Source organism: Salvia splendens, chromosome 14 (genome assembly GCF_004379255.2).
Source record: "Salvia splendens isolate huo1 chromosome 14, SspV2, whole genome shotgun sequence".
NCBI classification, from domain to species: domain Eukaryota; kingdom Viridiplantae; phylum Streptophyta; class Magnoliopsida; order Lamiales; family Lamiaceae; genus Salvia; species Salvia splendens.
The window spans coordinates 2,661,579-2,722,526 of record NC_056045.1 but is presented as its reverse complement, the minus strand read 5'-3'; the positions used below and the strand labels follow the sequence as shown (position 1 = coordinate 2,722,526).

The window sequence follows — 60,948 nt, the reverse complement described above, 5'->3', positions numbered from 1 at the left end:
ATTTTAATATATAGAAATGGAACTTTGCTTTCAGGTTTACGGGAGATTAGAAAATATACATATTTACTACAAAACTAAATTAAAATTAGTATACTATTTGTCTTGATATTGTCCTACTTTGTTCTCTTCCCATTTTAACTACTTATCATCATTTTTTTAAAACGAGTGCAGAAAATGAAATAATTCAACTATCGCAGAATGGGGGAGTACTCTCCATATGTATAGTTTGGTTGCTGTATTAATCTTAGAAGAGTTATTTTAAACATTTTTTGGTTTGGTGGTATACTTTAATTTGAAGCCCATGTTCGAGAGTTGGCCCAATGAAGCACAAGAAAATAAATTGTATTTTCCGAGTCAGCGTCTAATTATTTTTGAGTAAAGGTCAAATATAATCCTAAACATATGGTCGTTTTAGAATTTAGTCCTGAACATTATCTTTTTAATTCTTGAGTCCCTCACAAATAAATTTGGACCAGAATCAGTCTAAAATTGACGGCACCGTTAATAAATAACAGTAATTGCCCTATAATCAAAATTTGACCAAATTAAATTACTAATTGTAATTAGTTACATCTAATTAAAGTCCTTCATTTCTATTAGCAAAAAGATGTGCCAACATACGGAAAATATATTAAAACAAAAAAAAACTTTTTCAAAATCAAACACACAACACTTGAGCAAAATCAAACAAACAACACTTAAAATCACATTCACAAACAAAAAAGGAATTTGAAGCATCGCTCATCGTTCTTCTTCTCAAGCAAACTTCGCCGAAACCCTACCCTATTCTTCGAAACGGCGAACTCGCAACAACACGCTGGAAAAAGAGCGAATAAACCCTAGGTCTCGGCTGTACAAACCCTCAATGCAGACAAGGAAGGCTGTTTCTTCAGGAGCTGGTCCTTCGACAGCAACTGTAAATACACCCCAACCCCCGCCGCCTCAAAACCCTCCGCAACCCATGCCACCTCAAAACCCTCCTGTACGAGCTCAGCCGCGTTCGATCCATGAAGGTAAATTTTTTATCTCTGTTTTCTGATTTTTATTGATTAGCTTTGGGGTTGTGAAAAATGTATGATTTTTTATTGATTAAGGTTAGGTCTGTTGGGGCGATTAACGTATGTGACTGATTTTATAGTAATTTTTTGGGGGAACATATCGAATATTATTTATTGCTTGGTTGTGGTCCCCAAATATGACTACAGATATTGTGATTGAGTGAGGGTAGATTAAAGTATGAGTTATTGGTGTTTTGTGGATCGTGTGTGTCCAGAAAAGTGCGGTGCTGTTTTGTTTTTGCCGTGTTTTGTTTTTGTGTTTGGCCAGATTGTGCTCTTTATGAGCATGTAGGGTATGTTCCATTTTTTATTTTGGGTTTGTGTGCTCTGCCTTGTATTTTATTGTGAATGTTTTTGTGCTGGGTTATGCAAATCAAATAATGTTAATTGTACTTCATGATTTCTCCTATTTTACACATTAAAATCATCTATCAATTCATCATTAAAGTTCGATTATTATATATTAGTTGATAGTGTACATGTGGAGTGAGGTCTGTTTGAAACTGTTCGTTGCCTATCAAGATGATGTCCAAAATTTTTATCTTACCACCATTATCTTCTTCTTTGAAATAGCTTCGCGGGTGTACCTTGTACGCCTCAATCGAAGCTCGAACGAAGAAGTTATGGCCATTTGACGAAGGTTGCGTGAAGCAGTCGAACTCGGCGAAAACACCCGGGCCCAGTAGAAATGCCCGGGTTATCACCATTTCGCCCGGGTCGGGCGTTTTTCTCGGAAACTGCAAATTTCAGTTTTCAAATAGGTTTCTGGAGCAGGTTTTGGGGAGATTCAGACTTCCTTGGACGAAAATAGAGAGAGGAAAAGAGAGAAAGAGAGGAGGAAGAAGAGAAGGAAGAAATTCCGGTCAACATTCCGACTATCCATCTCCAAATCTCAATTCCACTCAACGAGAGCATGCTTCCTATGGTTTTATTGTGATATTTACCATGTGTTTAGGCTAAACTCTCAATGTTGCTTCAAGTTGTGATTTAGACTTGTTTGAATGTATCTACACCTTTGAATTCACGTTTGACATCGTTGATGTGTTTAATGTTAGTTTCTATCACTTTAGAGGCCTCTATCGTTATAGATGTTTAATCCTTGTTTATTGTCTCTTTAACATAGACTTGGATGGACTAATCAATTGACGTGTTGTTGAATTTGAATTGTTCAGAGGATAATTTGACAACGGATTAGGTATGTTTATATAGTAGATGTTTATTTCTCCCGCGCTTCCGCAAGAGTTTATAGACATTGAAAATTAGTTCATGGAACAAGTGTTCGGCTGACTGTGAACTATACGTCGCAAACATATTCAGTGCAAGCGATTAGGTTGATGAATTAATCCCAAAATTTGTGCTTTTGATAGGTGTAGAAATATGCAAGTCTATTGAGAAACTTGGAGTGACGTGCTTTTCCATTTGAGAAATCCATCTTTTGTTAATCTTTTATTTTCGTTTGTCCAATTGTTTCAAAACCAAAAATCAAATCCATATGTTACATCTTTTTAACTTAATAAGTTTTAAACAATCTTCTACCTCCATATGGATCAACACTTGAAATACTACTAACGACGCTGTAATCTTGCAGTATCGTAGTATTATTAGAGTTAATTAATTAAACTTGATATCTTGTGTGAACTGAATCAGATACTCTAAAATATGCATCAAGTTTTGGCGTCGTTTCCAGGGAGGCAATAGGTTGTTTAATACTTAGTAGTTTTACTTTTGTTTTATTTTATTTGATCTTTTGTTTTGTTTTGTTTAGGTACTTACTTCTTGTTGTTTGGAGTGATAGCCATCTACCACGTCCGGACTTGAAGACGAAGGAGTGTATATTTTAGGTGATATTTTTCTAACTTTTAGATTAGTAATTTAATATTTTAGTTTACACTCAAGCACACACGTTTTATAGGACTCACCTCGGAGTTGTCGAGAGGTCTTGCTTTCGGTAGTATTGTTATATATTTTGTGTTTGTGTTTGGTTTCTTTTCTGTTGTGTAGGTGTCATAAAAAAATAGAGATTTGTGAATGCAAACTAGATCAAGGGGTATACCGTCGTTTAATCAGCTCACATATCATAGAAGAGTACCGAAGGTCTGGAAGTAGAGAACTATCCGGGTTACCAAAGTCCAATCAGAGAGAACCCCGTTTTTAGTTCAAGTTCAGAAAATTTGAGTGAGACAGAATCAGAAGCAGAATCGATGGGAATGAGTACAAGGATGCCCCACCACCTGTCGGAAGGTTTGGAGATATCCTTAGATCGGGAGTTGAACACCCCGGGGAGTTTGCCTATGCAAATGACAATGTCAACATTCCACCTCACTATATTAGTTTGGTGAATGGAGGAAATCTTTTTCATGGTCGTGATGATGAAGACCCAATGAGCCATTTGAATGCCTTTTATGAGTTGACAAATTCTCACAGACCGCCAAATGTGGAGCATCATCGAATCAAGATAGTTTTATTCCCTTTCTTATTCTTATTGAGAGAGAAAGCAAGGGAATGGTATGACTCACTACCGGGCTACAACATTGCAACATTTGAAGAGTTGAAGTCGAAGTTCCTCTTGGAGTACAATTCTCAAATGAAGATTGAAAAGTTGAGAGATTAGATCACTTCATTCTGACAAAAATTTGATGAGTCATTTGCCGAAGCTTGGAAGATATTTACAGACTTGTTAAGGAAATGCCCAAGTCATGGACTAGCTCCGGGGCAGGATCTCTTGAAATTCTACAAGGGACTCAATCATGAAGGCACAGGCTTGGTGACTGCAGGTTCAAGTGGGAATTTGGATGAGTTGACCCATGATGAAGTGAGAGCTCTATTTCAGAGATTGGCGAATAATCAGAGGAATTAGCATGATTTAGTTAAGAACTCCATTTATTAATATATGTATCCATATAAAGACCATTCATGGTGTACCAAGTTGATGCACATATTCATCTTTAATCAATAAATATATTATTCCCATTTTACTTTTATTTCTTTTCTTTTTCTGGATATGTGAAGCTTTTGCTTGTATTTTATGGTAATGTCATCATAATTGTAGTTTATTGAACACAGAAATATTTCAAAATTGCTCAAATGTTGTGACATAAATAGATAATCATCCATTTATATTTGCTAATCTTCAACTTCTTCAAAGCCTTCATAGTGTGTTACACTTTGCCGAGACAAAATCCTCATTGAACCTAACACAAGAACATGACCATTTGCCTACGTTTCTTCTTGTCACAATGCTCAACCTTAATCCCAACAAAAACCAGTCAGATTCAAGAATCTCTTTAGATATTCATTGCAGGAGCCATTGATGCAACATATGATTCGTGTCCGAGACTCACACGGGTGGGTGCGTCTTCGTGTTGTGATCGTTCTCGAAGAGTCCAGAACCGATGATGGTGGAATCAAATGACATAAATAGGATTAACTTCAGAATCAGTGTCAGAGTGTCTGAATGAGCTTCCTCCACTTCTCGAATACTTCTCTCTCTTCCTCACCCTTCGTATCCTCCTCGTCTTCAGCACATAATACGTCATGCCACCTAGAACTCCGGCCATGGTGACCGCCCCTGTGATAGAGACAAGGATCGCAGCCCATCTATGGTGCTTGCCGACAATGATGTAAGACGAGGAGAGGAACGCAACCGTGGTGCAAGCTGCGGCCAACCACATTAGCTTATTGATCACCTCCACAACCCGTCTCTCTGATTTCACCTCGCCTCGAACCACTGTGATTTGCACCACCACGACAGCCAAGGATGTGAAGAGTGCGATGGCATTGGAGATGAAGAAGACTTGGAAAGCCCGGCTGCTCACCATCACAGCCATCCCTTTGTCGTTGTCGCCTCCAGGGACGGTGAATATGGCTGCAAAAGCAACTGTTGCAAACAGAACAGCCACCACTGTTACCGAGTTAGTAGCATTGTTGATTCCTTCTCTATGAAGCTTCCTGAGCTCCTTTGCGATGCCATTCACATTCTTGTTCGTTTTACGCGCTTGTTCAAGCTGTGTATGCACTTCTTTCTTTATCTCCGAGACAGTTTCCCGGAGTTCATCACGGGGTTGGTTTAGCTCGTTGGCCTTCATTCCACCGTAGCGCATCAAGCAGTCTTTAATTTCACAGATCTCTTCCGATAGAGGGAGCCCTTCAGCTATGTCGAGTGCTGTTTTCTGATCTCGAGTCAGTGCATTTACGTTCATGTCACGAAGCCGTAAGAGCTCCATTACAATCTGCAATAAGTCAAAAGCTTTAGACCTACCAAACTGTAAGTAAGAACACAACAGCCTTGAAATGGTGGAAGCAAAAGGCGTAGTACAACATAAGCTTCTATATATGTATAAATCAGAAGGCACAATTGCAGATTTTTTGACTCATCAAAACATCAATGCCTCCCCTTACCTCAGCACGCTTCTTCCTCGTAGCTATGTGTAACGCAATATTACCGAATTTGTCAGGAAGCATCACTATGCCTGGATCTGCCTGCAGAAGTAACCTCACCACTGCAGAGCTTACGCCTTTCACAGCCATGTGCAGAGCAGTCTGCCCTTTCTTATCAGTTTTTCGGGCCAACTGTCGGTCCATCTCCAGCAAAGCTTTCACAATATCTGCATGGCCTTGGCGTGCTGCAAAATGTAACGCATTTTTGCCATTGGTTTTCCGTGCCTCTAGCGACTCAGGATCGTTTGCAAGCAACTCCTTTACAACAGCTAGGTGCCCTTTCGTTGCTGCAGATATGAGAGGAGTTGCATTTGACTGGCCGACTGTGTTACTCAGGTCTGGATCATGATCTAACAGCATCTGAACAATATCTGTCGAAGATGCAGTTCGTATAAGTCGGGTTTACAACGTGAAATAACATTTATCCTCGCAAAGATCCAGACAATGACACTCACTAAATATAACTAAAGCATTAAAAAACACAAGATAAAACTCTCTATTTTCTCATTTCCTCAGCTAGCAAAAGAGAATGCTATTACCTCAGCAATCATTTGAGCCATATAATGTAGAAAAATCAATCTCCATCTTGACAAGATGACACAATTCAGACGATCAAACTATTTAGTTAACTTGCTATTCGACAGATAAATCGTTCGCGCACTAAAAAACTCGCATTGTAAGACATTTTGTCACCCAAAATCAGAGGTCTTAGCACACAGCCATCATTTAAAGATGCCTATTCACATCAAAATATTGAATCAAGTAATGAAACAAGTCGGATTACCATGATGGCCTCGACTGGCAGCGATGTGCAAAGGATCGAATCCCGACCTATTCTTCGTCCTTATCCCCTCCCTCGTCGAATAAGGCAACAACTCCTTCATCACATCAATGAACCCCTTCTCAGCTGCAATGAATAGAGCGGTTTCCCCCAATTCATTCACCTCATTCACTACAGCCTCCCTGATCTCCGCCACCCCGGCGTCAAACTCAGCCCCCCGCAGCGTCTTAAGCATCTGCTCGTCGATTTCTCCCAAAATCTCAATCACCGCCGTCACATCACCCTTCTGCGCAGCCAAATGGAGCTCCGTATCGTTGTGGCGGCCAGTCACCTGCCTCACGTACTTCTTCCTCCCCGATTGATCGAACCGTTTGCCTGAATTCGACACGATTAGGGCTTTGCTGGAGTTGGAGACCACCAGCGCCGGCGCTCGCGGCGAAGGCGACGGCCAGAAGTGCTCTGCTCTGAATCCTTTCTCGAGATCTCTCTCGCCTGTTCACACATTCAAAATCCACGAACATTGAGGTGAAAAATGAAAATGACACTATCCTCGATTTCTCGATTTTTTTCAATTTCGCGTTGCATTCACACAATTAACGCTGTAATATACAAATTCAGAGTGCGAAATTGATTCACCTGATATTTGGGGAGGAGCGCCTCTTTCATTGGGGGAATCCATGGCGATCGAGGAAAATGTAGCTTATTCTGTGTGTTTCCGCTAATCAAACATGCTCTCGTTGCTGTGGATGAGTTTGATCCGAAAGTAGGTGTGGATTCAATGGAGTGTTGGCGTGCGGAGGCGGAAGAGAGATCGGCCGGCGGTGGTGCAGCGGTGGAGGAAATTGAGCAATGTTTACGCCGCTGGGCCCACCGTATTAACGTTTCCAATTGCGCCTTTTCTTAACGACATTTCAAGTTAGTTAGTTAGTTTACCTCTAATTTTTTTATGTTTATCAAATAGTGTCTATTTTTTTTAATGCAAAATACATCTCATTTTTCTAGATAAATTGAAAAAAAATACATTTGTTCATTTGCAATTTTGTTTAATTATATAGTATAAGGCCTACTAAGTTGCTAAAATGTTTTGTCGAGACATATTGATGCTTAGCAAATCTGGCAAAATGATGTTCCATATGACATACAATATTTTTTAATACTTATGTAATAAAAATATCAAAATCAGATAAAAAATTTATTTTATCGAGTTCATCATCTTCGATTCCAAATAACAACATTCTTGATTTCTTTTGCAACAAGTATTAAATTCGAACGATATCCTGTCCACATATTTTAAATTGTTTTTGAATCATGTTTTTTTCAGTATTAATCATTACTAGACAATGTTAGTTTAGTGATTTGAACATTCTTGATTTAATCCAAATGTTGCTCTTCCAATATTGATCTGTCAAAACCAGATGATATTGATTGGCAGTGTGGATTCAAAAATGAAATTGTTTCACGTGAAATTTGACATGGTTTGGATGTATTGTAGTACATGTCTTATACCAATTCTACTGCACGTACTTGAATTTTATTAAGCTTATTCGTTTCCTACGTGATCCTCGTTCTAGAATTTGACGTTTGACGAGGATTTTGACGAAAAAAAGGGGTGGGAACTGATATTGAGTGGATGAATATATGATGCCACAAACGGGATAGAGGAACCGCCTGATAAGTCGTGAGATGAAATGATCGACACCACAACTATGAAAGATCGTTTGAAAAGTCGGATAAAAGAACTCAACGAATTGAAAACTCAAGAGTAATAAAGCTCATCATAAACTTAATACTATTCAAATTGGTGTCTCAATGTAAGTTTTGTTGGTAGCTAAACTGTGTACATCAAATCCGGAATCGCTACCCCACAGCCCGTAGAATTTATGACCGTCGTCTTTATCAGTATGCAGGCGACGGTACCGATTCAAAGTTGCCCTTATTGTCCAGTCATAATAGTTTTTTTTAGGTGGTGGCCGAGATGAAGAAGAATCACCCTGCAAATTTAAAAAAAGATGATTAAAACAAAGAATTAATATATAGGGGTGTGATAAACTACAAACCCTCTAAAATACAAACTATACAAACTTTAATCCTACTCACTTAATACAATTAATCAACGGTTAATATAAGAGATTTTTCTAATGTCAACATTTTGACATCGAAAAATCAGAATTTGGACACCCCCATCGACAGAATTTGTACACTCCGTACATCCCCCGGTGACAGAATTTGTACATTCCGTTGACATCGACCCCCGGTGACATATTGACATCGACCCCTGTTGACATAATTTGTACACTCCGGTGACAGAATTTGTACACTCCGTTGACATAGTTTGTATAGTTTGTATTTTAGAGGGTTTGTATTTGATCACACCTATATATATATATATATATATATATATATATAGGGGAGCGTTATTCTCCTATTCATCCCTTAGATCATTTATTCTTCTTAATATGAGCCGTTAGATCCCATTCATCAACGGTCCAGATGATCTGCATTATTACACTACAATGGTGCATTATTAGTCGGTGTGCATTATTCAACTGAAAATCTGCATTATTACACTATAATGGTGCATTATTAGTCGGTGTGCATTATTCAATGGAAAATCTGCATTATTAAATGACACGTAGCACTAATCTAACCGTCGGATGACAAAATCGTGGGGCTGAGATCAAAAGGAAAAAGGAGAAAATATGCAAAAAGGAAATGAATACATCCCTATATATATATATATATATATATATAGAGTCGTGATCATATGATAACCCCTAAATATCGTAATAACCCTATAACTAAATCTGGACCACACATATTTCTAATCATGCGGTTGAGATTCAAACTTAGATTTACTTCATAAAAAAAAGGCGGAGGGGTAAATATGTCATTTCCCTCATTTAATTATTGAATTTCACCAAATATCACGTAAAATGATATATGTTAGGTTTATTGCATAGAATGATAGTTTTGCCGGATAGAATGATACTCTACTTCACAAAAAAGGCGGAGGGGTAAATATGTCATTTCCCTCATTTAATTTCTGAATTTCGCAAAATATCACGTAAAATGATAAAATGATATATGTTAGGTATATTGCATAGAATGATAGTTTTGACGGATAGAATGATACTCTGAGTTGATAAAATGATACTTTTGACTGACTAATAAAATGATAAAATGTTAGGTTTATTGCATAAAATGATAGTTTTGTCGGATAGAATGATACTTTGAGTTGACAAAATGATACCTTTGGCGGATAGAATGATAGTTTTGCCGGATAGAATGATACTCTGAGTTGATAAAATGATACTTTTGACTGACTGATAAAATGATAAAATGATAAAATGATAGGTTTATTGCATAGAATGATAGTTTTGCCGGATAGAATGATACTTTGAGTTGATAAAATGATACCGTTGGCGGATAAAATGATAGTTTTGCCGGATAGAATGATAGTTTTGCCGGATAGAATGATAGTTTTTGCCGGATAGAATGATACTCTGAGTTTATAAAATGATACTTTGGCTTATATATGTTCGGTTTACAGCATACAATGATAGTTTTGCCAGATAAAATGATACTCTGAGTTGATAAAATGATACTTTTGACTGATAAAATGATAAAATGATACTCACAGCAGATAGAATGATACTTTGAGTTGATAAAATGATACCTTTGGCGGATAGAATGATAGTTTTGCCGGATAGAATGATACTCTGAGTTGATAAAATGATATGTTGGCTTATATATGTTAGGTTTACAGCATACAATGATAGTTTTGCCGGATAGAATGATACTCTGAGTTGATAAAATGATACTTTTGACTGATAAAATGATAAAATGATACTCACAACAGATAGAATGATACTTTGAGTTGATAAAATGATACATTTAGCCGATAGAATGATAGTTTTGCCGGATAGAATGATACCCTGAGTTGATAAAATGATACTTTTGGCTTATAATGATAGTTTTGTCATTTTATAGATCGAAGTATCATTTTATCGGCTGCGAAATTAAATGAGCTAAATGACAGTTTTACCCCTCCGCCTTTTTTTTATGAAGTAAATCTAAGTTTGAATCTCAGCCGCATGATTTTAAAAATGTGTGGTCCAGATTTAGTTATAGGGTTATTACGATATTTAGGGGTTATCAATATAACGCACCCCTATATATATATATATATATATATATATATATATATATATATATATATATATATATATATATATATATAGGGATGTATTCATTTCCTTTTTGCATATTTTCTCCTTTTTCCTTCTTGATCTCAGCCCCACGATTTTGTCATCCGACGGTTAGATTAGTGCCACGTGTCATTTAATAATGCAGATTTTCCATTGAATAATGCACACCGACTAATAATGCACCATTATAGTGTAATAATGCAGATTTTCAGTTGAATAATGCACACCGACTAATAATGCACCATTGTAGTGTAATAATGTAGATCATCTGAACGTTGATGAATGAGATCTAACGGCTCATATTAAGAAGAATAAAGGATCTAAGGGATGAATAGGAGAATAACGCTCCTATATATATATATATATATATATATATATGAAGAGAAAGAGAAGAAGGGATCAGAAAGAGAGACCAAAGTATATAAACACTCTCTATCCTAATCCTTCTAGTATAATGAAAAATAATTATTTTATTTATTAAATACACTGATTAATCTTTATATAATTGAACAAAATTTGAAGATACAACTTTCCAAGAAGATGAAGTGGAACTTCATGAAATTTCTGATGATGTGCGATTTATAGACCCTGCACGTTGTGATTCTAGTGCCACAATGATTCCAATTTTAAGAGAGGTCATAGAAGAAGAAGAAGATGAATAAAAATTTTCATCCAGGTTGGCCTCATTTTAGTGATTTTCTCTATTAATTTCATTGAATTTAATAATATTGATTGACACAAAATAATTCCGTTGAAAGCATCAGTTACAAATTACAATTAAGCGTTGATTTTGGGATTACTACTTTTATACATATTCTTGTTTACAATTTATTTATGTGGTAGACGACATATTGTCCTTATTATTCTAATTCTGTGATCTCATTTTTACATAATACTAATATTATTAATTATTTTTTTCTGTCACATGAGTATATGCTTTAAAACTCATATTGAATATATTTTTAAAACGGAAGGAATATAGAATTAATGCATTTTTGTAGATCAAGCAGAAATGCATTTTAAACGGAAGTGTACTAATATTGAATTAATGCTTTTTGTGTTGGAATATTATTAAACTTGATTTTGTAATGGAAATATCTAGATATGGTAGAATTGTCTAGAAATAATCTTGAGAAAATATCTAGATATTTTAGTGAAATATCTAAATATTTTAGGAGAATAATCTAGATATTATGTAAGAAATATCTAGATTTTTATATTTAGAATATAAAATTATTAGGTAGATTCTAGAATAGGAAGATGATGCCTATAAATAGGAGTGAATTGTAACATTTTAGATGAGTTGAGAACTTCCATATCCTAAACTCCGTCGAACTCCGGAATGAATTCATGAATCACTTCCACCGGAATGAATTCATGAATCACTTCCACCTTGACCGCGGGCGCGGCAGTCCACTCCATATCCTGAACTCCGTCGAACTCCGGAATGAATTCTTGAATCGCCTCCACCTTGACTGTCGGCGCGGCACTCCAGTCCATATCCTGAACTCCGGAATGAATTCATGAATCGCCTACACCTTGACCACCAGCGCGGCTCACCAGAACTGTATGCCCTAGTTGGCAAAAAACTGATCAAGATCGCCCTAAAACTGCTGGAGGAACTTGGACCTGATTGCCGAGTTTTTCTGCCAGCATGTGGAGGAGATGACGCGGGAGGTGGCGGCTCGGGCTCGGGAGCTGGCGGATCGAGCTGGGAGTCGGTGGATGAGGGAGAGCAGTCCCGAAAACGCAGGCAGCTCTGACTTTTGTATTTGATTTGAATCTTGATTTTAATCTGCGACTATGATCTTCCTTTCATTTGTTATTTTTTTCACAACATAAAATCTAGTATTGTGGAGGGTGCAAGAATTGAACTTGACAACACATGAATGCTTGTAGGTCAGTAGACTGATAGTTTTCTAATAATGACCCGATAGTCTTTATCAGTAAAGAAATACAGCATTGAAGAAAGATGCATTGTTTTCACGAAGCAAGGTCAAATAGATAAAACAGAAGCAATGTTTTCACCCTAAATGGTTAATAATAAGAAATTGACTTTCTGAGTCGGGTATGACTGGAACACCAGAATCTGTAAAAAAATGAATAACATACAAAGTAAGTTAAAACTCAACAAAATACAAAGTTTTACCTGCCATCAACTAGTCCCCCTACCCCAAAAGGGGGAATGAAGAAGAAGAAGAATGAGAAATGGTATCTCGCTAATTATGTCACAATTGGTTAATCGTGACATAGGTAAACAACATGATACTCTAGAATCAAAGAAAGCCCTAGCCTAACCTAAGAGCGTCCACTATGGTTAGGCGCGGCGGTAGCCGCGCGGCGCGGCGGTGGGGCGGCGGATTATAGTGGAGAAGGTCGATAGCCGCGGGCTGGACGCGGCGAGGGGTGGGAGACGCGGCGGACGCGCGATCGCCGTGTGCGGGGCGATGTCGCGCCGAGGGGTGTATAGCCGCGCCTATAGGCGCGGCGGCTATAGTGGATTGAACCGCCGCGGCGATTTCGCCGGCAACGAGAAATTTGACGTTTTTCCACCATCCCCTCTATAAATACCACACCCCCTCTAATTATTTTTCACCATTTTCACAAAATCCATCCACTCACTATCCACACAACTACTCTCTAAAAAAATGAATCGAGGAAACGACGACTCACCCGACTCTGAGGAATCGGGATATGACACCAATCCATCACAGCCGTCGGGTTTTGCCGGATATGGCGGGACTCCGTCCCAGTATTGGAATTGGAATCAATCTCCCCCACCGTGGGCATCGAGTCCACCCCTTCCTCCATCTCAGCCGTGGAGGTCTTCTCCAACGCCGCCTCCTTTACAGCGGAATCTGAGTCGTTCCGCATTTGGGGATTACAGACCCAACCTAGACGCGCTTCACCAGCCGCGGCCGGGTTCCCCTTTCCAAGCCAGCCAATCTCCGATCACCGAAGCAGATCAAGACGCATTTGATACTATGATGGGTCTGCTCAGTTCTGGCGGCATCCCAGATACGCCGGCCGCGCGGGTGGAAACGCCCGTTCCGACCCGAGGAGGTAGCGGCAGTCGGGGCCATGGTGGCGGTAGGGGCGGAGGCCCTAGGGGCGGAGGCGGCAGTCGTGGCACCGGCGGCAGTCGTGGACGCTCGGGCAGCTGGGCCGGCATTGCGAGTAGCTCGGGCAGTGACGCCGGCGTTAGCCGTGGCGAGGGGTCCAGCCGCGGCAAGCCATACACCAAAGCCGAGAGCATTGCCGTGGCGAAGGCGTGGGATTCTATCACTTCGGACCCGTGGTGGGCACCGATCAGGATTCGGGGAGCTTTTGTAAGCGCGTCAGTGGGGCATACGAGGAATTCAAGCCCGACGGCGCTGAGAAGCGCGACCCAGAACAGATCCGAAAAAAGGTCGGTAGGATTCTGCGGGCTACCAAGCTGTTCGCGTCCATCTACGAGAACAACCTTCGCCACGCCGAGAGTGGCCGAAGCGCAGCTGATGTGAAGACCCTGTCGGAGGGCCAATACCGCAAGACGGGCCAGCCGAAGTTCACCTTGTGGGAGGAGTATCTTGTCCTCGCGGATTGTCCGAAATTCAGGTCGATCGTCGCGCAAGAGGTGGGCACAGCTCCTGGCCCGAAGCGCACAAGGCACAACCTTGCCGGGCAATACAGCAGTGGGAGCGGCTCGCACGAGTTCGAGCAGTCCGACGAGCAAGTAGAAGAGCCAGCCGCGACTCACATAAGGCGACGACGGCCCCCGGGACAACAAGCCTCTATCCGCAGCGCCAGAGGGGGTAGAAGTGCCTCCCACATATCGGCGGCCGCGTCCGGATCGCGCTTCCCCCAGTCTGCCCCAATCCCACTGCCCACGGTGCAACCCCACGAGGTATTGGCCAATACCATAGACGTGCAGTTGATGCAACAACTGCAAGACGTATGCAGCAAATACGCAGGGGAAACTGACCCGTACCTCAGGAACATCTACAAGCGGCTCATCACTCGGATTGAGAGTCGACTGGGGTCTGTTGATAATGCTCCTGGGGAAACCGCGGCCGGCAGCAGCGAGAGAAAAGGAGGAGAAGGAGAAGAAGACGACGACGAGGAAGCCGACTCCGACACCGAGTAGGCGGTGGCGGAATTTTTAGTTGTATTTTATTTTACATATTCGTTATAACATTTTACCGGTTTGAAATACAACGAATATTCGACCCTAATAATTACCCAGTTTTCTATTTATTTATAATGCGATTATTTTATTTATAAAATTTTGGGGCTATTGGAGGTGTCCACTATAGTGGCGGAAATAGAATTTTGGGGCTATGGACAACAAAACTGGGGCTATAGACAAAAACTGGGGCGGGGCTATTGGGCGTGTCCACCTTATAGTGGACACCCTAAGGAACAATAATGGCCACATAATTTGCATCATGCAACACACACAAGTAACATGGCATTTATAGCACTCCAAATAAAAAATTCTATTTATGATCCAACACATTCAATTTATATCATCCGAAAACTGGTTACTGTAAGTTATTGCACAGTTCAATATACCCTTGGGGCTCGTTTGTTTGGTTTGTTAGTGGGTGTATAGAGGACACAATCAACCCTTCGTCTGTGTTTGAATGGCATGTTTGCATTACAGCTGACCCGGATTTGAATCACACGACCCGCTTCGACTTGTGTTTATTAGGGCACAATGTTATGATAACTCTGTCTACATTGTTTCATGCGATAGAGTTTTGAGAAGGAAAAATTGATACGCCTCTCTCAACCTAAATACAAAATTACCCCCCATATCCACCATCCTCTTCGCGACTTCACCGATTCCAAACCCAATTCGCGAAAGTGTGAGCGAGTTTGCTTCAAGATCGTGGCCGGTTAAGGCGGGCTGAGTTTGTGCCAGACGAATTGGTGGAGTAATCGGGTTTAGGGATTCAATTACGACGCGAATTCGGAGATTAGTGTGGGCATAAAAGCTTGGGCGGCTTCATTTGTTAGGGCTAACCCCAATTGCATAGGAGCCATGGCCGAGCCAAATCAAAATATGAGTGTAAGGTTTTACAAAATGCTTGAGTACTACACATCTTCAATTCGTATGTAGGCTTCATTTTATTTATGGAGATAATACACAATTGTCAGATGTAATGAGTCGTTCGTTGTGTGTATATGTAATATGCAGTCAATGGTATATGTGGTTTGCTGTAATTTCTAATTATATCAGATGTGTAACTGAATGTTTTTTTCTTTCATATAATCTGTATAGGTTAACCGGAAAGGTGAGGAATCGACGACCGTTCTGATTTTGCTTGAGGAATTACTGAAAAACCTAAGCATCAGTCTCCTATTGGTAAGCATGCTACTCACTTGGATTAGACCTAAGCCGAAAAAAAGGAAACGTGGTGGTAGAGATGCACCAGAAAAACTGATTGAGTCCATTCCAAACCATGTAAAACAGTTAGACAGGCTTGTCCGTGTTAATGATAAATCATGCATAGACAATCTTCGAATGGATAGAAACACATTTGGTAGATTATGTCGTCTTTTGCGTGACCGAGTTGGGTTAATAGATCAAAAATTTGTTACGGTTGAAGAACAAGTAGCAATGTTTTTATGCATTCTAGCTCATCACAAAAAGACTCGGATTGTTGGTCATAACTTCATGCGTTCTTCACAAACCGTGTCGAAATATATGCATATTGTGCTCCGTGGTATCCTTACCTTGCACGAGGTGTTTTTAGTGAAACCCGAGCCCGTTGATGATGCTTGCACAGACCGACGGTGGAGTTGGTTTAAGGTCTGTTCTCTGTGAACCGAAATGTTGTTTTAGAGGTGTTATTTAGGAAGGCCCAATGTCTAACCCTAATTTCCTATTGCTTGACACTAGGGATGTCTTGGAGCTTTGGATGGTACGTATATCAACGTGAGGGTTCCTATTGCGGATACCCCAAGGTACCGAAATAGGAAAGGCCAGGTAACAACCAACACACTTGCGGTATGCGATCGACAACTCCGCTTTGTATACGTGCTGCCGGGATGGGAGGGCTCAGCAGGTGATTCCAGGATACTACGGGATGCTATTAGCCGGCCGCTTGGACTGAAAGTTCCCAAAGGTGGATCATTATGATTTTTCATTGATAGTTATGCAGATTTCGCTTGCATATTGTCATAATTTAGCCTTTATCATGAACCGTTGCTCTTATTTTATAGATTGCTATTACCTCTGCGACAATGCGTATTCTAACAGTGAAGGATTCATCACTCCATATAAAGGCGTCCGATATCATTTGAAGGAGTGGGGTCCTGGAACACAAGCGCCTCAGACTCCCGAAGAACTTTTCAATTTGAAGCACACCAAAGCAAGGAATATGATTGAGCGTGCCTTTGCCGTTTTGAAGATGCGATGGGGAATATTGCGCAGCCCGAGTTTCTACCCTATCGATGTGCAAACCGGTTTGATAATAGCTTGCTTCCTGCTGCACAACTTCATTCGCACCAATTTAGAGGTGGATCCCTATGAGGAATGCTTAACTAATACACCTGCTGACGGGGGTAATAGTGAAAATGAAGAGCCGGTAGTGCACACTATTAATGCTGTCTCGCCAACAGCTTTGTGGACGAAGAAGAGGGATGATTTGGCGGCTGCAATGTGGGGTCACAGGATGAACGAGTGATATGAGTATAATTAGTTTCTGCATTATTTCGGTCTTCTGAGCAACTTTGATCTCTATGGCTTATTGGCATAATTTGGATTATGTATTACTGATATAGCATGTGTTAGCTGAATGCGGACTATGAAACAGATTGATGCTGTTGTTGTTTCAAATTTATTACCTTCGATTTCATCTCTTCACAGTTATCCAATTATCAGTTTGTGGGAGGCTTCACATTAGTTGAGGTTTTAAATTTTCCAATAATAACTCCCAATGTAGTGAGACACATATTTTAACCTCAATTATAGTTCGCAAAACAGAGGTATGTGCATACGTATCTCATAAGAACTGTACCCCTTACGCAACATACTTGCATTACACTGAACCACAGTACCATACATTACACCCAATGATCAAGCATGAAAGCAATTCCATCAGAAAATTTTGCGAGGATCATGTGAGCGTACACACCGCAAGTATCCACTACAATATGATAAAGTTAACCTAACTAACACTGCATATAGCTACCATACCAGCTTCAAACGAGACCTAAGGACGATCAAACCACACGTAAAATTGGACAACCAAAGCATCAACGAGCTTGAAATGGCAACGCACCCCTTCCACCAGATTGTGCTTGTGTTTGAAACGAGTCCACCCATGTTTGAAACGAACCCATGGGAGCTAGCTTCAGGTAATGACTAATATTTTACACCATCAATCAAGAAAACGCATTCAACCAATACATCAATAATCCACCCAACTGTTATCCTAGCCCGAGTTTGTGAAATTCACAGTAGGAAACGGTATAACTGACAAAATACCCAACCAAAAAAAAACAACCACAAAACCCACACAGATGATAACTCAGAACTGATTATCGTATATGCTGTGAAATTGGTTCAGGTTATAGTAAAACATATAATCTCACATTTGCAATTGACGAATGCCTAGTAATTGGATACAAAACCAACAAATTTAGAACCTTAAGCCTATTTAGATTGTGCAATTGATCAATTATACATTGAACAATTTAATTTTCTATTGCTTGAATACATGATACGAAAACATACCACCGAAACAGATAATCGATGACCGGTCGGAGTAGACAAGATTTGGATGAGCTGCCTCCTGCTGGGAATCGATGTATGCTTCGTCAATTTTGGAGTGGGTGTTAAATCCCCAATTTGACTGAATACGAAATTTGGGAGGCGCCAAACTCAATTTGGGGACGCGCCTAAGGGTTTTCGGAGGACATTTATGGCATTATGAGTAATTGACGAGGCTATTTAGGGGAATTCACAATACTATCAAACATTTCGGTGTGGCATACCAAACAACCAAATTGCAAACACAAGTTTACTATAGTGACAAACAAACAGCAATGAGTGTTAACTATGCAATTCAGCCAACATCAATATAGTGTAAACTATATGCAAACACATGTTGGTCTATTCTGCCAAACAAACGAGCCCTTGATAAGATCACCCATCAAACTTTCTCAGCAAGTTTCTTAGAATAGTTCCATGTTTCTTTTGCACCATGGTTCATGCTCCTTTCCATTGCAATAAAAACCAACAATTTTGTCATATAACTTATCAAATAAAAAATCTAACTCTAAACTGCTCAAAATATCCTAATAACATAACATTGCCAGTTTACTATTCAGAGATCCCTTGAGTTTCTTGAAGGGGGGCTAGCAGTCCCAGCAACTGGCTTATCACCAACATCATCAGCAACTGGCTTATCACCAGCAACTGGGTTATGAAGAGCAAGTGGCTTAACTGGTTTATTGGATCGAAGCTTGATTAAAGCTAATTGAACAAGATCATTAGTATAATCATAAGACCAGAAGCCCTGCACCTGGAACACAAGCTTGACCGCGATTGCGAACATACAAGCCCAGTTATCCAATGAATCCAAATTGGGAACCTTGGGTAGGGGTTTGGGCCTGTTGGATAGGCTAGATTGATACTTGATTAACACAGATTCTTATCATATTCATGGGACCACTTTTCCTTCACCTTATACGTTTTCCTCACTAACTCCGTAAAGAAATTAATATGGCCAACGCCGATTAGAGCGCATCGTCTCCGCAACGCTGTCTGCCTTCATTGGCCTTGGAGATACGGGCGGTTTTCCCTTCCCATCCATTCTGCACAAACAACAAATCTATCAATAGAGTTTTTGGTAGGTGATTTTGGCGGGAAAATGGTGAGGAAGAAGAAATTCGGTTGTATTCATTTGAGATAATCATCATTCTCTGTAAAGCTGCACAAGTTAAAAGGGCTACAGCTACAATGAGAGTAGCTGCGTGTATAGGACTATATATGTATGCAAAATAGACATTTTTATCTTCTCTAAAAATTTCACATATTCCCTAGAAATTATTTTGCTTACACAGGAAGTTTGAACACTATTATAAATATTAGATGAACTGATACGCAGAACAGAAATTATTTTGCATACACGGGAAGTTAGAACTACTATTACGGAGTGCAACAAACTAGGAGTAGGAGTAGTCCTTATTAGTATCTCTTACTCAAACGGCCGCTGGTGTGGTTGAACCAGCGGATGAACACCTTCCATCTCGGCCCGTAAAGGATATACGACCATTCGCGCACGCTTTCCAATGCCTCTGCGCTCCGGGTAATCACCTCGCTCTGTCCGATTAGAGCGCATCGTCTCCGCAACGCTGTCTGCCCTCATTGGCCTTGGAGATACGGGCGGTTTTCCCTTCCCATCCATTCTGCACAAACAACAAATCTAATTTTAAACCAAACATGAACAACCAATTTATCTGAGAGATTAGAGACAGAATATGAAGCCACATTTTTTCCTAACCTAACCTAAATAGCATTAATTAATGATTAAGCTGGCTTTTAGGGATGAAGATATTAAAATGTAAGTGAATTTTTTAACGAAAAACAAAAACAATTGTTTAACTATTAGGTTAATAGAATTATTTGACTTTGTTAGAAAAAAAAATTAAAAGAAGAACGTGAGTGGAATGTGAGACACATTTAAAATAATAGTTTTATATTAGATTGTGAGTGTACAAAACTGGTGAAATATGGAATTTGCATACTAAAAGTGGAATAAAGTAAATGATTCTATAAATCGTGAACAAACCAAAATGGCAAAATTGTAACATCCCAAAAATAGACTTACACGAATTTAGTATTCCAATAAAAGAAATGATAGGTTTATGGTTAGAGCATCCGCAACGGTGAGTTTGGCTCGTCCGTCCGTGCCAGCAGCACGACACCCGCTATCTACCGCTACGCTCTCGCCGCTGGCACGGCGCTGCTCGATGCATCGAGCACGTCCGTGCCACCAAGCAGCCTACGTGTCAACGCCTGATTGGCCAATTGCAATGCCGTTGGCAATTCCTTTTTTTTTTTTTAAATCAGATTTTAATTAAAAAAACCGAATAAAAAAAATATTTTCCCACTTTTCAATAAATTATATCCGTTTTCTCTCAACTTTTAATTCATTTTTCATTTTTTTTCTCCAAAATTCACATTTTCATCTATAAATACCCCCACTTTCACACAAAAAATTTCACACCACACTACACAATTCTCATCTAAATTCTCTCATTTTCTCTTATCAATTCTCAATCTTTCTTTCACTCTTACAAAAAAATGTCCAGCTCCGGCGATCACCCTTCCGACTCCCGCGGTTGGAACCCCAAATGGTTGGGCTCACAACCATTCCCTAGTCCGGAAACGCAATTTTCGGCCCCTCCTCAAACCCAAGGTTCTCAAGCTCCGAGTGGCTACCGGCCTTACCCGGTAGACAACCAAGATGCCCCTGATGGGCAATACGGGTAGGCACCCAAACCCAGATCGGGAGGGAGCATCGGCTCTCTAACTCCTCCTCTTCCTACTCCTACTTATACTCCTTGTGGTGTCCGCACCCCGTACACTCCGACGGAGATGGATCAATTATTCAAAGCCTATTTGAGTATCTCTGAAGATCCGGAGGTTGACACGAACCAAACCGGAGATAGGTTTTGGTGGCACATCTGTCGCCAGTACAATGAAAACCGCCCGGCTGGAACCATCGAGCGCAATGATAGTATGGTGCCAATGTCATATACAGAGCCAACGATGAGATCCATAAATTCCAGGGGTATTACCTCCAGGAAGAGCGGTCGGCGGGGAGCGGTAGGAGCGAGCTTGACATCATCAGTGCCGCCTTGACGACCTAACACTCTATAAACTACAAACGTTCAAGTACCTCAACGTTTGGCAAGAGACGCGTATGCATCCGAAGTATAGGGGAGGCGTATCATCCTCCTCTAGCTCCTCCAACAAACGGTCGAGGTCGGTATCCCTATCCGACACCGGCTCCGATGATGTGGCTAGCCAACTTGCCGGAGCTAACTTGGGTAACCCCGACGCCGGCCCGAGCAGTTCCGAAAGCCGGCTGCAAGGAAGGAAGAAGGCGACGGCCAACAGCCGTCGCGCCGCGACTCCATCCGCCCACGCTCCCTATGTGCCACCTCAACCCCCCACAACTCGTTGTGGGGGATTTTGGCCCAACTCAATTTGGCCGATAGGTCTAATATGACATCGAGCAACTTCGATCGCATGTGGCAACGATACGGGATCTCCAAAGAACATTGGGGGTTGAGTTGAATGAATAGTCATGTATTTTTAGCCTTTAATTATGTAATTTTTAATTTTTAGGAGTTTAATTATGTAATTTTTATTTTTTAGGAGTTTAATTATGTAATTTTTATTTTTTATGATTTTAATTATGTAATTTTTATTATTTTATTATTTTTATAATTTGTAATATTATTCCGGGTAATTTTAATGCATTTTAATATTGTGAAAATGTTTTTATTTAAATTGAATAATTGAATGATGGGACCCTTGAGCTTGTCCTTGCGGAAGAGCACAGATGTGGATGTTATACTCTTACCTAAGAGCAAAGAGAAAAATAAATAAAAGTGGGTCCGGGCCAACATCCGTGATGGCAAGAGCACGGATGGAGATGCTCTTATACACAAAATTAAATCAAATTTAACTTAAAACCCTTATGTATTTTACATAAAAAGGCTCAGTGGGGTCGCACATTGAAATTGTAGATTATGGGTGGACACCCGAGCCTAGGTCGACCACCCCTCCCAAACTCCGACTCTTCCTACTTACGGTGTCCGCACACCGTACACTCCGGCGGAGATGGATAAATTGTTCACAGCGTACTTGGAAATCACCGAAGATCCGATGGTTGGCACGAACCAATCCGGCGATCGCTTTTGGTGGCGCATCGCTCGCCTGTACAATAATGATTTATCTTTTCATATACCTTTTTCTTTTTTCCTTTGGAATACGTTATTTTTTAGAAGTGTATATTTCACTTTATGAGAAGTTAAATGGATAATATACATAGTTCATTTACTTCTCCTTTTTGGAGATGCTCTAATAACTCTATTCAATATCATTCCACACTATTAGGATCCGTTTCCTTGAAAGGATTAGGCCAGATAGAATGGCTTGATCGTCGTTTGGCAGTGAATCTTAATCATCTCGATGGCACACTCATTAGAGCATCCGCGACGGTGAGTAATCCACGTCCGTCCGTCCGTGCCGCGGGCGCGGCGGGTGCTGTCCGTCGCTGCGCTCTCGTCGCTGGCACGGCGCTGCTCGATGCATCGAGCACGTCCATGCCAGCGAGCAGCTGACGTAGCGCGTTCTGATTGGCCAACGGATTTATCAGTTGGAAATTCAATTTTTTTAAAAAAAATCGAAAATAATACAAAAAATAAAAAATTTCAGATTCCAAAAAATATGGACGTTTTATTACAGTTTTTTAGAATTTTTTAAAATTTTTTTATTCCCAAAATCATCTATAAATACACACATTCATTTGTCACATCAAATCATCTCCCATTCATCTCTCATTCATATTTTTTCATACAACTTATCTACATCTTCCTCTCTCACTAAATCCCTCAAATGGATTTCACCAATCTCATTGCGGATGCGGAGCGCGAAGAACAAGAATACTATGAACAACATCGTGCCGCCTATGAAGCCTGTGTCACCGCGACTACCCCGGCTCCTCCTCCTCGACCAACTAGATCAACTCGCCGCTACATCCATCGTGACCGGGAGGGAGCCAACGAAAGGCTCGTTGCCGACTATTTTTCCGACCACCTGCGGTTTTCGAAAGATTACTTTCGGCGCCGTTTTCGCATGTCAAAACGGTTGTTTATGCGTATTGTCAACACATTGTCCACCTGTGTTGAATACTTTCAAACAAGTAGAGACGCAGACGGTCGACAAAGTATCTCGGCGTTGCAGAAGTGTACTTGTGCCATCCGAAAACTTGCTACTGGGTAAACGGCTGACCTCTTCGATGAGTATTTGCATGTCGGTGAGTCAACCGGAGTCCTTTGTCTTAAAAACTTTTGCGACGACGTTCGTTCTGCTTTCGGTGAGGAATTCCTTCGGGCACCCACCACTGATGATTGTCAACGGTTGCTTCGTCTTCACGAAACAGTCCACGATTTTCCCGGTATGCTTGGCAGCATTGACTGCATGCATTGGAAGTAGAAGAATTGCCCGACTGCTTGGAGGGGGCAACACTTAAGCGACCACAAAGGCGGCGGCCCAACACTTATCCTTGAAGCGGTCGCCGACTACCGTCTATGGATTTGACATGCATATTTCGGTGTTGCCGGATCCAACAACGACTTGAACGTGCTCTATTCTTCACCACTCTTCAATGATGTGTTGAATGGTGTAGCACCGGCGATCGACTTCACCGTCAACGGAAATGCATACCGCATGTGTTACTGTCTCGCCGATGGTATCTACCCAAGGTGGTTGACTTTCGTGAAGACGCTCAGCAATCCGCAAGACCCGAGACAGGTTGTTTTTGCGCAGCGTCAAGAGTCTGCTCGGAAAAACGTCGAAAGAGCTTTTGGGGTCCTTCAAGGCCGATTCAATATCGTGAAGGCCCCGTCTCGGCTGTGGTACGTTAACAATATCGCCGACATCATGTACACGTGTATTATTTTGCACAACATGATTATAGCTGACGAAGGACCGATGACGGCTAACTTTTACGACGAGGATGAAGCCGGAAGCTCAACCGCGAGGTCTCCCCCACGCCGAGGTGTGCATACAATGCGCGATACCCGAGCTCACATTGAGCTACAAGAACCTAATCAAACACATTTGGGCGAAATTCGGCCATGCGTGGTAGGTTTTTTTAATTTTATGAATTTAATTATGTAATTTTTACTTTTTAGAATTTTAATTATGTACTTTTTAATTTTTAGTATTTTAATTATGTAATTTTTAATTTTTTTGTAATTTGTAATAGTATTCCGAATATTTTTAATGCATTTTAATTTGTGAAAATGTTTTTATTTAAATTGAATAATAGAATGGTGGGACCCTTGAGCTCGTCCTTGCGGAAGAGCACAGATGTGAGTGTTGTAACTTTCCTAAGAACATGGAGTAAAAGTGGGTTCGGGCCCATATCCATGCTCGTTGACAAGAGCACGGATGAGAATGCTCTTATAAAGGGTCTAAAGTGGTGCAAATTCCAATTCGTAAGTAGCGTCGATCTACTATTCTGCTCGCTAACTTTTTGCAATGTTCAACCTTTTCTCAAGCATTACATATACTTGAAAGATTTATATTTGATTGATATATACCACAAATTTAGGAATATATGTCTCACTTATTCCTCATCTATTTGATCCTCTCCCCGATCAACAAGAGTACGTAACTTTGGTAGGACACGAGTTATAATGTATAATTGGTAAAATAAGAGAAAGATTAAAAGAAAAATGTAATTAAAGTATTATTAGTGAAGAATGTGTCTCGTTTCAATAAAGAGAAAATAGATTCTAAAATTAAAAGGTGCATATTTTTACAAAGTAAAAAGGAAAAAGTGCATACTTTTATGGGACGGGAGAAATACTTATTTATAAAATCTTTAAACGGATGATTCAAATGTGAATAGTATAAAATAAAAGGGTATCCAAGACGAGGTTAAAGTTAACTTGATTAAAAAGCTAAATTTTTTCGCTTAAAACCAGTTTAAAAGAAATAAAATAAAGATGAAAACAAACTAAAATAAATCAAAACGAAAAACAGCTATATAAGTATATTTTAACGCGCCACATAATTGGCCGATATGACTATATGTCTTTACGTGTGTCACGGCGTGCAACTATCTAAGCCCCTTAATAACTAACTAAACAAGCAACGAAACCAAAAACTGTGTTCATGTTTTGTATAGATTTTATTTTGAATATAATTACTAGGTGATTTGAGTATTTGAGAGGGATTTTTGTATACAAATTTTACACAAATCAAGTACAGAGACATGATCTTGGTTGATTACAGAGAATATATTCAGTGATACGATTTTTAGGGAAACTGCCGTCTAAACTTTTTTATATGCAAATTCTCTAGTTTTTTTAGGGAAATTCTTGAATAAAATTTATTCACCATCTCCAATAGGGTAGATTGAACAATGGACTGCTATTATCATGGATTTGTCGAAGGCAAGAAACTATTTCAAAACAAGTTTAAATGTGTCAGACACATGTTTCTCTGAAAGATCATTTAAAAAACAAAAAATATATATTGTTAAGAACTTCAATACTTCATCTCTCATACTCCATATTAACTGTAGATTATCAGACGAGCTAAGAATAATTAAACAATATTTATACAAGCTCCTTACTAATAAGATTACAAATATGTCAATAGATATTGAATGCACGAACATATTTTGGCCCACTCTCACCTCAAGGTGAAGAGGCATGCAATGCAAAGTTGCATATAGATGACATGGATATTTGTCACGCGAAAGAGAATGGAGCACGAGACTTAGTTGTAGCTGATTGTGTGCAATCCAAACCTAGTACTGAGTATACTACCAAGGCACCAGTTGTGCACTTGGACCACAAGAGATCATTGATGTGTATTTTTCGAGCTTTTATATTAATGGATTAAGAACACACAAGTTTAATAAATTAGCTCTAAAATTACAACCTATCTGCAAGAGTACAGATGCAGTTGTAGTAAAAGAGTGTCGAACCACAGGGAGGCGTTTGATTATTTAACAAGGTTTAACGAGATTAAAAAACTAAATTTAAAAACTAAAGTACGAAAGTAGAGAAACTCAAGAGATAAAGAACGATTGCTCCTAACAACATTCAGATGAATCACTATTGTATTGATTCTATATTCAAATTCATACGCTATTGAGAACGATGTATTAATTTTACACTCTAAAAGTACTGAACATACTTAAAGAATTATAGTACTAGTACTAGCTGAACACATAGCCAAAAGTACATACTCATTAGACTAATATTCCTGCGGAAGCGCGGTAAATACTAGACTAACTTTTCAAAGCCAACAAATATTATGGTTAGCTGAACACTTAACACATAACATCTTCTCATCAAACTAAACTCCCACGGAAGCGTAGTAAGTATTAATTCAACTTCGAAGACTTTTTTACATCAATATTCACTTGTACATTTATCTCTGAACAAGATAAAATTAACAAGTTCTTCATCTAAGTTTTCATCCACTTTCCAAATTAAAGAGACATTAGAAAGAGGCAAATAATATACTACATTTGATGCATCAAAACATAGCATAAATAAAATCCGAACCATAGATGAAAACCAAAGCAAATGATTAAATATATAATCTCCACAATAAATTCATCCTACTAGTGTTAGGAGCAATGAAGACAAATTAGCCACACATGCTAAAGAAGAAAAACCGTAAGACTAATGATGTTCTCCGATAGCCGGCGATAGTCCGTCTCCGAGATGATGAAGATTGGATGCCGGATCCTCCTCCCTTCTTCTTCTCTTCTTCTTTCTCTTTTTTTTCTCCCTTCTGTCCAATTTCGTATCTCCCCCACAGTGCCCCCTATTTTTCCTTAAAAAAACTCCAATTAAACTCCTTTTGTCAACCGCCACCTTCTCTCTCCCTCTTTTCTTTTAATTCTCTCTCTCCCCTGACACCTTTTTCAATCTTTGCTTTTCCTTTTAGAACCGCCTGCCACCCTTTTAAAATGAAACTGCAGCTTGAAACTGCCAATTTGCAGTTCAAAACAACTGCCCGGCCGGGTATATTTTTTCAGCCGCAAATTCACCCGGCCGGGTGGCCACTTTTGAGAACTTGCTGGAATTTTCGTATTCTAAATATCACACCCGGCCGGGTAGATTTATTAGGCATAAAATACACCCGGCCGGGTGCCTCATTTTGAGCACTTTCTAGCCAATCCGTCAACTTGGGAATTTTGCACAACTTTTTCACAATCCGAGCTTCATTCCTCTTCCTACACCATAAAACAAACTTTTGCAAGCATCAAATTGTATAAATTATGTAAAGTTAGGGGAATAAAAATGTACAATTTGATTCGCATCAATCATGGAGGGATGTGGCAGCCCAAGGAGCATTGAAGTCTGAAGAAGAGCTATCATTCAAAAATATAGAAATATAATCAAAATCATCCAACACAACCCTCTAAAACCATGCAAAATCCAAATACGTCAACCGACTATATAAGATCACGAAAAAAATCACTATGTGGTTCATGGATTCATAAATACTCATATATAAAAGCTTTCTTTTAGTACATTTCCAATATAATAGTGCAAAGTGTTTTGACGCCGCTTCGTCATTGAATTATGCGTACTTTGATGATTCTTAAAATAAATATAAATTATTATTTGACTTATTTACAGCTGGAATAAATTAAATTTGACCTATCATAATTCAAGAAAACTTAGAGTTACTCCAATTAGCTAGCATCTTGATAATTTACTCTTTAACAATTCAAAATATTTTTGTTACATCTATGATGCACCTCGCACGTTATGAAAAATTTATTCAATTTTCTACGAATTGATTTATGTTTGAATTTTGAAACAAAGTGTTGATTTATGTTTTAAATACATAAACATACTATTGATAGATATTTTGTAAATAATTATGTAATGAATAAGTTATTTAAATTTAAATAACTTAATCCTTTTTAAAAATATTAAAGAAAATTAAAAATACGTATTTCATTGTTGAATGATTAATTAAAAATTTGTATATAATTAAAGAAAATTTAAAATACGTATTATTTTTTTGAAAATATTAAAAGAATTAAAAATACGCATTGGCCCGAATAACCCGGTGGGTTAGCCCGAAACCCGAAGGGTTAGGGTTAGGTTCGAACTTTTATAACCCGAAAAAATCATAACCTGAATAGCATGTACACGAATGGCCCGACAACCCGAACGGTTTGGCCCGATTGACATCCCTAGTGATAATTACTAAATTTTGAGTCACTATATAGCTAGTACTAGACATGCCCACGGCTCTTAAACCGGCGGTTCCGGTTTCGAGAAATGTGGAATCGGAGTCGAACCGTGAAGCTATTTCACGGTTCCGGTTCCAGTTCCGAACCGCCGGTTTCCCGATGGTTTTTTATGGTTTTTCACGGTTCTGAACCGCAGGTTTCCGGTGGTTTTTTGCGGTTCCGGCTAGATTTCACGGTTTTCTGATGGTTTTTCACGGTTCCGGTTTGAAACTGTCCAGAACTGGCGGTTCCGACAAGGTTTCGGTTCGTAAAATTTGAAACCGGAATCGACCCGCGGTTCAAAATATGGAGGTTCCGGTTCAAGAAAAAAGTCGCGGTTCCGATTCAGAACCGGAACCAGCGGTTACGGTTCCGCGGTTAACCGTCGGAACCAACAAACCTTGGGCATGTCTAGCTAGTACTAGCATGACTAAATAACATGTGAGTAGAGTATGCGACATTTTTGATAGTGACACATGAGAGATAAATGACGTGGCATCAATTAGCTAGCAAGCGAAGTCGATGTTAATATTCGTCGGAATCTTAATCCGAGCTAAATCATACTATATTGCAAGTTAAATATTAACATGCATATTTTATAATTGTTATAAAACTAGAATTTGAAAAAAGTTCATAAATATTAACGAAATATATTAGTCACGAGGCGAATTAAACGACAAAATGTATCTATGGAAAAAGTATGCGTGTTTAGATATCAAAATACTGAGAACCATATGCATATTAGGTTTGTAAAAATAAAAATGTCTCAAAACAATCATATCATGTACTCCCTCCTCCGTCTCAAGATATTAGACTCGTATACCACTTTGGAGTGTCCCAACATACTTGAGTCATTTCTATTTATAATAAAAATTTACTTTATTACTAACCTCCTAAATTCTTGTGCCAAAAGAAATAAGTCTAATATTTTGGGATGGAGGGAGTACTAGCTACTAGTAATATTCTATGTTTAAATGTATCGTTTTATTCCCAAAGATTGATAAAAAAAATCCCGTAAAGTTGTATTTATATTTAATTAATATACTTATCACGAAATAAGCTTAAATTCCAGGGTATAAATAGCTTAAATCAAATAATTTCCTAGGTTAGGCAAAGCCATAAAAAGACGACAAACAATGCTATTAAGCTATTTTCCAACGATCATATTTTCTGCCACAAAAATTCGTAAGCATTTACATACGGAAGTATGAGAATCATATTCAATTATATTTATTTTTTCTCGATTAAAAGCTCAACCATACTCGTCTTCTCTCTTCACCCATGAATCGAAAAAGAAAAGAAACTCTAATATTTAGCATTTTGGCAAAACAATAACAAAGATATCATAATCTCCCAAAAATTACCTGGATTAACGAAGATAGAGAATGGAAAAATGACAAACCTTAATAGCCACAAGCTGAGGAATATATATTGCTGCAGGTTGCTTCACAAAACATCTAACAAAACCAAAAAACATAAGAAAAATAATTTGTAGCATATTCACACTCTTGACGTTGCTTCCAATCTTTCCAATATCTATAATGAAGTTTCTTCATCTACATATACATATAATAGGCTGCATCGCATTATTTATTTGATGAAAATTCAAACAAAAAAAAATCAATCATGCATTCATGCTATTGGTTACAATAAGTATTCAAATATTAATTGATTTTATTGTGATTTGCCATTTAGTTATGAGGAATCTAATTAGTCAATGATTGGGAATTTCTTGGATAAAAAAAGATTGACAAAAGTAATGAAAAATCCGATGATATTAATTATTGAATGTGTGGGTTCTAAAAACGGAAGTGATATTAATATATGAGCTAATTTGATTTATCCTTACATATTTTTCATAGACTATTTTTGTGATTGATTTGCAATCAAATTTTGAGTTAAATCGAGAGGAATTACAACATTTTTTGATTAGCAAATAGAATAGGCATAGACAATTCATTAATCAAAATGACTAAAATGTGGCATGTAGTTCAAAAAGTATTGAATTCGTAGTTGTCTGAAGTTAAATACTACTATTCCTCAGTCCCACATTAGGAGTCCCGTTGACTTTTCTGCACTCGTTTTATAAAAATGATAATAAATAGTTAAAGTAGAGAAATAGTAAAGTAAGAGAGGGAATAATGTAGAGACGGAGGGAGTAGTATATCTGATGAAATATTCGAGTGCATCATCAACATTTACACACCGGAAAAAAATTATGAAAACCTATACGGCTTATTGTGGAGGAGCTTCGAGTCGAATGTAATCATACATAAGGCATTGGAAAGGGCTTTGATTTCTTGGTTGAGTGAGGAATATAGTGTTGTCACCTTGCACAAGTGCACCACTTTATATGTCCACACTGTACAGCCAATACAGCCCGTGGATTCCGTGCCTAGCAATCGAGTTGTCCCTCCCGATCAGCCCACTTGAAAACAACGGTCTATTCGCCTTTGGGTTGTTCACTCGAACCTGCAAAAGCGAATAGACTCAGTTTGATTCGACACAACAGCCATGATCCCAATCTTTTACCTGTAGCTCAGCTAAGGATGCAGATGCAATCGCCACACGCAGTTTGTAGATTCCGTTTGGAATGACAGTGTCTAGCGCGAACCTGATCTGCCACGTTGTCCCCTGATACGAGTTGTCTGGCTTTTTCCTGCAGACATGACACGGTATGCAAGAACCGTAACATATCAGCAGCATGTACATTGTACTCACGCAGCGATGATAAGGAAACATACGAAAATGTCCCAACGTTAGAGCACGTTACAATTTAAACGTTGGGACATTGTCGTGCGTTATAGAAAAGTTAGAACCGGACCTGTTAACCTGTGCAAAGAACCAATCTTTCGTGTAGTCGCTCTTGCCAACCGTGTAAACCAAGTCTTCATTCGGGTACAGCTCCGAGTACCTGTCCCAAAGTCCGTACTGCCTGAACCTGTTCACATTCGACTCCAAAAACACGGATCCATCCATCAACTGATCACGTTGCATCATCATAACATAGGAGAAACAAAAGCAATCGAAGGAGTTTAGACTAACCTGTCTGGATGGTTGATGAAGAGCCGGTTGACATATTTGGGATCAGGATCCGGGGCGTAAAACTCTGCAGCAGTGCGGTCAGGGATCCCGATTTCCCAGAGGGTCGGACCATCTCTAGGAGGCTGATATACTATCTCTCCCACGTCGATCTGACCACCTGATGTAATGGTAATGGGAGCTTCATTCTTATAGTCTCCAATGAAGCCGGGGACCCATGCGTAAAGATTGTAGTTCCCGGTCCGGACATTGTTGATGGAAAAATAGCCCGTCTCGTCTGCCCTTACCCAAAATTGGTAGTCCTAACCATACAAATTCCAAGCAGCAAGCATGTTTATAGCAAATAATTTCAAGAAACTCGAAATCTGGCCAAATTCATAGATATCTGAGAGAAAGAAAAGAAAGAAACCTTGCATTCTCTCTGCCATGATCCACATCTCCTGGTGGTGCTAATCCCACATAAGCACCATTTGCTGGAATATATCACTAATGACATACCTGTGATTAAAGGTAAACATTTATCGAGCACACGCTCGTATATATGTACGCATAGGAGTCTATATAAACGAGGAGGGGAGTATTACCTGTCTGCAACGAATAGTTTACCGCTGACACTACCCCTCTGGTCTGCCTTTTCAAAATCTTCTGATGCTGGAAAGTTGTAAGGACAGCTTTGGACTTCGACCGACATCTAAAGATGAAAGTAAGAACTGTTAACTTGATATTTAGCTTCTCAAACACAATCTTAAACATGTGAACCTGTCTTTTGGCATCATCCCACAGTGTAAGTGGATCTTGTCCATCCATCACAGAGTTAACGTATATGAAAACAGGGCCGAACACTTTCTTCCACGGCTCACCCTGACCGAACTTTGGATTCAGATCGTCACCAGCATAGTGACCACTGACAAAAACCTGCACAGTGCAAACCATGGAGAAATCTTGAACTCTAACATGGATGGAACGGAAAAGGGGGTAACTTACAGCTAGTGTTGTCGGTCCCACGTGAGAGGTTAGATTTTGTTTGAGGGGCCCGCCTGAGCGGAACTCATAACTAGGTGTTATTTGCCAAAATCCGGAAGGAGGATCCATGGAGATCCAGCCATGGACCTTCAAATCCTTGTTGTCACACGAGTACTGATACTTGTCATTGACCTAGGATGAATGAAACAAGTTTATGTTTGTGTAACATGATGCAGAATCAAATGGAGAAAGTGAAGATGGGCTCACTTCTCCTTTGAGCTCGGGCTCAACGGGATTGATCAGTAGGACCGCCTCTGGATAGGCGAGAGGCTGGCCTCTGTTGGGCAGTCGGTCATCTGGCAGGGGCATGAATTTGCGCCTGTTATCTGCAATAGCCATGTAATGAAACCTGCAAATGTCGATGCATCATATCATCGTCTCTCTATGATCAATGATCAATCAAGGCACCTAATAGAAGCTAACAACCTCACTTTTCTTTTCGCAGTTTGAATGCAATCCTGGTTTCTCCAAGGCTAAAAGCAGGCCATTCAGGTGAACCAACATGCTCGTATATCGCATAGGTGTAGAATCCTGAGGAGCCACGTAACAGAACAAACCTACGAAATCATCTATTTCGTTATATACATTACATGTACTTGCGCTTCTGCGCGAGTGCACAGACGAAAGGAAGTACCTTTTATCTATGTTTAATGGAATAAGCTTCCCTTGCATAGAGGGATCCCATGGCCTTGAAAAAGACACTTCTACTTGCTCCTCAGTGTCCTTAATAACATTAAAAGTCGTGGCTTTGATCCTACATCGCCGTACAGAAGCTGTTTAAGACAGTTATGAATGCCGCAAAACCATATAAACACGAAACAAGAACGTACACTTCAAAGACTCCTGCCCGGCTTCCATCTAGTGCATTCCATACGACATCCCAGTACCTACATACATTCATAAAAAATGAACATATTCAATAGTCGATTCGTGCATCTGAAAAGTTCTTGCCACTTATTTCCATAATCATTGATCTCAGAATCATATGAAGCTTCATGACAGTAAATCAACCACAAAAGATTACAAATTTAGGAATCGCATATGGAGCTGCTTACCCTCGGTTACTCTCATCGTTGAGAACTTCTAGCATATTGTCGATGCCGTTATAACACACGCCCGTGACAATCCCATTCGGATTCGATAATGTGACTCGCAGTATGCTGTTATCCAGGACCACCTGAGATAGACCACGAAGAAAAACATCGATAAGAAATTTAAGTTGTTCGTGCTTGTGCATAAAGGCATAGAAAAACAGCAAGCAAGCAGTTTGTAAGTCTTGGTCAATTTGATAACAAGAAAGGAGACCAAACGGAACATACGTGATTATCTTGAATAAACCAACGACAACCTATAGGCGACATGACTCCGACTCCACAAGCTTCCGCAGTGCCTACACAGCAAAATGACAGCTTTATTCTACAAAAGAGGCCACCCTTTGCTTCCTGACTCTTATGTTGTATTATTAACCAGTTATCAAACTTATCAGAATATATAACTCACACGCATACACATATTTATAATTATGTGTATGTATTGTAATATCATCATCTACATTACAAAAGGCTTTGGCTTCACTTAACAAGAAAGAAAGCACTTCCATTCACTATGTTTAAACCTTAAGCTTTAGTTTGGTGGACTTGATATAGCTTTGAAGAATCCTGATCTCTTTAAAATCAAGCCATTATGCGAAATAATGTGAATTTAACTGGACTACATTACAATATGTCAAGTTTCTGAAATCTCAATATGGATTCTACTGATAATTTTTTACTATATCAAAATATGGATACTATCATAGTAATAATTTTTCTTTTTACTATATCAATATGTATTATTCACATTTACAAGTGCTTTTCTACAGTTTTAGAAGCTGCTATTCAACTTTGGAAAAGAAAAGATTCCATATTACAAAAAAGCCAGCACTGGAAAATATATAGATTTAATCATTTCATAGTCATTTCGTCGGTATACAATTTTAGCAAGAACGAGAATATGTAAAGAAATTCTTCCTTATCGATCAGCAAATGAAGAAGAAATTTCACATAATTACAAAGGAAATAATTAAGTATGGTGGTGGGCATAAAGAAAAAGAAATAAAAAAGACAAAAAAAATGAACGTAGAAGTGAAGGTATATTAATTAGTAGTGGAGATTTAATTACCTGACGCACACCTCCAAAGTTTCTTGATTGCTTTCTTAAGTTTACCCATAAAAAAGGGTGTGTGTATTCCAGAGAGAGAGAGAGAGAGATAGGAGAGAGAAAATGAGTTTCAATTTCTTTTACTCTTATTAATTTCTGTGTGTGGGTGTTTGATTTTTACAGATTTGGATATTGTTTATCTTCTCTCTTTGGAAACTCAGACTCCCACTTTAACAACCGTCACTCTCCCACCACTTTCTTCCTACTTTTAATGCTTTCAACCAACCATCACTCATATTTCAGCACCACAAAAACCACTGTATTGTTCCAGAGAGAGAGAGGCATGTAATATTTTAAATTAATTTTCATAATTTTCTTATTCTAATTGATAGAAACCCAAAAATCACATTTCAAGACAACACATTGAGTTTTGGATGAGAAATCATACAGTTAGCTGATATTAATCAAGATTTGTGGAAGTAATTCGATATTCAGAATCCCACAAAAATGGGAATATTTTTGAAGTGCCATTTTTTTAAGATTTAACCATTAGTTGAATAAGAAATGACAAGAGGTAAGCATTTTGGAAGAAGAACGAATGCTTTATTCTTTCCCAGTTCAAATGGGATTCGGTTTCCCTTTCTTTACAAAATAAACCTATTTACCGAATGGAACAATAACTGTCTCTCATTTGATACAAAGATCCATACAGGCGCAACCAACATTAGACCGTCTTGTAAAACCATACAGTAAGAAGGTGTAATCAGCAAATGCATTCTTAGTTCACCGGAGTCAGGTCTGGTTTCCTCTGGAAGAAAAGCGAACCTAACAGAACAGCGATCCCGGTTATTGCAATAGTGAACAGTAGGCGCCTTGGTGAGAACTCGCGCGGCTGCCTCCTAGGGGCACCTGCACCCCTTTCCCTGTCCGGTGCCCTTACGTTCCTTCAAAGATATCACAACCAATTTTCAACTTAATATAATGCAAGTAAGCAGAAGACAAGCACAACTGACAATCTTAAGGAATGCTATGTGTGATGTAAACACCAATGCTTGTGAGAGAACTCAAGTTAGATATAATTGAAACACACACTTATATACCCAATTTTGCATTAAACTGAGGTATTTAGTGCAACAAATATATGAAAAATTTCTTAAGTGGATACAATTTGAACCACCGACGCACACTTAAGTGGCTCAGATACACAAAATTATCTAGCCTGGTAATGTATCTACTTTTTGCTGATGATGATGGTCAATGAAAAACCTTCTGGCCGTTTCATATGATATTGGAGGGAAGATTTAGTGGCATGAATAATCCCTCTTCTCAAAAAAACAACAACCATCCAGTATAAAATATCCAAGATACATTTTAACCATATAAAATATGATTTTAGAGCTCACATTAAGTCATTACTATTAACACTTGATATTCTCAATCAGTCACATTAAGTCAGGCAGTCTTTTGAAAACAAAGTATATCCACCTGCATATCACATCACCTCAAGTAGTGATATCCTGTCTATCCAATCACATGCCCCAAAATTGGAAAATACGTACATATTTTTTAAGTCAAAGAAAAAGAACCAAACATTAAATAACAAATCCACCAAATCAAAAGCAATCAAAAGCTTGTGGTGGCAAAGAATAAGTATCTTTGCCCAATCATTTGTACAGAAGTAATTTCATATCATCGCACTCCTAGCATCCAAAGACATGTAAGGCAGTCTACATCGGATTCAGTTCATTTAACTGTTTTACTTTAGTTGCGGTTCATTTAACTGTTAGTACTAGCTTCTAATCAAAGTCACTACAGTTATCATTAAGGTCAAAATTTCCACATGCCTCTTATAGGTGGTATGAATTTATATCTCAATATACCATAAACAAACTTAACTAATGAAACATAAGTAAGAAGCTGAATAAACTAATAACAGATTATACGTACCTCGATGATTCAGCTACATTACTAACAACACCAGTGCATCTGCTTTCATGGTTATGCATCTCTCGAAGTCTTATATATTTATGGCACATGTAACATAACTCTGTTCGATTTCCACAAACTTCCTGAAATGGCCAATGAATAGCTCATTAAACCAAATGAAGAATATTACAAATCAAATTAACAATTTACTACCTGGTGCTCCAATAGATCAATTGCAGGCAGTGGAAATTCACAATATTCACAAGTCACAATTCTTTTAGGGCAATTCTCTCCTTTGTGAACATCTAAACTATCACGGTCCATAGTCTCACTGCACAGGGAACAAGAGACCTGCCAAGTAATTGAAGCACCATGAGAACGATAGCCTTGCAAAAATCATATACGATTCAGCCTCAAATATGTAATTGAATAATTAATCATTTCCTGAAATTTTTTAGAATAATTGGTATATTTACATACACTTGATATGAACCAGAATAAAAGTTACTAATATAAGAGAATGAAAATCAACAGTGCATGCAGAGGACATGTTGAGAATGAGATACCAATGCATAATATTTTGATTTCATGAATTGAGACTCAATTACCAAAGAGCTTTTGTATTACAGTTCTGCCCGTAGATCTGCTTGATCTCACATTATAGTAGATTTGTCAACAGCGATAAGCATGTTTTAAATTTTTTATTAATTGAGTCAGGCAGTTAGCCCAGCATCAATGTACTTTGTCACCAACCATGAACCACCTCTGATATCTCATGCTTCAGCTGTGATATTTTTTTAAATTCCATCAGTTTTGGTCTAGTTGCTAGATCACGTTATGATTAAGCATATGTTGAGCATATAACATGAATATGCGCTACTATTGTTTACTTGTTTTTTATGGTATGGTATGCTGATAAGCATGAATCCTAAAAGTTTACTTAGCATGCCAGATAACCCAAAATCCATGTTTGTGAAAGAAAAAATGCAGTGCTTCATGACAAGTATTTCTGTATCTTAAACTCTGCCCATATAAAAGTCACCATCAAGCATCAGTACAAAGTCTAACACCCTAATTATACAAGAGAATTACTACTTATTAGTTATTATTGGTGTCTGGTGGCAGCACTAAAAGTTCTAAGAGAAGAATCATCCACTGATTCAATCACATGAATATAATACATGAAGAAAATGTGGCAGAGACCTGCAATTTGATGAATGATGTGAACTTGACAAGGAAATCTACAAACAAACATGATCAAGTCCATAGGAGTAAAATCACCAATAAAAATTATTGCCAACTCCAGACGTAAATACATCCAGGAAACCACATTTGTAGATTAGTATGTGACTGATCCAAGATTAGAAGCAAGGATATGCCAAGAAGGCATTTACATAACACAAATGCATCAAGAAAACTGGGTTTTTTACCCCTCATATAGAAATTATTTACACCAAAAGAATTTTCAAGAACAAAACGGAAGTACATTGCTGAAAGGAAAATTAATGCATGCTCTTAATGTACAGTATTTCCTAAATGAATTTCAAGGAATTTAAACAGCAGAGATAAACTAGTATACCGGGGCATGGGTACTCAGAAAATGCTCCTCTGCGTGTTTACGGGGAATCATATCATCACATACTTTACATTTCTCCAGATTCCGAGAGCAATGAGCAAAATGCAAGTCAATATTGGAAGCTGGAATAGCTCTGTCACTGAAATGGATAATTTTAGCAAAAATGTACGTATTTCAAAAGTTGAAACAGTCAGAACTAAAAAGAAAGACACATAATCATGCATGACTGAGGCAAATGAACTAGAATACTTCTAGAATAAATATTTGATAGTTTGTGAAATTATTGATGCTTATTAATCAGTTTGTAGAAAAAGTAATGTAATAATGGAGTGCTCATTTCAGTTGGAAGAAGAAGGCAGAAGTCGGTAAGCTCGGCTAGAAAGGAGTTCGGTAAGCTCAGCTAGAAGGGAGCTCGGTAAGGAAGCTCGGTAAGGAAGCTCGGTAAGGAAGCTCGGCTTTGAGCTGGAATGAGCCGAGAAGAGAGTTCGGTCTTGAGCCGAGAAGGGAGTTCGGTATTGAGCCGAGAAGGAAGAAGCAACCAGTTCGGTCTGAGCCGAGAAGGAAGAAGCAGTTAGTTAGCCGAGGTGTAGCGGTTATTCTTCTTGTTTTCTTGATCCTTGTTGTAGTTAGTTAGTAGCAGTTGCTACTTGTTTGTAGAGCTTTAAATAGCTCAAATCCGTGTATGTAGTTTAGAGAGTAGTTTTATCAATAAAGAGTTTTCCAGTTTCTCTCCAAGATTATCATCTTCAATACTCAAAGTGTGAGTGTGTGTGTTTCTGCATTGTGTGATCTCATACAACAGTGAGTGTGTGTGTGATCTTCTTGAGTGTGTTAAAGCCTTGTGTGCGTTAATCCCAACAAGTGGCGCCGTCTGTGGGAAAGGGATATTGAAGCTGATTTGCAGAGGATCAAACGGTTTCAGAGATGGCAGCAAGGCTTGATGCAGAAAAGTTCACATGCAAGAATGATTATAGCCTGTGGAAGATGAAGATGAAGGCGGTTTTGATTCAACAAGGCTTGGCCGCAGTTCTTGCAAAACCAGAGGAGAAAGGAAAGGCTCCAGTGCTTGATGATAAAGCTCAGGCAAAGATGGAGGAGATGCAGCTCAAGGCACATTCTGCAGTGATTCTGTGCCTTGGAGATAAGGTCTTGAGGGAAGTTCAAGAAGCCAAGACTGCGGTGGAGATCTTGGACAAGTTAGATGAAGTTTACTTGGCCAAATCCTTGGCTAACCGGCTGTATCTCAAGAAGAGGCTGTATGCCTATAGTTTTTCTGGAGATAGGTCCATCATTGAGCAGCTAGAGGAGTTCAACAAGATCATTGATGACCTGGGATCTGTTGATGTCAAGATTTCAGATGAGGATAAGGCCATTCTCACATTGAATGCCTTGCCTAGCTCGTATGACCAGCTAAGTGATGCAATTATCTATGGAAGAGATAAACCTATCACCTATGCAGAAGTCTATTCAGCCTTGATGGCCAAAGAACTCCAGAAGACAGCCAACAGAGGCTCTGCAAGCTCCAATGTTCAAGCTGCAGAGGCCTTGAATGTGAAGAAGTTCAAGAAGCAGAACTTCAAGAAGAAGTTTGAGGGCCCTAAACCCTCAAGTTCTGATGCTCAGAAGGAAACCAGAGCTTGCTATTGGTGCAAGAAACCTGGACATTTGAAGAAAGATTGTCATGCATGGAAGAGAAAGATGGCCTCTGAGGGACACAACCAATCTGATTGTGTGGAGAGTGCTGATCCCCCGGCTCAACTTATGAATATTAGTGACAGTGGGGTCAGTCACAGGTGGATAATGGACTCGGGGTGCAGCTTCCATATGTGCCCCAATAGAAGCTGGTTTCATGATCTTCAAGAAGCATCGGGTACGGTTGTTCTTGGAAACAATCATATTTGTCAGATCAGAGGAATAGGGAAGGTAAAGCTAAGCCTACAAGATGGCTCTATAAAGATCCTAACTGGGGTGAGGTATATTCCAGAAGTGAAGAGGAATCTCATCTCATTGGGAATGCTGGAGCAGAAAGGGTTCACCATATTGATGAGTCAAGGAAAATTGTTTGTTAAATCTGGAGATGCAGTGATGATGGAGGCTGACAGAGAGCATATTCTCTATTATCTGAAGGCTAAGGCTGTTGATGGAGAAAGCAATGCAGTGTCAGATGATTCCATAATGCTATGGCACAAGAGATTGGGCCACCCAGCTGAAGGAAGCTTGAAAGAACTCATCAAGAAGGGTCTGATCTCTGGAGATTTCAACAAGATGAACCCCTGTGAGCAGTGTATACTTGGAAAGGCTAAGAAGGCACCCTATCCTACAGGTATTCACTCTTCTACAGCCCCTTTAGACTACATACATAGTGATCTTTGGGGGCCTTCACCGGTGTGTTCAATTGGTGGAGGAAAGTATTATCTAGCTATCATTGATGACTATACAAGGAAGTTGTGGGTATATATTCTTAAAGAAAAATCTGAAACACTCACAAAGTTCAAGATATGGTGTAAGGAGGTTGAGCTAGAGAAGGGTAGAAGTGTTAAATGCTTAAGAACAGACAATGACCTAGAGTTCTTGTCTGCGGAGTTTGATCTGTTTTGTAAAGAGAAGGGTATGAAGAGGCATAGGACTGTTCCTGGTAATCCTCAGCAAAATGGTGTTGTGGAGAGGATGAATAGGACAATCCTAGAGAGGGTGAGGTGCCTACTTCTTGGTTCTGGTTTGAGCAGCAGATTCTGGGGTGAGGCTGTGTATACAGCAGCCTATCTCATCAATAAATGCCCATCTACTGCCCTGAAATCTGAAACTCCTGATTACATGTGGTATGGAGCTCATAGTGACTACTCAAAGTACAAGGTGTTTGGGTGTGTGGCCTATGCTCATGCTAGGCAAAGCAAGCTTGAAGCTAGGGCTCTGAAATGTATTATGTTGGGGTATCAGAGGGGTGTTAAGGGGTATAGGCTCTGGTGTATTGAGCCCGGTAAGCAGAAGGTCTTGGTGAGTAGGGATGTGGTGTTCTTGGAGGATCAGATGCCATACCTGAAAGATAAGCTGGACTCCAGTGAAGATGAGGGTGATTTCTTCAAGGTGGAGCCTGTGGGGGCTGGCCTAGGAGCAGGTGGAGTTATTGACTCAGGGAGTGAGTCTGATTCAGATAAAGAAGAGGCTCCAACTCAGGGCAACCAGGCTGGTGAGTCTATATCAGACTCTATCAGAGACTATCAGTTTGCAAGGGACAGAGTTAGAAGAGAAACAAGGCCACCAACAAAGTTCTCTGATGTTGTGTATTATGCTCTGTGTGCAGCTGAAAGTATTGATGGCGCAGATCCACTCACATATAAAGAAGCTATGCAGAGTAAAGATAGAGAAAGATGGATTGAAGCCATGAATGAGGAAATAGAGTCTTTACTCAAGAACAAAACATGGATTTTGGTGGACAAATCCAAGCTGAGTACAGATGGTAAGGAAAGGAGGCTGGTAAGCTGTAAGTGGTTGTTTAAAAGAAAGATTGAGACCACTGATAAGGATAGAGTCAGGTTCAAGGCAAGGCTGGTGGCTAGAGGCTTTACACAGCAGGAGGGAATCGATTTCAATGAAGTGTTTGCACCTGTTGTGAAGCACACTTCAATTAGGATCCTATTGGCTGTGGTGAATCAGCTTGACTGGGAGCTACAACAGCTTGATGTGAAGACAGCCTTCCTAAATGGAGATCTAGAGGAAACTATCTTCATGGAACAGCCAGAGGGCTATGTGAAGATTGGAGAAGAAGGCAAGGTGTGCCTGTTACAGAAAAGTCTTTATGGACTTAAGCAAAGTCCTAGACAGTGGAATAAGAAGTTTGATGCACAGATGAAGAAGATTGGCTTCTCCAAGTCAGAATATGATGATTGCATTTACATCAAGAAGGCAGGCAAGACTCCCATTGCCTACCTATTACTCTATGTGGATGATATGCTACTTGCAGGGCCTTCTATGACAGAAATTCAGAAAGTTAAACAAGATCTGAAGTCAAGCTTTGAAATGAAGGATCTAGGAGAGTCAAGGAAGATCCTAGGCATACATATTCAGAGAGATAGAGGCTGCAAGAAGCTGTGGATGCTGCAAACTGACTATATTGAGAAAGTTTTGCAGAGATTCAAAATGGAAAATGCAAAAGCTGCATCAACTCCTCTGTCCCAGAGTTTTAAGCTTTCAAAGGAGCAGGCCCCTAAAACTAAGCAAGAGGCTGATGAGATGGAGGCTATCCCTTATGCTAGTGTGGTTGGAAGTGTTATGTATACTATGATTTGTACAAGACCAGATCTTGCTCATGCTATCTCAGTGACTAGCAGATACATGGCAGACCCGGGGAAGGAGCATTGGAATGCTCTTAAGTGGATATTGAGGTACATGAAGTCAACTAAGGACTGGGGGATTGTCTTCAATGGCTGGGAAGGTGAATCTGAGGAGGTTGTGCAGGGCTATTGTGATGCAGACTATGCTGCAAACCTGGACAACAGGAAGTCCCAAACAGGTTATCTTTTTACCATGTTTGGAACTGTAATCAGCTGGAAATCAGGGTTGCAAAGTGTTGTTGCTCTCTCAACAACAGAATCAGAGTATATAGCTCTCACTGCAGCTGTACAGGAGAGCTTTTGGATTCAGGGAGTGATTTCTGACTTTGGTTTTGACCAAAAGACAATGGTGATTCATTGTGACAGCAGCTCAGCTATGTGCTTGGCTAAACATCCGGGTTTTCATGAAAGGAGCAAGCACATAGACATAAAGTTGCATTTTATTCGAGATGAGATCGAAAAGGGGAGAGTGAAGGTGATTAAGATTAACACCTTGCACAATCCGGCTGACATGCTAACAAAGTCTCTAGGTAGAGACAAGTTTGATCATTGCAAGAAGTTGATCAATGTTTGTGCAAGAACTGAGATGAGCCCTCAGGTGGAGAATTGTAATAATGGAGTGCTCATTTCAGTTGGAAGAAGAAGGCAGAAGTCGGTAAGCTCGGCTAGAAAGGAGTTCGGTAAGCTCAGCTAGAAGGGAGCTCGGTAAGGAAGCTCGGTAAGGAAGCTCGGCTTTGAGCTGGAATGAGCCGAGAAGAGAGTTCGGTCTTGAGCCGAGAAGGGAGTTCGGTATTGAGCCGAGAAGGAAGAAGCAACCAGTTCGGTCTGAGCCGAGAAGGAAGAAGCAGTTAGTTAGCCGAGGTGTAGCGGTTATTCTTCTTGTTTTCTTGATCCTTGTTGTAGTTAGTTAGTAGCAGTTGCTACTTGTTTGTAGAGCTTTAAATAGCTCAAATCCGTGTATGTAGTTTAGAGAGTAGTTTTATCAATAAAGAGTTTTCCAGTTTCTCTCCAAGATTATCATCTTCAATACTCAAAGTGTGAGTGTGTGTGTTTCTGCATTGTGTGATCTCATACAACAGTGAGTGTGTGTGTGATCTTCTTGAGTGTGTTAAAGCCTTGTGTGCGTAAATCCCAACAAGTAACATAGAGGCAACTGAAAGGTTTAAATCGGCAGTCAAGGGTAGTGAACTGTTGGATTATCTTCCACAACCTGATTAGATTAAAACACCAAACTAGGAAATCCAAGCTCAGTACTATGCAATTGCAAGTACATAATACTCAAACAAATTATTTCACCGTGCCATAACCACACCTAATACAAAACATGCCCTTATTTATTGTTTTTAAATGGCTATATTGGTAGTTGGTTGACAGACACTGAATCTGACAGATTCTGACTTCAGTAAAACCAAAATATATGATGGCTTAGACGTATTTATGTACAGAATAATGAGGGAATGATGCAAAATAGTTGAAGAGACAAGAATTCCACTTGGTATAGTATATTGAGTACTGTTTTGAGAAACGCTTAAAGATTCAGCACGACACTCTAGCCACTAGCATGGTTTCTCTAGCTAGAAAGGGAGCCCAGATGTCAGACTATTGCCAAAGATCAGTGATGACTAAAACTAAGGTGGAATAACATAATATCAATGCAATCAGCTAATAAATATCTTCATGCACATATCGCATATATGTTCCAGCATAGATGACACTGAACAAAGACTCACTGCAAGTCCACACTAGCATTCAAAAAAGGAAGAGCTAAGCATTGCGATATAGTACCATAAATCACGATACAGCTCGAGGCAAATGACACAAACTTATTTGGTAATTACTCAATTGTGCCACAAATTTCCAGCTGCGCAATTAATTTCAAGATTTCATGTACCGCTACTAAAAAATCATACGAACGTTGACCGCATAATATGCAATTTTCCACATTCAGTACAAAGACATTGATCATGAAAAAAATAAAACTCGGAATCATCATTACACAAAAAAAACTGGCAAATCTCTCGAAAAAACAAGGAGGAAATCGGAAATGAAACTAACCAGTGACCGCATACGCTAGTGACGTGATCATCAGAAACTCCAGCCATTTTTCCCCCTCTCGAAAACAGGAAAGCACTGCCGCACACGAAAGAAGTAGCAATATAAACAAAATTCAGACACGAAATGAAAAAAAATAATAAAAAAAATCAACGAAACAATTATCACCGAAGAATTAGGTTAACGCAATTGAATCGTAATATGATTAACACTTATCGCAGGGGAAAATATGAGAAACAAAATCCGAGAATGATCAGAGGAAGAAGAATTGACAACCTTGCGCTCCGAGTAAAAGGACGATCAGATCGAGCGGTAGGAAAATTGGTTAAACAGATTGGGCAAAAATATACGGAAATTTATTAATGTAGAGGAAATTAGGTGAGAGGATTTTAGGTTTTACTACCAATATATACGTATAGACTTTGGGGGACCTCAAGAGAGATGAAGTGAGTGTAGAGAGAGAAAGTGTCATTTTACACCAAGTCGCATGATTGAATTTCGGGCCGTATTACACGTGCCGGTTCAGCGCGTGTAAATCTATTGATAAATTAATTTATTAAGATCAATTAATTAAATTAAACATATGTACTTTGTAGTGTTTGATGGAGAATTATACAACCACAATTACCTTCATTATCTTATCAACTTAACTCTATTAATCTCATATACTATCTTTTTCTTTATTTATACCTTACAGATTGTTGAAATTTATATTCAGGCTTTATTAAATTGATTGATTATTTGTGTAAAAAATAATGATAGAAACTTGACCTCAAATGAGAGTTTGTGAGAAGAACATTAAAAATAAAAAATGTATTTATGTTAATCTAAATTGAGTAAATTAATAATTTGCAAACTAAATACTACTATACACCATTATATATAGTAGTATTATGAAATTTAAATCACAACACTAGCTTGTGCAATAAGAAAGGTGTCCTTTCAGAGATTATTATTTTATATTATTTCCTTTAAAAGAATTAAATATAAACCTTTTATTTCAGTATTTCGGTATTCCCTAAAACAAGAAGCGGAAGACGAGACTCCTAATTCCTAGCCCTGCTAGCAATTCGCATCCGCCGCCACTACCTCCTCCTCCTCCCCAATCGCCGTCGATCTCCCATTCTCTGCCTCTCGACACATCCTCCGGTGAGTCAGTGACCTCTCAAATTTGTATGTTAGTCAAAATTTTCGATTTTCTGTAACACACAGAAATAGGGTATGCGACAGTTTCTGTCTTCTTTTTAATATTTCGGGGATTTTATTGTATGAATTTTTTTTTCTGACAAGATCTCAATACAATGTTGAATCACACAGCCTCTGATTTCGTTGTCATGTACGAATATGCAATCGTTTTTTGTCCCTAAATGATTGTAGAAGGAGTATGAGCTGAGATCATAAATATTTGTTTTATTTCATCATATGATTCATATGTGTGTGTTTCTGTTTCATGTCTATTTAGTCAATCATCTGATTGTTGACAAGAGAATTATAGAGATAGGGGTTGTCTGAGTTGTGATTGAGGGATAATGAAGAAAGACGAAAGCTCACTGTGTGATTTTGGGATACTATTTGGAAGGATGAGGCAGAATTTGTAATTATGAGTAGCACAGTCAGGGAAAGTGGTTTAGCAGAGCTCATAATCACACGGGAACCGTTTTGTTTGTCAATTCTTCACAAAAGCTTTGTTAGTAGTTTCTTTTTAGCTAGTGAGTAGTGACATTAATTGATTCATCCAGTTTTCTACCCTTCACAAGCAAATAAGTAAAATATTAACATAATTGCAGATGGTGTAAAATAGCAGTAGTTGTTATGAACTTATGATGGTACATCATAAAATAACTTTCTAAAATTTGAATTCGGAATGTTACTTCTACAAAACCGAATTGTAATTTATTAATTGATTTAAAATTCATGTAGTTTTAATAAACATTAGACAGTTGTAATTTTAACACTGCATTTTAGCATCCAAATTGATTTCAAATTCTTATGTTGTTTATAAGGGAGCTTATTGTGATCATTCCGAATACCTTGGAACAAGTGCAGAGAATAGTTAATTTGCCTACCTTTTATCTCCTACAAGATCTGTTGGCTCATTTCCTATCAACTTAGACTCATGGGCACCCCGGAAACATCTAGAGAACCTTGCCCAGACCGTATCTTTGATGACGTAGGTGGAGCTTTTGGGATGGGTGCTGTTGGTGGTGGAGCTTTCCATTTCTTGAAAGGGCTCTATAACTCACCTAAAGGAGAGCGTTTGATTGGGGGTACTCAAGCAGTCCGCATGAATGCTCCTCGTGTTGGTGGTAGTTTTGCCGTATGGGGTGGGCTCTTTTCCACCTTCGACTGCACAATGGTCTACATGAGGCAGAAAGAGGATCCTTGGAACTCAATCATAGCAGGTGCAGCAACTGGCGGCTTTCTGCAGATGCGTCAGGGAATGGGTGCTGCTTCTCGATCTGCATTGTTTGGTGGTGTTTTACTTGCTTTGATCGAAGGAGCTGGGATAATGTTAAACAAAGTTATGAGTGCACAGCAGAACTTCCCTCCGATGGAAGACCCTGTTCCGAATGTGGCTGGTATGCCTGGACACCCCATGGGGCAATTGCCTGGTCAACCTTCAGTAAATGTTGAGAGCATGGACGCAGGATCTTCTTCTTCGTCTCCATCATCTTCTTCATGGTTTGGAGGCCTTTTTGGCGGAAAGGAGGAGACAACTTCTAATGATGGAAGCAAGACAAAGGTCTTAGAGAGCTTTGATGCTCCAACTCCTCCATCATTTGAGTACAAATGAAGAGAGGACTATCTGGTTAGTGAGATATTATGTGTCATTTTACTTTGGCATCTATAATGTGAAAATGTTAATTGGTTGGTACTTGGTTTTGATCTTGCATTGTTGCATTACTTATGAATTTATGACTGGCAGCTCAAATACTGAACTCGTAGGTAGGTTTTGGAAATATAAGCTGCATAATCTGTTTTTTACTCTATTACATTATCATATGGGTCAAAACTTGGGTGCCTAAATGTCGCAGCATTGTCTTATAATCATGACATATTGATCAATCTTGAAAGTTGTAATTTTCAACTCCTCCATTAAATAACCCTTACCAAATTAGATTCAATATGTCAAAATCGATAAACTATGATGTCTAATATAATTTGGACTGTTATTGTATCAAATAAATATATGTTCGTCCCTTTAATTTTGAAATATAGTACACTTCTGTATTTGGAACATCTCTTATTACTGCAATCATGAATCAGGAGACCCAAACCTTCAAATACTTGTTACTAAATGTAAAAGGCCAATAGCTCATTCATCAACTATGCCTATGAATATTATTGTTTTTTGGATCAGAACTCGTTCGAGCTGTAGTATAAGGCTGTAGAACTATGATTCCATTCTTGTCGAGTATATTGTTTTAAACTTGGCTATCATGTAGTATTCATACTATGGTGCTATTGCGATATATCTTGATCGTCTTGTATGATTTTGTAGGATTGTCTGCTAATGGCAACTGTGTTCAACATTGAGATACACTTGAGTTTGGAGATTGATGATAATAAAAGCTCCTTCGCAGTTTTTTGTTGGTATTGACAGTCTACTGTTGCCCCTTTCAAAGGCATTTTATAGTATGGATTTAGAATGAGCCTTTCGTCTAAGGAACTCGACACTCTTTAATTTGTGAATTAGATTCTTGTAGGCGCCATAGTTGCCTGAAAGTTTAAGACATGATTGGGATCCTACTGCAGGGAAATTTATGGCATGTTGCCCCAGTTTTGTTCACAAAGTTTTGTTCTTAGTTTCCTAATTTATTCTGCCATCTCATCCACAAAAAAACTTTGCACTTACATTGAAATTAATGCATTATGCAAGTCACTCATTTAATTGTCTAAATTGAATACTTATGTCGACAGATGTTTCAATTCATTTTTTAATTTGTCATAACAAAGATGCCACACTTTAATTTTAGAAAAAAAAAAGAAAACTACTATCATCAATATATACTGCTCCGTACAACTATATTATTTCTCTATTATACTCTAATTTCCATGATTTTTCTTTTCCCATTAATATCTATAATTATATTTTCCTTTTCTGCTGAACACACTAACAACACTTGAAATTACATGTTACTCCCTTTGTTCTGCCGCAAGTGATAAACTTTTTTTTTTGCTAAAGTGTTGCATTTTTGCTAAAAAGAAAATCGATCACTTGAGTTGGGATAACTGGGATAACTGAGTATAAAAAGTTGATCACTTGGAATATAGAAAGTAATCTAATTAACAAGTGTGCATCTTATTACAATTCAAATTGACATTACTACCTTATATCATTAATTACTACTAACAATATCAATAAACTCAAGATAACTTAAAGAAACCACTAATTGACTACCAATTTCTCAAGTTGCCAACTAGGTAACCGATCAAATTAATAAACAAAACTAATTAACTAATAGAACACAAATCATTGCAAGTATAGTTGTGAAGTTAAAGCCTCATTCAACCAATGAATTTAACCAAAGCTCGTTCATTTTTCTGATAGGCCAGTCCTCTGCCCCAGGTCAGGTCAACAATTTTGAGCGACACATTATCGGCGGATAAATAATGTGGAGTAAAAATAAATAGATATTTAGTCGAAAATTCCCTAAAATAGACAACGGAATAGTTTTTTAAGTTTTAAAAACTATTTTGTATATTTATCCGTTTATTTTGTTTACAGAATTTTGGATATTGGAACTCATGTGATGTTGTTAAGAAGCATAGATCATACTAATGGTTTTGGAAGTATTTGCTGAACTAGGTCGCTTGCCTGGACTGACAAGGGAGCAAAAGTTTGATGCAGGGGAGATTATTCTGGAGAAGGTGGAAAGGTTGGATTTCTTTCTTGGGATGCCGGATGATGACCGTATCGCGTTCGTGCTTCGTGTGCTTGCGAAATATGGTTCGGGATAGATGGGGGAATCTACAACGGGTGAAGGGGTGGCGTAGGTCGATGGCTTGCCTGATATAATTTATAAAGCCTATTTTCTGTCTGAAACTTTTTTTTTGGAAGCCCCTCTTCAACATTGGCTTGTTGCAATTGTCTGTAGATTATATTATTATCTATCATCTTTTGTAGGAAGGATTATGTTGCCTTAATCAGTAAACGATTTCCTAGTATTCCTTAATCAGCTGCATTTGAAGGAAAACCTTAATCAGCAAATATTGATCTCATTGATTGAATTTCCACATAGATATTCCAGCAAAACGTACACGAGATAGATCACATACACAACCTAGCTTAATAGAGTAGAAGGAAGACAAATACAACATAAAACGTCAATACTTGTGGGTGTTCGAAGAGCCACATGAACTTCCATGTGGCGAACCTAAATTGCTTGGAGGAAATTTCTTCGGCTTTGGGGGGTATTTCTTCCCGATACGCGGGTCCATATCCTCGTTATTGGACTGACTACCCACATTCGTGAACCCGTCTCCAAACAAATTGCGTTTCATCTTTGGCACTTTGGGCATGGGAGGAGAAGAGACGGACACGCTTAGCTCCACGGTCGGCGCCATTCCAACTCCATCTAATGGCTTAAACATCAGATTGAGATCCTCTACGGGCACGGTAGTGTCAGAAATATTGAATATCAGTGGTGCACTCTCCTGCTTAATATCTTGCGGTCCGAACAGCAACCTCAATCTTGGAAATTCGGGGTCCCCACAATAGTAATAAGCTGCAGCCAATTTATTTTCCTACAAGAACAACGGAGCCATGGAGTTACAATGAACAAGCTGACATAAAACAAACATTGTATCCACCTACCTTCAAAATGGGTTTCCATACTTGCTCCGGTGCCATGACCACGTTGGTGTTAGCATTCCAATACACACCGTTGGTTTTGACTACCTTGTCGAAAAGTATGTGTCTCTCTTCAAGGTTCTGAAATCTCTCGTACAATTGTGGCCATGTGAATGGCACCCCCACTTCTTTGGTGAGCACCTCCGCCACTTCTTCGAGGATGGGTATGGGGATCACGGAACCGCTCCACTTGTTCATTTCTTTGGTTTTGATTATCAAGGATAGCAGCAGTGAATCTACCTCAGCTGTCCAGCTTGATTTGTAAAAGAAAAAGCCTTGTTGAGGGATTTTTGTTCCCATTTCAAGTGAAGGAATGAAAGAAGCCAAAGTTGCTGGGTCCAAGCTTCAATTGAAGGGTCAGCTAAATATGAGTTATTTCATCACCATCCCAAGCAATTGTATGCCCGTGAATGACTAGACAAATCAGACTCGTGAGGGGCATATCTGCCATCGCAGCCTTGTTTAGAGTAGATTCCTGCATGATAATAGGAGATTCCTGCATGATTTTACAGCTCATTGTTGCTACTGTGTTGTCTTTCATATAGTGATGGGTGGAGCAGATTTATTTTGTTTGGAAAATGCTTTGTCAAATCAGCTCACGGGTAAGATGTAGCCTCCACAAAGCTATATTGAAGAGCTTATGTTGTACAAGCCCCCAAAGTATCACTCTTCGGAACCAAACTGTATTCTCTAATCACATCATGTATGCAATGGCATCAGCATCAGCTCCTCCGCCACTGCTGCCGGAGTAAGTAATTTATTGTTGTCGATTATCGAACATTTTTATTTTGCATATAACCACTAACTTTCCGGTTCCTAGGCACATTAAACCATCGTTTTGTCGGACATTGACTACACGGTCATGCTTGTACCGCATGGTAAGTTGGAAAATTCATATGTATTTTACATGCGAGGCTTGCTTTCCAAACTAACAACGACACATACTTTTTTGACATGAAGGTTATTCCTTATGAATGGATGTGCGAGCATGGAGGTAGCTTACCTAATCTCTGCAGACTCCAAATGCTCAATGGCCTTGAATGGGTGGTGGGCGTAACAAGGGATGGTCGTGAGAGCTACTTTGATCAAAACTGGAATGCATTTGTATCTGCTAATAGTCTCGGGATGAAACACGTCGTTGTTTTCAGTTACCACGGTGAAGGCGAATTCAAGGTCATGAGGTTCAATGCAAGTGGTTGTATGCCATCGACCGATATCTTCGTTCAAACTAATGGTGCATAATCTTAGAAGTGTTTCTATGCTTATTAAATGAATTTTAAATTATTTAGAATACTTTTTGATCTTATGTCCTCAACTATCTGGTTGCGATAATGTATATTTTTTATTCTAGACTTTCCAGATTGGGAGTACAATCCCAAGCGTAAGGACAAATCATACTATGAGGAATTTAGTGAATCAGAATCCACTGACGACGACGACACGGGATGTCCGGTTAGACGGGTTGAGGAGGTGCCGACCCTTCCCTCTTTTACCATTATCCTTCTTGCGTCGCAACTGGACCGGATCATGGTATTGTCCTCATTTCAATTGTGGAAGCATAAAACTTGTACATTTTCAAAAAGTAATCATATTCATTTGCAAATTCTGACGCAGTGCTTGCCTGAAATTTGGTGGAAAACCCACATTGCTGACCATAACAAAATTCAATCTGTGAATCTTTTGGTTGGTGATCATTCATGGAATGTCTACGTCAAGATTCAAAATGATAACGTGAAAATAATTCACGGTTGGAACAAATTTGTAGCAGACAACAATCTCGCCGTAGGGAGCATGTGCAAGTTCGAGTTGTTACCGGCTGAAGTCACAAAATTTCGGGTATCTTTTTAGTTATGGAACCTATGTAACTTTTAAATAATTGTACAAAGTGGACCCAAATCAGAATGTATTTCAGTATGTGGATGTTGCCTGTAGTTTAAGCGAACATATTTTTTGTTTTTGTTTTTTTTTCAGACAAATTTATATATGTTGGAGTCAAATACTCTCTAAGGCTGGCCCAAAAACAACGACTATACTAACAAAAACATAAATACTCCCACAAGGGTTCCAAGTTGAAAACATTATTAAACACAAAAAAATCAGTTCAGATTAATGACATATTAAGCTGACCAAGTTTCTAATCAGAAGGAAGGTGTACAAGTCTAATGATTACTAGAGAAAACATTTGATAAAGTTTGATAGTCCCACATGATATTGCCAAACACGAAATACATTGCTAGCAGCTATCCTTCTTGCAACTCGCATAAGCAATCACTGCATTGTGGATATGCGCTGTGACAATGGAATAAAGCAATGAATCCATTTCAGTATATGTAAGCATTGAAACATGTAAAAAAAGAACAGATTTGCATGTAGGTGTACTCACTTCAGCCCACATCGAGTTTGCCAGATCATCGCGACGCTGATTCCAAGATGACGTTGCCTCAACGTAGTCAACGTATTCACTGTCCCTATGATCTCCCTCGGCCTCAGCCCCTTGGCTCTCAGGCATGCAGTCCAAAAGGTCATCGAGTGGATCAATTGGCATCTCAGACCGAACGTAGTTATGGAGAAGGAAGCATGCTATAATTAAATTTATTTGAACTTTGAGGGGATAGAAGGAGGCACTGCGCAAAATACCCCACCGCATCTTCAGTACCGCGAATGCTCTCTCAATTACATTCCTAGCTTTGGTATGACGCATGTTGAAGAGCTCTACAGCATTTTGTGGAATTTGCGCATCAGGACCCCAATCTTGGAGGTGATACCTCACCCCCTTGTAAGGGGTTAGAAAACCTTCACTGTTCGCATATCCATTATCACACAAATAATAATTACCTAGACCAGACAAAACTCAACATCAGTTTAGTAAAAACTAACCAAATATAAATTTTCCATTTGAATTGATATATGTTGCTGAATATTGTAACTTATTCAAAGCTAGTCAATTTACCTATTGGGACTCGCAACCCATGAGGACGAGTTACGGCATCGCGAAGCACTCGAGCATCGCCAGCTGATCCCTCCCAGCCGGGTAATATGTATGTGAAACGCATGTGCCTGTCGCAAGCGGCCAAAGTGTTGGTTGTTATCTGACCCTTCCTATTCCTAAACCGTGGTTTGTCCTCGTTTGGTACTAAAACGTCAATGTAGGTGCCATCAAGAGCACCAAGACACCCCTGTATGCACAAGAAGTAGCCACACACTCACGTAGTGAAATGCTGAATATATAGTTTATTCCAAAAAGAATAGTCTTCGCTACTAAAATATAAAACATACCTGAAAACATTTCCATCGCCAATCTACACAATCTTCGCGAATAGGCTCGGGTTTGACCAAGAACAAGGAATGCAACTTTAATACTGCTGCAAGGACCTCATGAACGTAGAATGAAACTGTGTTCCCTGATCGCCAATGATCAAATCGAACAACACGGTTTTTCTTGTGATGTGCTATGACACCTAGAAAAATGGCGACTTGCTCTTCTATCCCTACGAACCGCCGGACGCGTAACATTCCCAACTCTGTAAACAATGAACACAACCTTCCAAACGTATTCCGGTCCATCCTACAATTAACTAAACAATCTGTGTCAGTTACCCCAACGAGTCTGTTTAAACGTTGAATCTGCATCGGTACTCGATTCAGAATGTCGTAAGCCAACGCAAATTCAGCTCGCCTCCTTTTCTTCGAAACTTTGCTAAAAATCATGTGCAGTATACAAATTCGCGCCACGGTTTGAGTCCAAATTATGTCCTCAATTATTTGCCTCACATAAGCATTTTGCTTCTTATGTTCCCTCATCTGTGCATAGATATACAAATAAGTTTCAATTCCAACTAATCTTTCATCATTCAAATAAAGGAAGCTTAAACTATTCAACTACCCTTTCATTATTCAAATAATAACCACAAAGCTGTGAATTCTCTACATCACAATTAGCACGATGCAACATCAATATTAATTTTTTTCACACAACAAGTTGCTGAAATACTGGTATATTTCTCACACTATATTTTGAATCGATTGGATTCAACATTACAAATTCAAAGTAAGCAATTGGATGAGAAAAAATTAAACTATGCACCATTGCAGTGGAAAACTTCAAAATTCCCATTTTTCTCACTGAGTTCAACCAAAATTCAGCATCTTTAATTCTTTATCATTAAACCAGACATCTTAATTAACATCTATTACGCGGTTTCATTTGCATTCAAAAACCCCAAATCACACGTCGAGACGCACAAAACGAATCAGCCACGTAATTCTACAATCCATATAACCTATAACACCGGATTGCATTCGAAAACGGCCAAATGAATTAATAAATTCGTTTGCTACATTAACTGAAAGGCAGATTCCCCACAATACGATCTAGGGTTTTTTAGCCTCCAAAAAAATTCAAATTCAAATGAATTAATCAATTCAATTGTAAACTTGGGTTGGATTCAAAATTACAAATTCAAATTATTCAATTAGAAAGGGAGATTCCATGGGTTTTGTAGATTTCGAAAAAAAAATAGGGAATGAACCGGTAGGAGGATTAATTCAAAATTACAAATTCGAATTGGGTTTGTAGCCTTCGAAAAAATTAATCAATGCAAACAAAACAAAGAACAGACTCACCTGAAATCTCTCGTTGCGGTGAGTGTCGCTTCTCTTCTGCACAGATTTGTTCAAAGGGCTTGTGTTGGTTTGGGAATGTTATGCTACGATTCCCCCAATTTTCTATGCATGTTCAAAGCAAATGTTATTGGTTTACCTCAAACCCTGATTAGAGCCTAATATGTATCGTAGGGCCAGACCCCGATACACTAACGCCATTATATGGCCAAAAAGAAACGGGCCAAAGCCCATTTGTAGGGCTGTGCATTTATGGTGTATGTCAAATAGAACACATGATAGGCACAGATACATAATTTAAATGACCTCTATATGACAAACAGAACAAGCCCTAAGCGTAATGCTTTATATACAAACTTTATAAAAGAGGACAAATAACACGTCAATATGTCCGACTGACTCGAAATCTGTCGGGCTTTGCCTGCGCAGGTTGGAATGCTACTGTTGATGAATAATTATCTGTCGCATGTACTAATTTTCCTAGGTAATGAAGTGTACGTTCTATATTTCTTTTACAGTAATTTATGTACATAATAAACTGTTATTATTCAGGATGAACTTTTTATCGTTGTGTGCTCTAATATCACTTCTTGTTATATCAGTTAAACACACCAAATTATTGCATAATTTCATGCTAAAATATTCATATTATGATTATGGAAAATCAGATCTTCCAAATTATGAATCAAATTTGAAAAGATTTATTATTTCTTATTTCCTTATTTCATGCTAAATTAATCATCCATAACTAAGTAAAATGTACAGAAGTATCATAACTCGACGAACATTTACAGAAGTACCATAACTCCAATTTTTGTTAAAGCAAAGAGTGATAAATGTAAATGTATATGATTATGAATATGAACTACATTTACAGAAGTACCATAACTCCAAATTTTTGTTACAGCAAAGAGTGATAAATGTAAATGTATATGATTATGAATAATATGAATATGAAATGAACATGTTTAAGATTTACAGAAGTACCATAACTCCAAATTTTGTTACAGCAAAGAGTGATAAATGTAAATGTATATCATTATGATTATGAATATGAATGCGCATCATCACACTCACACAACAATGGTGACATAAAACTATAAAAAGGTTTCTCATTTTCAACCCTAACCCACACCTAAAAATATAATGACCACATCTATCTCAAACGCCTACGAAGACACCAACATCCATCTCAATAACATAATCCCACTCGATTTTGGGTCACTCCTGCAACTTCCTGAGTCCCATGTCTGGACAGACGATGATGACTCAGGTAATGACCGTCGCACGTGTCTGGCGCGCCAGCCACATGCGGTGGCAGCATCACCTCCGGTCATCGACCTGCGGGCCCCGGACGCAGTAGGGCTCGTGGGAGATGCGTGCCGGAGGTGGGGGATGTTCCAGGTGACGAACCACGAGGTCCTTCATGACCTCGTGGAGGACGTCGAGGAGCAAGCCCGGAGGCTCTTCGAGCTTCCGAACGACCAGAAGCTGAAGGCTCTCCGGGCCCCGAACGGGGTGACCTGGTACGGCGTGCCCCGGTTTTCTCCGTTCTTCCCAAGATTAATGTGGCATGAAGGCTTTACTATTGTGGGGTCGGCCATGGAGCATGCCAAGCTGCTTTGGCCCCATCACTATGAAGAGTTTTGGTATGTTCATGCAATATTACTATATTTTATACATAATGTTTATTTAATTTTACACTATTTGGTGTTTCCAAAATTCACATTTTTCGCTTTATTAATATGCAGTTTCACACACTCATGCAGAAAATTGTGTGTGTTTGTGTGTATGTACGAGACAAGATTGGGTTAGGTTTTCATCATAAAATATTTTGTGTATTTTTTATGAACTTAGTAATGCCGCAAAACCCATTAATACACTAATAAAATTACAAAAGAAATGAAATTATTTCTTTGTAGTATTTTTAAAGGTAAATTTTGTTTTATTAATGGAGTGTTTGACGTAGAGTTTGCATCTAAATAAACGTAAATATGTGGGTGTTTTATTCAAATGCAACACAAAGTAACTGGTGGTTTGATTGATGGATTGAATCTAAATGGGATCTTAATCATTGGTATATCATATTTTTTAAATGGAGTCACCTGTTCTTGTGTATAAGATTATACATTTGAGCATCTTTTAATTTAAAGATTTGATAGTATGTCAGCGAATTTTATTTTTTAAGAAATCGGAATATTTAATAGAATCTTATTTAACTTATTATTCTAACTGCTTTTCATTTTGTCTGTGTTCTTCAAGAATCACACTACAAATATTTTAATTTTATGTACGACAAATATCACGTCCTTACCACCATTGAAGGATAGCCATATCATCATACATACCACTTTTCAAGTCCACTTTATAAAAATTTGTTTTTTTTTTATGAAAAAGTGAATATATCTATAAAAGTCTAGCAACCCATAAAAGGCATGCTAAATTTGAACCGACTCATCCTAATCTTAGTTGTTGATATAAATTATTATCAAATAAAATTCAACTGAAATTCGTAGTTGTTTGTCAGTGATGCGATGGACAAGTACCAGAAGAAGATGAATTCACTATCCTACAACATCTTGCTAGTCATGCTCAAGGCATTGGGAGTGGACGAAGAAGATCGTGAAAAACATTCATCATCATTTCTCTATCAATCAGATAGTGTATTGCAACTCAATTCGTACCCTAGTTGCCCAAACCCTAGCCAGACGATCGGCCTAGCACCACACACCGATTCATTACTACTAACTATCTTGCATCAGAACGATACCAATGGCCTCCAAATCATGCAAGAGGGGGTCGGATGGGTTCCAATCCGACCCATCCCAGGAGCCCTAGTCGTCAACATTGGAGACTTCATGCACATTTTGTCCAACGCGACATTCAACAATATGTACCATCGTGTTGTCCCAAATGAGACGAGCCATAGATTTACCATGGCATACTTCTATGGCCCTCCAGCTGATTCTGTGCTGGCCCCGCTGCCTAAGCTACCCGGGCCACCCCGGTTCCGGGCCGTCACAGTTAAGGAGTACATCGGCCTCAAGAACAAGCATCTTGAAAAAGCTCTTTCTTTTATTCAAATTTGATTATTAATTTGGATTCATGCTAGTTGGTGAAAATTAATTTGTCATTCGATTTGATTGACTAGGTTTTTTGAACCTTTTGCTTCATTTTGTAACATCAATATATTGTTTTTATTTTCTTGCAAATACCAATGCATGTAGGTTTTTGTATTGTTTTGTTTCTGTTGGCATTTCCATGTATTACTGCCCGATGCTTAGCTTCGACGGCATTGACCTCTCCTGCCGGGTCCAGGTGAGGTCGGAGGGGTCGATGACCCCACCACCGACCCTGAGGGCTGGAAAACTGCTAGGGTCCACTTATGTTTTTTTTTGTTTCCACTATGTCTTACTTCATGAGTTTCGTTTCATGGATATGTCACTGCCGACCGATGTCTAGCTAGGAGGATAATCATTAATCAGAAACTCTAGATCATCACTAACTTTTTCTTATAAACAGAAAATCAATATTCTTACGTAAGAGATGTAAATCTTAATCTCTTGGATAAATATGATTTTGATTTTCATAGTTTAGCGATTGATATTTTAAGAGAGATTGAAATCTAAAAACGTTGGAAAATCATAATATGATTTGATTTTATATTTAATTTATGTTTATCCAAAATAGAATTAGGTTATATTAGGTGAAAAATAGAAAAAAGTAAAGAATTGGGAGTGATAAAATCGCATATATAATCACTTCAGTATGAATCTTCACATGCGGAAAACTATGAATCGAAAATAAACAATTACCATATAAGTTTAAAGCACTATAAATATAGCATCACAAATAACAAAATTTTTATCAGAAATCTCTCTTTTTCTCATTAAAATAATTATATTTACTTTACACTGATTGGAGCAGCTGCCGAAGCAATACAACACCGGAGTCGGAGTGGAGCTGCGGCTTTGAAAGCCGTATGAGGGTGGAGTCGGAGTGGAGATGTGTAACGCCCCATTTTTCTTAACCTAATTTTTGAACCCTAAAGTACTTGCATTAAATGCTTTTAATGTTGCGAAGTCCGTGGATTAATTGTCGAGTGGAATTGTGGTTGGACTAGAAATTTATGAAGTAAATTACTACGCGAATTAAAATAATTCCTTTTCGTGAAGAATATATACTGGATTCAATTTGCGAGTTGGATCGGATAAATTGAATAAATAATATAAAAATCCAGTCCATAATAAATAAATTGTGGACTGCACAATTTAAAAAAATACAAAGGACCGTGAATCAAACTAATCTAATTAAATCTCTTGACTTGGTCACCAAGATCTGCCTTAATTCAAATTTTAAATAAAGATTCTGCAGAGATCTTCCCTAATTAAATCTCTTCATTGTTGACTTGGTCACCAAGATTTGCCTTAATTCAAATTTTAAATAAAGATTCTGCAGAGATCTTCCTCTCTTGTTGACTTGGTCAAGAGATCCAAGATCTGACTTAATTCAAATTTTAAATAAAGATTCTGCAGAGATCTTCCCTAATTAAATCTCTTCATTGTTGACTTGGTCACCAAGATTTGCCTTAATTCAAATTTTAAATAAAGATTCTGCAGAGATCTTCCTCTCTTGTTGACTTGGTCCAGAGATCTTCCTCCCGTGTTCTGCATATAAAATTTAAAAAAATAAAAAAAATAAAATAAAATAAACGTTGGATATCCTAATTAAGATGTGTGAAACTAACTACCCATATCCCACCCCCTCTTCCCACGTTAAAACCGTCCCTTCCCCCCACTCCATAAATCTCTCCCTTATCTATTAACCACCTCCTCTCTACAATATTCCCTTCACAATCAGTTTTCTCCTATTCGTTTCTCTGCAACTAGAACACAAGACATACTCTTCTCAATCAAATTCAAGAAACCGAGAACTAAGGTGAGGGAGTTCATGTTCCGTCCAGTTGCAAATCTGCAAATTGAAGGTGATTCGAAGGTGATTCCTTGCAAACAAGACGTGATATCAAGGGAAAGGAAATAATTTCGGATTTAAGAACTTGAGGTGGACTTTCTTTTAAATAAGGACAACGTCCTAAATATTTTATCGATGGGAGTGAAACTATGTTTATCATGTCGTGATTTGATTTTTAACGTGCCTATATGATGTGGCTTTTGCCATTATTATTTAAATCGAGTTCGGGTCCTCAAAGGGCCGCAAACCCTACTTGGATTAGTGTACATCTATGGTAGACTATGTGCTAGCGTATGGGTTGACCGGTCTAGTGACTTGAATTGTGGCCACATTCCATGTCATGTATGTGCAGATATGGTTAACGTCTATGAAAAAATGACTGATCAGTCGACTTTTTACAATGAGAATGATTTTGAGTGTCTCGGGCCTTTCTAAAGCTAAACCCCGATGAGTACTATTTTGATAACTTGTTTTCGGCATAAGTCCAATGAGTATTTTTATATTACTCAGCCCTGCATGTGTTTTCATTATGTGCAGATTGAGCGGCGACGAGCAATTGGTGGTGTTGAGCATTTAAAATTGAAGTATTGTTTGGTTTTCTTTGAACTACAAGTGTCGTTATGTCTCCACACATGACGTCAACGCTTCCGCCGAAACAATGTTTTACTCATAGCTTATTTAGCATGCTACTTAATTATCTGAATGTTTGAAAACTTAGTAGTTTGGATAATGTCAAACCATTGGTCGTTTTGTTTTTAAATATTAATTATTGGTCAAACTCCTTATCAAAATCCTAGTTGTTCTTCGTATGATTATTAAGTTCTTTTAATCACGATCGCCTGTATTTATTAACCCTAAAGGGCGATCGTCACAAGTTGGGCCGAAGACAAGATCTTTGAGGACGCCCTGTTGACGTTCT

The 60,948-nt window shown here is 38.8% G+C and overlaps 9 protein-coding genes, 1 non-coding gene and 1 pseudogene across 12 annotated transcripts; 4 read left to right on the top strand and 7 right to left on the bottom strand.

The window, feature by feature from the left end:
* Positions 1 to 3,654: 3,654 nt before the first annotated feature.
* Positions 3,655 to 3,761, bottom strand: LOC121766219. The gene has a single exon (XR_006042948.1). It is a non-coding gene; the product is annotated as a small nucleolar RNA R71 (small nucleolar RNA).
* A 403-nt stretch (positions 3,762 to 4,164) lies between these two features.
* On the bottom strand, positions 4,165 to 7,223 carry LOC121763855 (ankyrin repeat-containing protein ITN1-like). Its single transcript, XM_042159945.1, has 4 exons — positions 6,913 to 7,223; positions 6,280 to 6,768; positions 5,457 to 5,866; positions 4,165 to 5,287 (listed from the first exon to the last, which is right to left on the bottom strand). Exons 1-4 carry the CDS (start codon positions 6,953 to 6,955, stop codon positions 4,463 to 4,465), a joined length of 1,767 nt encoding a protein of 588 aa, XP_042015879.1. The 5' UTR covers positions 6,956 to 7,223; the 3' UTR covers positions 4,165 to 4,462.
* An 8,446-nt stretch (positions 7,224 to 15,669) lies between these two features.
* LOC121765663 (protein ANTAGONIST OF LIKE HETEROCHROMATIN PROTEIN 1-like) lies at positions 15,670 to 17,158 on the top strand. Its single transcript, XM_042161870.1, has 4 exons — positions 15,670 to 15,681; positions 15,751 to 16,281; positions 16,372 to 16,597; positions 16,695 to 17,158. Exons 1-4 carry the CDS (start codon positions 15,670 to 15,672, stop codon positions 17,156 to 17,158), a joined length of 1,233 nt encoding a protein of 410 aa, XP_042017804.1.
* A 1,520-nt stretch (positions 17,159 to 18,678) lies between these two features.
* On the bottom strand, positions 18,679 to 19,959 carry LOC121764886. Its single transcript, XM_042160914.1, has 2 exons — positions 19,680 to 19,959; positions 18,679 to 19,292 (listed from the first exon to the last, which is right to left on the bottom strand). Exons 1-2 carry the CDS (start codon positions 19,883 to 19,885, stop codon positions 19,196 to 19,198), a joined length of 303 nt encoding a protein of 100 aa, XP_042016848.1. The 5' UTR covers positions 19,886 to 19,959; the 3' UTR covers positions 18,679 to 19,195.
* Positions 19,960 to 30,634: 10,675 nt separating this feature from the next.
* LOC121763931 lies at positions 30,635 to 34,946 on the bottom strand (annotated as a pseudogene).
* Positions 34,947 to 35,280: 334 nt separating this feature from the next.
* LOC121766046 (XIAP-associated factor 1-like) lies at positions 35,281 to 45,020 on the bottom strand. Of its 2 annotated transcripts, none has more exons than XM_042162372.1 (6): positions 44,861 to 45,020; positions 44,588 to 44,662; positions 38,205 to 38,340; positions 36,839 to 36,976; positions 36,647 to 36,768; positions 35,281 to 35,643 (listed from the first exon to the last, which is right to left on the bottom strand). In XM_042162372.1, the coding sequence occupies exons 2-6, from the start codon at positions 44,632 to 44,634 to the stop codon at positions 35,478 to 35,480; spliced, it is 609 nt and encodes a 202-aa protein (XP_042018306.1). In that variant the 5' UTR covers positions 44,635 to 44,662; positions 44,861 to 45,020; the 3' UTR covers positions 35,281 to 35,477. The 2 variants fall into 2 exon arrangements, with proteins under 2 accessions (XP_042018306.1, XP_042018307.1); XM_042162373.1 differs by having other exon boundaries at positions 44,858 to 45,006.
* Positions 45,021 to 45,583: 563 nt separating this feature from the next.
* On the top strand, positions 45,584 to 48,374 carry LOC121765706 (mitochondrial import inner membrane translocase subunit TIM17-2-like). 2 transcript variants are annotated; one of them, XM_042161912.1, is made up of 3 exons: positions 45,584 to 45,733; positions 46,631 to 47,393; positions 48,087 to 48,374. In XM_042161912.1, exon 2 carries the CDS (start codon positions 46,701 to 46,703, stop codon positions 47,376 to 47,378), a length of 678 nt encoding a protein of 225 aa, XP_042017846.1. In that variant the 5' UTR covers positions 45,584 to 45,733; positions 46,631 to 46,700; the 3' UTR covers positions 47,379 to 47,393; positions 48,087 to 48,374. The 2 variants fall into 2 exon arrangements, with proteins under 2 accessions (XP_042017846.1, XP_042017845.1); XM_042161911.1 differs by having other exon boundaries at positions 46,588 to 47,393.
* Positions 48,375 to 49,784: 1,410 nt separating this feature from the next.
* LOC121765445 lies at positions 49,785 to 55,050 on the bottom strand. The gene is made up of 3 exons (XM_042161611.1): positions 54,762 to 55,050; positions 50,403 to 50,762; positions 49,785 to 50,332 (listed from the first exon to the last, which is right to left on the bottom strand). Exons 2-3 carry the CDS (start codon positions 50,736 to 50,738, stop codon positions 49,913 to 49,915), a joined length of 756 nt encoding a protein of 251 aa, XP_042017545.1. The 5' UTR covers positions 50,739 to 50,762; positions 54,762 to 55,050; the 3' UTR covers positions 49,785 to 49,912.
* Positions 50,698 to 52,380, top strand: LOC121765446 (putative B3 domain-containing protein Os03g0621600). Its single transcript, XM_042161612.1, has 3 exons — positions 50,698 to 51,672; positions 51,790 to 51,968; positions 52,053 to 52,380. Exons 1-3 carry the CDS (start codon positions 51,393 to 51,395, stop codon positions 52,284 to 52,286), a joined length of 693 nt encoding a protein of 230 aa, XP_042017546.1. The 5' UTR covers positions 50,698 to 51,392; the 3' UTR covers positions 52,287 to 52,380.
* Positions 52,501 to 55,286, bottom strand: LOC121765444. The gene is made up of 5 exons (XM_042161610.1): positions 55,062 to 55,286; positions 53,715 to 54,239; positions 53,389 to 53,614; positions 52,822 to 53,273; positions 52,501 to 52,727 (listed from the first exon to the last, which is right to left on the bottom strand). Exons 2-5 carry the CDS (start codon positions 54,237 to 54,239, stop codon positions 52,707 to 52,709), a joined length of 1,224 nt encoding a protein of 407 aa, XP_042017544.1. The 5' UTR covers positions 55,062 to 55,286; the 3' UTR covers positions 52,501 to 52,706.
* A 918-nt stretch (positions 55,287 to 56,204) lies between these two features.
* On the top strand, positions 56,205 to 58,147 carry LOC121765251 (gibberellin 3-beta-dioxygenase 1-like). Its single transcript, XM_042161325.1, has 2 exons — positions 56,205 to 56,707; positions 57,586 to 58,147. The coding sequence occupies exons 1-2, from the start codon at positions 56,205 to 56,207 to the stop codon at positions 58,145 to 58,147; spliced, it is 1,065 nt and encodes a 354-aa protein (XP_042017259.1).
* The last annotated feature ends 2,801 nt before the right edge of the window (positions 58,148 to 60,948 follow it).

Excerpts from the sequence above, each read along its gene's own strand:
- LOC121763855 (XM_042159945.1), bottom strand. The coding sequence starts at position 6,955 with ATGGATTCCCCCAATGAAAGAGGCGCTCCTCCCCAAATATCAG. Across the intron at positions 5,867-6,279 it reads TGCCAGTCGAGGCCATCATG|ATATTGTTCAGATGCTGTTA; the intron begins GTAATCCGACTT and ends CATCTTCGACAG. Across the intron at positions 5,288-5,456 it reads CGAGGAAGAAGCGTGCTGAG|ATTGTAATGGAGCTCTTACG; the intron begins GTAAGGGGAGGC and ends GACTTATTGCAG.
- LOC121765663 (XM_042161870.1), top strand. Across the intron at positions 16,282-16,371 it reads GACGGTGGAGTTGGTTTAAG|GGATGTCTTGGAGCTTTGGA; the intron begins GTCTGTTCTCTG and ends GCTTGACACTAG. Across the intron at positions 16,598-16,694 it reads TGGACTGAAAGTTCCCAAAG|ATTGCTATTACCTCTGCGAC; the intron begins GTGGATCATTAT and ends CTTATTTTATAG.
- LOC121764886 (XM_042160914.1), bottom strand. The coding sequence starts at position 19,885 with ATGGATGGGAAGGGAAAACCGCCCGTATCTCCAAGGCCAATGAGGGCA. Across the intron at positions 19,293-19,679 it reads CCACACCAGCGGCCGTTTGA|AATGGATGGGAAGGGAAAAC; the intron begins GTAAGAGATACT and ends TTGTTTGTGCAG.
- LOC121766046 (XM_042162372.1), bottom strand. The coding sequence starts at position 44,634 with ATGGCTGGAGTTTCTGATGATCACGTCACTAGCGTATGCGGTCACTG. Across the intron at positions 36,977-38,204 it reads TTCTGAGTACCCATGCCCCG|GTCTCTTGTTCCCTGTGCAG; the intron begins GTATACTAGTTT and ends ATTACTTGGCAG. Across the intron at positions 35,644-36,646 it reads AATGTAGCTGAATCATCGAG|GAACGTAAGGGCACCGGACA; the intron begins GTACGTATAATC and ends ATATCTTTGAAG.
- LOC121765706 (XM_042161912.1), top strand. The coding sequence starts at position 46,701 with ATGGGCACCCCGGAAACATCTAGAGAACCTTGCCCAGACCGTATCTTT.
- LOC121765445 (XM_042161611.1), bottom strand. The coding sequence starts at position 50,738 with ATGGGAACAAAAATCCCTCAACAAGGCTTTTTCTTTTACAAATCAAGC. Across the intron at positions 50,333-50,402 it reads TATGGAAACCCATTTTGAAG|GAAAATAAATTGGCTGCAGC; the intron begins GTAGGTGGATAC and ends TTGTTCTTGTAG.
- LOC121765446 (XM_042161612.1), top strand. The coding sequence starts at position 51,393 with ATGAAGGTTATTCCTTATGAATGGATGTGCGAGCATGGAGGTAGCTTA. Across the intron at positions 51,673-51,789 it reads TATCTTCGTTCAAACTAATG|ACTTTCCAGATTGGGAGTAC; the intron begins GTGCATAATCTT and ends TTTTTATTCTAG. Across the intron at positions 51,969-52,052 it reads CGCAACTGGACCGGATCATG|TGCTTGCCTGAAATTTGGTG; the intron begins GTATTGTCCTCA and ends ATTCTGACGCAG.
- LOC121765444 (XM_042161610.1), bottom strand. The coding sequence starts at position 54,239 with ATGAGGGAACATAAGAAGCAAAATGCTTATGTGAGGCAAATAATTGAG. Across the intron at positions 53,615-53,714 it reads GGCGATGGAAATGTTTTCAG|GGGTGTCTTGGTGCTCTTGA; the intron begins GTATGTTTTATA and ends TTGTGCATACAG. Across the intron at positions 53,274-53,388 it reads TGGGTTGCGAGTCCCAATAG|GTAATTATTATTTGTGTGAT; the intron begins GTAAATTGACTA and ends TGTCTGGTCTAG.
- LOC121765251 (XM_042161325.1), top strand. The coding sequence starts at position 56,205 with ATGACCACATCTATCTCAAACGCCTACGAAGACACCAACATCCATCTC. Across the intron at positions 56,708-57,585 it reads CATCACTATGAAGAGTTTTG|TGATGCGATGGACAAGTACC; the intron begins GTATGTTCATGC and ends GTTGTTTGTCAG.